The sequence below is a fragment of the Gobio gobio genome (assembly GCF_949357685.1).
Source record: "Gobio gobio genome assembly, chromosome: 17".
In the NCBI taxonomy this organism is placed as follows: domain Eukaryota; kingdom Metazoa; phylum Chordata; class Actinopteri; order Cypriniformes; family Gobionidae; genus Gobio; species Gobio gobio.
In genome coordinates this window covers 1,021-73,109 of record NC_137110.1, presented here as the reverse complement: position 1 = coordinate 73,109, position 72,089 = coordinate 1,021, and the positions used below count along the sequence as shown (strand labels likewise).

Here is a 72,089-nt window from a genome sequence, read left to right as displayed (position 1 = left end):
GACAGAATTTTCATTTTTGGGTGAACTAACCCTTTAAGAGAACTTCACCAAAATGCTGAAAAGGCTTACACGCAGAATTCCTTTTGACCAAGCCATTAGCATCCGGTTTTTGGGCTAAATGGATGGAAGTTTACATAGACAACAAATGTAAAGCTGATCAGACACATTTTATGTTTTGCTTTATGCAAAACACAGATTTTGTTAGATACTGTTATCTAGTGTAATTAAGTGACATAAATTAATGGATTTCAATACATAAAGTAGATTTTGGGTTTAATGTCACAAGTAATTATAAATCTGCAATCAGTGCAATCTGCTTCGATTGCATTGATTGGACTGTTTTTGAAGCTGCTACCACCGATCTGGATGAGCTCACAGAGTCCGTTACATCATACATCAGTTTCTGTGAGGATACATGCATTCCTACCAGGACATTCTTATCATTCACTAATGATAAACCATGGTTTACTGGGAAACTCAAACAGCTTTGTCATGCCAAAGAGGATGCTTACAGAAGTGGGGATAAAGTCTTGTATAACCAGGCCAGAAACAGACTGACAAAGGAGATCAGAGTTGCTAAAAGAAGCTACTCTGATAAGCTGAGAAACCAGTTTTCTTCCAACGACCCTGCCTCAGTCTGGACAGGCTTGAAGAATATCACCAATTACAAGTCACCATCCCCCCGATCTGCTGAGAATCAACAACTGGCAGATGAGCTGAATGCTTTTTACTGCAGATTTGAAAAGCCCAGTCTCACACCACACACCCGCTCTGATCTGCAATTCACACGTCCCCCATCACCTCCTGCACCCCTCTCCTCCCTCCTCCTGCCATCCAACCCGAGCTTAAGGTCTGTGTGGAGGATGTGAGCCGAGTCTTCAAAAACAGAAGACTAGGAAACCTTCAGGCCCAGACGGCATCTCATATGCCTGTTTGAAAGCCTGCGCTGACCAACTGGCCCCAGTCTTCACGCAGATCTTCAACAGATCATTGGAGCAGTGTGAAGTTCCCTGCTGCTTCAAAAGCTCCACTATCATTCCCGTCCCCAAAAAACCCCAAATCACTGGACTTAATGACTACAGACCTGTCGCTCTCACGTCTGTGGTCATGAAGTCGTTTGAAAGACTGGTTCTGGCCCACCTGAAGGAGATCACTGGACCCTTGCTGGATCCTCTTCAGTTTGCCTACAGAGCAAACAGGTCTGTGGATGATGCAGTCAACATGGGACTGCATTATATCCTGCAACATCTCGACAGACCTGGGACTTATGCAAGGATCTTATTTGTGGACTTCAGTTCGGCCTTCAATACCATCATGCCTGATCTTCTCTCAGCTAAACTGACCCAGCTCTCCATGCCATCCTCAATCTGTCAGTGGATCTCCAGCTTCCTGACAGACCGACAACAGCGAGTGAGACTGGGCAAACTCACATCCAGGACTCTCACTACCAGCACTGGCGCCCCCCAGGTGTGTGTTCTCTCCCCGCTGCTCTTCTCCCTGTACACCAATGACTGCACTTCTAAAGACCCCTCTGTGAAGCTCCTGAGATATGCAGACGACACCACTGTCATCGGCCTCATCCAAAACGGTGATGAGTCTGCTTACAGACTGGAGGTTGAACAGCTGGCTGTCTTGTGCAGTTATAACAACCTTGAGCTCAACACGCTCAAAACGGTGGAGATGATAGTGGACTTCAGGAGGAACAGCCCAGCTCTCCCCCACTCACCATCATGAACAGCACTGTGGAAGCAGTGGAGTCATTCAGGTTCCTGGGCACTACCATCTCTCAGGACCTGAAGTGGGACAATTACATTGACTCCATTGTGAAAAAGACCCAGCAGAGACTGTACTTCCTTCGACAGCTGAGGAAGCTCAACCTCCCACAGGAGCTGCTGATTCAGTTCTACTCAGCTGTCATTGAGTCTGTGTTATGCACTTCCATCACTGTCTGGTTTGGTTCAGCTACCAAATCTGACATCAAGCGACTACAAAGCACAATCCGGACTGCGGAGAGGATTATTGGTGCTCCCCTGCCAACCCTCCAGGACCTGAACTCTTCCAGAGTGAGGAAGAGAGCAGGGAAAATCATCCCAGACTCCGCTCACCCTGGACACCGCCTGTTTGAACTGTTACCATCAGGACGGCGACTCCGATCACTGGCCACCAGAACATCTGGGCACAGGAACAGTTTCTTCCCACAGGCCATTTCCCTCTTTAACAGTTAAAATACACATAAAAGTGCAATACTCGGACTGTTTAGTGCAATCTTCTAAACTCAGGAGATTATTTATATTTATATATTCATACTACTCAAATATTGTAAATATGTTCATAATTTGTAAATGTTTAGTCTGACTAAACGTAACTGTGACCTAATATTTTTTAAACTATTTTTCATATTTTTATTCTTAGAATTTGTATTACTATGTTCTTGTTGTGTTTGTATTGTATATGTGCACTGGAAGCTTCAGCACCAAGAAAAATTCCTTGTGTGTGCAAGCACACTTGGCAATAAAGCTCTTTCTGATTCTGATTCTGATAAAAGGCTATTACTGAATTCTTTTTTCCTAATTTAATAATAACAAATGGAAGCCGGATCTTCACAGCATTAGTGTTTGTCTGGTCATGTGATCTTAACATGTCTATCCCCGCTCCATGTCAAATAATAGCACTTTAATTATGACACTCATATGACATTCTTCAAAAATATCAATCAATTCTGTAGAGCTGGAGATTTTAATAATGATCAAATGACTGAGTTGAGCTTTGAGAATGAAACCAACCTGTTTGTTCCTCAGTTTCTTCATGTTTCACTCTCAATGTTTTTTCAATCTTCACATCTTCACTCTCCTCTTTCTCTGTTTGTTCCTCAGTTTCTTCATGTTTCACTCTGAATGTTTCTTCAACCTTCATCTCTTCACTCTCCTCTTTAATAAGCACCATCTTTATGTTGCTGTGGATCTCAGTCACTTCTCCAGGAGTTTTTCTGTGTTTGTCCTGTTTAAGATGAGAATAATTAGGCTAACAGAAATAAATCCACATTAATTATCAGTGTCTCAATACAATAGTTGCCGCATTGTATAGTTGTCATTTTCCTTTTATAAGTATTTTTCTAGATATTATCCATGATTTATGTCTCAATGACATGCAAGCAAACAACCAAATAAAGGATTTCAAAGAGAAAAAAAAGGTATTCACTTCCTTCCGGTCACATGAGGCTGCCAACTTCCTACCCTACGTCTAGGAAGCAAGGCAAAGGCAAACCCTCCCAAAGAAAGATCATTTTCATGTTACTAATAAGTATTGTTTGTTGACATATATACATCTACATCAGGAGTGGGGAACCTTTTTCCTATCAAGGGCCATTTACAGTTTTGTAACTTCCTTTAAGGGCCATACTAAATTATTGAACATGTATCACTAACAACACGATCACATGAGAATGCGTATCAATAGTACAAGTGTCCAATGTCGTGGAATGTATACGGCAAAATTAGTTTACGCCAAGTGGCGTATACATTCTACGCCTTTTGCTCATCAATAACCTCTCTAATGCGAGGGTTGGAACTGCTTCTCTTTGGCAAGGCGTCTGATGTCAGATGCCAGTGATGATGACGCTACTCGCAGCTGGTTTCCCTAAGTTTGGGTCAGTCAGTCTTGAGCGGAATCGGGTCTTTGCCAGTGTTAATTTCGTTGACGAATAATTTGTGTCAATTTTCGTCAACTACCTTTTTTCACTGACGAAAACGAGACGATAACTAAATAAAAACTAGTGATGGATTACAAAAACTATAACGAAAATCAACTGTCATTTTCGTCAACAAATAAAAACGAGACGCAAATGTTAAGGAGGAACGATTAGGGAAGAGATCCAGTCAGAACTGATGTCCTGTGTAACAGATGCGCACATTTGATCTGAACGTGCTGATATTGGATCTAACCGTTGGAAAACACGGCGCTGTTGCGCTTCTACTGGCTCAAGCATCCCCAATCCAGCGCGGCTCACAATCAATGAATAACACACATTTATGGCAGGCAATTGTTTATGAACTAATGCTGATGAATAATGACATTTACTTTAGGTTGTTATAATTTACTTATTATAATTCACTTTACGATGTTTATATAGTAATGTGTTTTAGACGGTTGTAACAATGCATATTTTATCTCCTGAACTTGAATGAGCTCCTGCAACTGCAATAGTAAGGCGAGATTGTATTTCCAGCTGGTTTATAATTAAAAGTCAAACATTATATATTTGTTTTTGCTTACACAAACTGTATTTAATTTCATTCCCATTTAATTCATAGTCAGGAGGAAAGACCAGTATTTGACACATATTCAATAAAGTATCAGGGTTATAATAGTTCACTAAAACCATAAAAAAAAAATCTTTGCTACTTGAAATTATAAACTGAAATAAAAAAATAAATAAACAAACTTATTTGAAGCTTTAGCTTAACAAGATATACTAACTAAAACTATAAAAACTAAAAACTATATAAAGTGAATGAGCTCTCTTTCGTGTATTTTTAATGTAATTTAATGTAAAACAAAATTATGTCAAAATGTCAGTTCAAGTGACAGTCGGTTATGTAATACTTAAATGCTTAATGTATTACAATTGAACTAAACTCATTAGATGTTTGGAGACTAAATCTACTGTAGATTTAGTCGACTAAAACTAAAAACAATTCAGGTGACTAAAATATGACTAAAACTAAAATGGCATTTTAGTCAAAAGACTATGACTAAAACTAAATCAAAATATGCTGTCAAAATTAACACTGGTCTTTGCAAGAGTTAGTTTTGAAAAGAACTGCTCACAGCAGTACGTCGTAAAGTTTATAGAACTCGAGCAGAGGGAGGTTATTGTCCTTAGCTTTGAGCTCGTCATTACTTTGCAGCTCAATTATTTTGTGTTGTAGGTTATCAGGTACATCAGATGGCTCCACATTAAACGGCGTAGCAAATATCTGCAGTTCCTTTTGTCTACTTTTCACGTCCTGAAACCTTTCACCAAATGCCTGAAGCAGTTTTGCAAACTCACCAGCATATGCTGTCATGCAGGCTTTTGTTCTTGCAGGGTAGGAATATGCACAGTGTTACCCTTTTCCAGTTGCAATTGCCACAGCTTTAATTTTCCTTTCAAATTATTTCACGTTTGAAAGCAGAGAAGCTGGTTTGGACCTTGGAGCTTGACGTTCTGCTCTGACATGTACTTGGTTATGTCCATCACAAAGGCCAAATCACACAGCCACTTGCCATCACTGAGTTCCAAAACAGGTTTTCCCTTAATCTCCATGAACTGTTTAACTTCTTCCCTCAGTTTAAAAAATCGTGTGAGCATATCTGTGCGACTCAGCCATCGCACCTCACAATGGTAAACCAGATCTCTGTACTCAGACTCAAGACCACTCAGTAACTCTTTGAACTGGTGGCTGTTTAGCCCTCTGCTTTTGATGAAATTTATGGTGGAAACGACAGTTGTCATTACACTGTGGAGCTTCAGGGAATGCGCACACAGACTCTCAATGTATGATACAGTTCGGCGGTATTTGTTATGTCCGTTGTTTCATTGCAAGAGAGAAAAACTGAATTTTTTTTCTGTCTTTCAGTGTTGTTTCAATGTCGTGTGCTATATCAGTAATTCGTTCTGCGATGGTTCTTCGAGATAAACTGACACTTTGGAACAGTTTTACTTTGTCTGGTGCTAGAAGCTACGCAGTGCCTTCTGAATGAGGTTTCAGCTTCTTCGCTATTAGCTCACTCACCACAAAACTTGCATGAGTAACACTGTCTCTGTCAGAATGCCTTCTTGTGACAACTGCTTGTTGGGCACCCAAACTTTATCCAAGCCTATTTGTCCTCGCAACTCATCCAGTTTAGCATGTTTCGAGCTGTAATGATGCTCGAGATTGGCCTTTTTCAATACTGCTAGTGCATCCCCACAAACTAGGCAGACGGGCTTGCCTTTCACTTCGACAAAAAAATATTCGTAAACGACCGCCAAATTCTTGAATGAATCAGCCGTTTGAACGAATCGACTCAATGACTCGCTCATTAAGACGGTCACCTGCTGCCACCTACTGGTGGTTTGGTTTCATCTTTCCAACATTTCTTATTTGTATATTCAAAAATATTTTAAATAATCTCATAACATTATTTAATGCAGTTGTAATTTTTCATTGTAAATGATTTAATTTGATTGGTAACAGCCTATAGTGTCTTATTCTAATTTAATTTATAGATCAAATTTAAGAATATAAAAGGAGAGCTGAAGCTTATCCTATATTTAATAAGATTATGGAAAAATGCCCTTTATAAAAAAGGTACAAATATGACAAATATGCATATTTAAATATGTCAAAGCTGATTAAACACTGGTGAGAATATTGCTTCAAAATAGATTATATTTACAAAAAAAATACGGACAAGCAAATGTTTTACTCGGACAAGTGAATGACAGATTTACTTGTCCGAAGGACAAGCGTGAGAACAGGCTTAATGTCGAGCCCTGCAGAATTGCTGTTTACTTTTTTTGTTTTGTTATTCTGATGTTTTTTTTGGGGGGGGGTATATATTTGACCGATATATTCAAGCTGATAGATAATGTATTATTTCCTTCAGCTGAGACAGACGCGCTGTCCACCATGATGGGTTTGAATTGCTCTAGATATGATTGGAATCACTTCGAAAAGGAAAATACAGTTATGTGCAACATGTGCAGCACAAACCTAACACAAATCTACATAAAATTATAATGAGAATACGGCTGTAAAAGAACGTTGTGTTTCAGCGCGTTTGTTGAGGGAAGAGCGCGCCCACGGAGTTACACCTTCATGACAAGCACAGTCAAGTTCGCTTGTGCATTCACAGCCTTTTGTGCCATTGTAAGTTGTAATATTATTTTTTATTAATCTGTGTATATAATCTCATATAGGATGCGTTTGGTTGAGTTAACTTAGGATGCAGTAAAGCACTTCATTGTACCGGTCTTTAGCTTCAGCGCGCGCATTTCAAACAGAAATGCACAGCATTAATAACTACTGGGACTGTCCTATTAGCCTACATAACACTGTAATGAGAACATTTTTGTTATAAAACGTTGTGAATTCTCTGGGTTTAGTTGTTGTGTTTCAGTGCTCTGTTGTGGGAAGAGCTGATAGCAACGCATTTAGACCAGCACAGTCAAGTTCGTTTGTGCATTTGCGTCATTTTAAGCATATTTAAGTCGTAATCTTGATTACACCCAAGATGGCGGCGCAAGTAGTTCGCGAGGCTCTGGGTCTCTCCAGATTCTGCAATTTTGCGGTATTTTTCTTGCTCATCTCGGGTCTGTTCGTGCAGAACAGTTGTGCCTTAACATCGTACACCCATGGTGAGATTTTGGATATTGGTTTGCGAATTTCTGACAGTTTTATGGACAATCTTCGACTCCTTCCTGAGATCACTAGGACACCCGAGGCTATGCACTCTACCCGGCCGGGCGGAAGTGCTTGCAGGCGGCGTCGGGACCGTAAACAAAGGCGGGGGAAGCGCGGAGGACTGAGAGCTAAGCTAAGGCTAAAGCTAAGGCTCACCCCACATTGGCTCTCTTTACCCAGCATTTTCCTTGCCAATGTACGGTCGCTAGTGAACAAAATGGAGGAGATTCGACTCAGCATCACACACAGCAAGAAACGTCCTAATCTTCACGGAAACCTGGTTAAACAGCAGAATACCAGACACCGCTATTGAGCTAGCGGGATGCCACACGCTCCGGGCGGATAGAACATTAGATGGCTCCGGTAAGACCAGAGGTGGTGGATTGTGCATTTACATTAACAAAGCCTGGTGCACAAACTCTGCTATTGTTGGGAGTCGTTGTTCAGCTAACCTTGAGTTTCTCATGGTTAAATGTAGACCGTTTTATCTACCACGGGAGTTCACTTCCACCATTATAACTGCAGCCTATATTACCCCGGATGCTGATGCCAAGCTTGCTATGAAAGAACTTCACGCAGTGAACAGGGAAGTGCGACTCCTGCTGAAGTCACGCAATACTGCCTTCAGATCAGGAGATGCACAAGCCTACAGTACATCCAGAGCTAACCTGAAGAGGGGCATCAAAAAGGCCAAGCACTGCTACAAGCTAAAGATAGAGGGTCACTTTTCCAACTCTGAACCTCGACGCATGTGGCAGGGCATTCAGGCCATCAGTGACTACAAATCCACCCACTCCACCCCCGCAGCCACTGATGTCAACTTACAGAACGAGCTAAATTACTTTTATGCTCGCTTTGAAAGAGACAACAGAGAAACTGCCACCAAGCTCAAACCCTCAGATGACCACCCACCAATCACACTCTCCTCCACAGATGTCTGCAAGGCACTGAGCCGGATCGGCACGCACAAGGCTGCTGGACCAGACAACATCCCTGGACGTGTTCTCAGGGCATGTGCGGAGCAGCTCGCTGGGGTTTTTACAGATATTTTCAACCTGTCTCTTGCCCAAGCAGCTGTACCATCATGTTTTAAACGCACTTCCATTGTGCCAGTGCCAAAACACTCTAGCCCGAGGTGCCCTAATGACTACCGCCCTGTAGCACTCACACCCATCGTTATGAAGTGCTTTGAGCGGCTGGTCCTGGAACACCTAAAAGACTCTACCATCCACATTGGACTCACACCAGTTTGCCTACCGCAGCAATAGGAGCACAGAGGATGCCGTTTCCATGGCACTCCACTCTGTGCTCACTCACCTGGACAGTAAGAACACTTACGCACGTATGCTGTTTGTTGACTTCAGCTCAGCATTCAACACGGTCATCCCAACCAAGTTAATAGCCAAACTTGGAGGCCTGGGCATCAACACTTTGCGTAACTAGATTTTGGACTTCCTAACTGACAGACCCCAGAATGTTCGTTCAGGATTCACCTGCTCCACATCCATCACACTCAACACTGGTGTACCACAGGGCTGTGTGCTAAGCCCGTTTCTCTACTCCCTCTTCACCTCCGACTGCACGCCTATGTATGGATCTAATTCTATCGTCAAGTTTGCGGACGACACTACGGTGATTGGTCTCATCAACAACAACGATGAGCCTATAGGGAGGAGATCCAGCACCTGGCCACATGGTGCACTGAAAATAACCTGCTCCTCAACACCACCAAAACGAAGGAGCTCAGGAAGGAGTCAAGAGGCACACACGACACCATCCACATCAATGGAATGGCGGTTGAACGTGTCTCCAGTTTCAAGTTCTTGGGGATCCACATCTCGGCGGACATGTCATGGACAACCAGCACCTCCAGCCTGGTCAAGAAGGCTCACCAGCGCCTCTTCTTCCTGAGGACACTGAGGAAGAATCAGCTCTCCTCGGCTATCCTGGTGAACTTCTACCGCTGCGCAATAGAAAGCATCCTGACCAACTGTGTGGCAGTGTGGTATGGGAGCTGCTCTGTTGCGGAGTGCAAGGCACTGCAGCGGGTGGTGAAAACTGCCCAGCGCATCACAGGGACTCCACTACCTGCCATCGAGCACATCCAGAGGAAACGCTGTCTGCATAGAGCTCGCAGCATCCTCAAGGACTCCTCGCACCCAGCCCACAGACTGTTTTCTCTCCTGCCCTCCGGCAAGCGTTTCAGGTGCCACCGGACCAGGACCAGCAGACTAAAGAACAGTTTTTTCCCCAGAGCTGTCTCTTTACTGAACTCAAACCCTCGTTGATCCACTTCCCTCATATTAGGGCTGAAACGATTCATCGAGTTTAGGGCTGAAACGATTCATCGAGTTTAGGGCTGAAATGATTAATCGAGTTACTCGATTACAAAAATTCCTCGAGGCAAAAATTCTGCCTCGAAGCCTCGCTAAATTCCTATGACGCGCACTATACGCGCAGGATCTGATTCTCACGGACCGCTGTTCAATGTTCAGGAAGCACACCATAGCGCGTGATACATTTTGAATTTAGTTTAGATTCTAGATGCCCAGAATCACTATAGTAACTGCATGTTTTACACAGTTTATGTAAGTTGATTACCGTTCTTATAGCTGCCACACACACCGCGCGCGCAAGCCCCGAAGCCAGATCGCTTTCACCCTCATAAAGTTTGTCAAGTAAATGCTTTTAAAGGTCCCATGGCATGAAATTTTCATTTTATGAGGTATTTCAACATTAATATGAGTTCCCCTAGCCTGAATATTGTCCCCAAGTGGATAGAAATGTTGATCGGTGTAAAACCGAGTTCTGGCTGTCTCTCTCTGCCTTTGAGAAAATGACAGGCCAGACTAACCAATCCTGAAGTCTCCTGGTTTGACGTCCAAGCAGGAACGGTTTCCTCCCTTTCCTCCGCCCAGAGAATCTGGCACGCCCATGCAAACGCTCGAGATCATTAACGTTACTTGTGAACGAGTGAACACTGGCAGTTTCTCAGTGTTTGGATGTACAAATGAAAACAGAAGTCTTTCTTCAGTTCCTTCTGATCTGTGATCATTGATTTCTTATGTGTAGCTTATTATTTATTATTTGTGGACACGCAGCGGCTTCTCTCTCTCCCGACAGAACAGTGTTTTCGTGTTTTCTATCTTGTGAGTCAGTGTTTTTGTACGTCCTTGTCACGTCTATCTGTTCTAAAATGTGCATACAGTCTTTTCTGTTTAACATCAGCAGTCACATCTTTAGAGATAAACTTCACACACGCCGAAGCTCGGCCTCCAACATCCCCGACCCCCAGTACTGCATCTGGCCCACAGCGGAGGCACCAAACGCGGCGTGAGATTAAGCAGAAGGAGGGTAAGCGTGAGGGTATCCGGGCTAGGCTAGCCAGCTTTCCCCACAATAAACTGGATTACATTCGATTACAGCTGTTGTGTCTTTGTTTGCGCTGTGTAACGTTACTCAATGCGCGCCAATGACGCTATTCATATGATTGGAACATATCTAGAAATAATGCTATACTCAACACTTACTAACTTGTTCATCTCGCTGTAATGGTACATTGCATGTGTTACAAAGTTGGTAGAATAATGATGAAGAGGACTCGGTGTGACTGGGACTCGTGTGTATTATTCAGAACTCTCAGATACAAACACAATAAACTCGCGCTGACTGACAGCGCTCTCATAACTCAGTAGTTACTATAAATAACTTTGTTAGCAATCGCTTCGTCTCCGTGATGTCCGGTTCGCGAACGAATCATTCTTTTGAATCGGTTCTTTTTAGTGAACCGAACCAGTTCACCAAATCGGACTGAATCGTTCTAAACGGTTCGCGTCTCGAGTCAGCGCTGATCCATAATTTACTAAAGTTACTAACTTTCTGACATGAGTGACAGCCCCTCCGACTAGAAATAAACTAATAACCTGAAGTATATGCTAGTAACTACAACAGTTCACCCTGAACTGAGACATGCTGAGAGAACTGATGAGAAGTGAACACAGGTCCATCCGTCTCTCTGGCAGACTCGTGCCTGCTCGTGCCTCGTTAAACCACGCCCCCTCCGCTCATTTAAAATGCAAAGATGTCAGCCAATCACAACAGTGGGCGTTTTTACTGAAGTCTCACAGCAGACACGCCTCTTGAAGCAGGGCATTCAGCCACAGGGCAAACAGCAGTATAGAAAAAATGCCTTTTATTTCTAAATTATGACATTTTATGATGTAAAAATCATACTAATAATATAAGTACACCTCAGAAAACACTATAAAATAATAGAAAAATGCCATGCCATGGGACCTTTAAAGCCTTGCCATTTTGAACATTGAAGCGATTGTGCACTATTCAAAAACAACAATACGGTAAACTTATCCGTTCAGTGCTCAGCTTTTTTGTGACAGAGAGCCGAGCCATGTCGCGTCTTTGACAACGAGCGCGCGCCCTGAAGGCAGACCTCTTTTCGCGTGAAGATCGCGCGCGGAGAGCAGCGCAGAAACGCAGTGTCAACGTCGTCCTGTGACTAAAGTAAAGTCACTAAAGTAGCTTAGAAACTCAACTCAACCGTTATAGGCATACATTTGAATAACTTTGAAGTAATTACAAACCACAGCTTCATAATGAATAGAGACGGTATGAGTAATTCACACACAATCACTCTCTCATTAATGCATTCAAATAAATGTAATGTAGGTCTACTACTGTGTTAATGTATCTGATGTACAACAAACATAAATCTGCCCCACAGACATCAATAACTGCTGAAAGTGAACCGTTTCCTTCAAGTATTTTAAAATCACAAAGAAATGCACTTTTTGCATTTGTTGGAAAAATTCCAACTTTACTAGTAGAAAATCAGTAACACACACGCATGCACCCTCTCTCTCGCGTCAGTCAGACCAATCGTGGCAATGCATCACATATGCTTAAACTTTTATGTAGCCACGCAACAATAATTTCAGCATTCACGGTATACACCGAGACGTGATGTTGTGACGCGATTTTTCGAACGGATGCTTCACCTAAAATACACCGCAATGCAAGTGATGCAAGCCAAATGCAGCGCTCTATTGAAAATGAATGTATGTTTGCAGTACCAAATTGCAATGAAGCCTCACGCGCACACACACAGGTTGCTAGGTTACCATAGCAAATAGGCTCACTCCAGCAATGATATATTATTTGTTAGTAGCCTAATGTTAAATGCTGCAGGTGTAGAAATCTACATAAAAGATATTTACTTTGATGTCAGGGCTAGATTACAGCATGAAACCTGTTGTGCATATTAATAAATTAAATTGCTTTTCCTCTTCATTTTCGTTATGCATTATTTGTTTTGGTTGTTTAAAAACACAGATTTTTTTTATCCGATTAATCGATTAATCAATCGATTGATTAAGTGCAAGATTAATCGATTACAAAAAGAATCGATAGCTGCAGCCCTACAGCAAAGCAAAATCATCCCTCTTTGTGGATGAGGATGTCTATGTTCTGTGGGAGAAAGTAGACTCAAATGGGTGTGAGCAGAGGAGGAAAAATGCTGGTTTAATGTATGGCCATACAATATGCTGTTGCATAAGCTTTGTAACATGAGTCCCCATTACTCTTAATGTTGATTTATGTCTTTTACCCAAATCTTAGGAGTATTGTCAAGTCAAGTCAAGTCAACTTTATTTATATAGCGCTTTTAACAATGTAGATTGTTTCAAAGCAGCTTTACAGTGTTAAACAGGAAAATAATGCAGCATAATTTTATTCAGCTGTATAGCCATTCTGGAAAAATTTCAAGTATCATACAGTGACAGTGTGGGCTTTAGATCAATAATTTGATCAGTAATTTAGTTTAAATGGTTAATTTAGTTTATTATTTAGATGTATTTCGATGTTTAGTTGAAAAACTTAGTGTCCCCAACTGAGCACGCCAAGCCAGAGGCAACAGTGGCAAGGAAACCAAAACCCCATTAGGTGACCTAATGGAGAAAAATAAACCTTGGGAGAAACCAGGCTCAGTCGGGGTGCCAGTTCTCCTCTGGCCAATTAACAAACAGCGTATTATTATTATTATTCTGGCAGTTTTACAGCTCGGAGGTCATAATAGATCAGAATATTCGAGGGACCGGGGGCAACATGCTGGAGACGGGTTTATTGAGGATGATGTTGATTAAATAATTATTAAAGTGCAATATTCGAATGATCGGAGGCAACACGCTGGAGACGGGTTTATTGAGATGCCGTGTCGATGAGGCAGTTTCAGGGAGAGTCTAATCACGGTCTCCCAGACACTTCGGGGTCCTGTGTTGGTCTTCTCTGGGCGCAGGTCCAGCATCTGATCTGGATACGGCCTGGATCCGGCTGACTGCAGTAAACCTCGGGATAAAACAGAGAGACTATCATTAGCATAGATGCCGTTCTTCTGATGATGTAACGAGTACATCAGGTGTTATGGGAAGTGTTCCCGGTTCCGGCTGACCTAGTTAATGCAGCCTAACAATCATTTCATTGAAAAAGTGTTTTATGTGTATGCCACAGTAAAGAGATGTGTTTTTAGTCTAGATTTAAACTGACAGAGTGTGTCTGCTTCCCGAACAATGTTAGGAAGACTGTTCCAGAGTTTAGGTGCTAAATAGGAAAAGGATCGACCGCCTGCAGTTGATTTGGATATTCTCGGTATGATCAACTGGCCAGAGTTTAGAGACCGCAGTAGACGTGATGGAGTATAATATGTTAAGAGCTCGCTCAAGTATTGGGGAGCTAAACCATTTAGTGCTTTGTAAGTAATAAGTAAGATTTTAAAATTTATGCGATGTTTAATAGGCAGCCAGTGCAGTGTTGACAGAACTGGGCTAATATGGTCACACTTCCTGGTTCTAGTAAGAACTGGAGCTGCTGCGTTTTGGACCAGCTGGAGTTTATTTATTAAGCGAGCAGGGCAACCACCCAGTAGAGCATTACAATAATCTAACCTTGAGGTCATGAACGCATGAACTAACTGTTCAGCATTTTGCATTGAGAGCATGTGCCGTAATTTAGATATATTTTTAAGATGGTAGAAAGCAGTTTTACAGATGCTAGAAACGTGGCTTTCAAACGAAAGATTGGTATCAAAGAGCACACCCAGGTTCCTCACTGACGACGAGGACTTGACAGAACAGCCATCAAGTGTTAGACAGTATCTAATTATCTATTATCTAATTAACAGTATCTATATTGCACATCATCTTGACCCTGGACAGTGGACAGAAGTCACAGGATTGGATATTGGGGTGACACACAACTACAATACAACTGTACAAGTTTTTAGCTCCGTGTATTATTTCTTATTTATGTTTTTATTTCAAATTCTTATATGTGTATTCTAGGTCTTTCCTCAACAGACCAACAGCCATGATTGTGGAGTTTTCATGCTCATGGTAAGATCAATTAAGATATATGTTTCGTACTTATTATTTAATTTTTTATAATACATTTTTTGCTCTGTTTTTCAGTATGCCCTTCACACTGTGCTGAACACGACATTCAATTTCACTCCGGTGAGCTTTTCTAATTTCTTCCCTAGAAGGTGGCTATAAAAGTTGTACTTTATTGCTGATCATTAAAATTCTAACAATATGAATTGAATACTAATCTTGTAACATTTCAATTTCTATTAGCTTGACATGCCGGCAATCAGGGAGGTGTGGTGTTTACGTCTAGTTGAGCGGTTTGAGACAGAGGGGTATGTGTACTAGTTTTTATAAATCTCAGATTGGTATTTTATTCTTAATTTTTCTTCCTTGCCAATGGAAAAAAGAACAAATTGAGGCATTGCAGCACAGACAAAAAAAAAATGCAATAAACCATCGGCATAGTCATGAGGTTAATATAGAAAATACATTTGATTTTTTTGGAAAAACATGAAAAAGTATACTTTGCTTATTTGGGGTGTGATTAATCTCAATGCTTTTACCTTGCTTTTGTGGGAAATCTGCGTATCCCGGAGGCAGAGAAGAGATTTCTGCAAGGCCCCTGTAATTGACATAAGGTACTATAAGGATCAGATAAAGAAAAAATGGTCAAACGACATCCTGACATTATTTACAAATAACTATTTTTCTCTCCAACTGTTGCTTTTTTTAAATCAGTGAAGGGGAACACTTTGACCAGAAGATTGAGAAAGAATTCAAGTGGAGTTGCATGCCATAGGGGAATCATCCTAGCTCATGTTTTCATGAAAATAAATAATATTGTTCACAAAAAAAGTTGTCTTTTTCTTTGACTATGGATAAATGGCCCTTGGAATTTTAGAAAAGGAATGAAATGTGTTTGTCTTCATAAAATGCTATGTAGGACAGGTGTTCTGTAGCTGTATGACAACCAATAATGAATACTGCAGCAGATATTTCATAGATGGTCCATATGACTACACTGAAGGGCTGAATCTGAATTTTATATGAATTCACAAAAACATACATTACCCATTCTCCTGTAAATAAAAACCTACGGTGAATAGGTATAACTATTCTACAGATCTGATCCAACTATGTTTATAATTTAGGCCAACAGTAAATATCTAGCCTACAGATATTTTAACCTGTAGTGCAGATCATTACACTGTCTAACTGATGTATTATGTTTATATTTAAAAAAAAAAAAAAAAAAAAAAAAACACTAAATTAGTCAACGTCTATGGGGACGGTTATTGTTTAAGTTTCTGTCATTACATTGTTTAGAGCATAATAAACAAATTGATACAAAAAAAAGAAAAATATATATTTTTGAAAAAAGATAACATGAATAAAATCCTTTTGGAAAAAAATTATGTCCACTGTAGTGGACACCAGGACTTTTACAAATATCTAGCCTACTATCTAGCCAACATTATTGTAATGTTGATGAGCTGTAGATTATTGTAATGTTAAGGAGCTGTAGATTATTGTAATGTTCATGAGCTGTAGATTATTGTAATGTTGATGAGCTGTAGATTATTGTAATGTTGATGAGCTGTAGATTATTGTAGCTAATTTCTATATAAATGTTTTTTGGGGCAACATGTAATGAAAAATGAGAAGTGTAATAATGGGAGTAATTATTGGCAACATTTTCATAATAGTATCTAATATTTCATAGGACTATTGATATAATTTCTTACATTTGTGTCTCCTAAAATGCCTGATAAACGTGATTTAATGCCATCTGAGAAGAAAAAGAAAACTCTGATGTTGAACCACTGCAGAGCCATCAGAGCCAGCGGCAGACGTCAGAAGGCTAGCCGAGATAAGGCTGCTCTCCGCGGCATAAAGAGCGCCGAACACCCGCTGATCGCTTGGATCTCACAACTCCCAAAACCCTGCTTATAATAAGCGCTATTTTTTATAAATAAGCCACAGACTTGAGCTTTAAACAACTACATTCTCGCCTGAAAATTCTTAAAACAACATTTCGACAACACTTGCTCAATATCAGGAGTCATTAAACTGTCCATCTGATATATTAATGCAACGACTTTATTTAAATAACCCCGAATAAATAAATTAAATAAAAGCGAAATGAGACGCTCCTTCTGTTACTCATGAGGTTCATTACGTTACGTTACTCACACAACGCTGATAAATGTTAGATAAAGCAATGCAGTGTTACACTTAACAATACAACATTCATTATTTTACTTTAAACGCTTAAAACACAAACCTTTCTTCAGCAGAATCATCACACAGATGCAGGAGCGCGGCGCGGCCTTATGACGTCACACGGAGATGCCAAAATAAAAGTCCCGTTCGTAAACTGTTGTCTAAAATCACAGACGTGCATAGAAATGTACCTAGGAAAAAATATATTAACAATATGGCCAAATTCAGAGTTGAATGTATTATTGTAATACATTTAATAACACAATGTGTCACAATTAAAAAAAATATTTAAGCAATAACACAATGCAGTCACTTAATTTTTTTGTGTCTTCTCACTACTAAGTACTAATTAAAACGTTTGATAATAATAATAATACAATTATACAAAAAACTAATTTAAAACAAGAAATTATTAATATTAGTTTCAATTTTTCATTTCGGTGCATCCCTAATTTGAGTAATGGACTATAGTCTATAGATGTTCTCATTAAACATTAATTAGACGATTCTTTCAAGAATTCCCCAAATAAGTTCTAGAAAAAGACCAAAAGTAACTAACAGTACACTTATTACAGGGACGATCCCCCTGGAGCTCCTGGAGTAAAGAGCCTTGCTCAAGGACACACTGGTGTGAAGAAACCTTCTGCTTATCAGTTCAGTGTTTAGCCCACTACACCACTAAAGTCATAAAGCTACAATACAAATACCATGTAATTGTAAAAATATTACATTAAATATGGCAAGAAATGTGATGTTGACAACATGAATTGTAAAGCGTTTTCAGTAGTCATGCTGAGGGAGAGCAGACACACAGATGTTTGGAGACACATCAGCAGTCAGAGATTGTCCCACACATGTTCTCACTCTTGCTTCAGGGTTGTGGGGTTCAGGAGGGACATGATGGACGGCTATAGGACAGGTGAAGGTGTTCACGGTGGTCAACTGCTTCATCAATATAAAGCCACAGAAGCACAGCTGTGTTGAGATGGCAGCAGATGTGGGCTTCACCGCCTGTAAATGCGTGATAGTTTGATAAAGCTTTATTTCATGTGTTGTTGACTATATTTATTTATTGTGATGTTTACTTCATTCTTTTACTAATTTATTAATGTTTCCTATTGTTGTCAGTAAATAAAATATTATTGTATTAACTCGAGCATTAATTCATTGCTTGACTGAAAATTTATGTGTGTTCACATCAGCTGCATTTGTTCTAGTGTGACAACAAGTTGCATTTTGCTTGTTTTACTAAAACGATATAATTTTCAGTAAAAAAAAGAAAAAGTAATATAATGAAGTACTGGTCAGCATTTGTTATTATTATTGTAAGTGTTTTAGTGGGCTGGCAATGCAATTCATTCTGGGGTAATCTTGATTTTGAGTAGTGATACTTACATTTTTGGAGTATAAAATCATCAGTTTTCTCCAAAGGTGAGATCTTCGAGCAGCTGAAAGAGTCTCTGTGCAAACACTGAGGGAAACCGCACAGGCTGTGGAGTTACTGATGCTTTGAGCTCTCACTGCACCTGTCACTCATATCTTTTATTTTATAATTACATGGTTGTATCTTTAACAATCATAATGATAAAACAAAACAAATATCATGGGTTTGCATATATTATATACAAAGAACAAAACAATAACAAGGTTAGATATCTTTGAATAATTCATCATAATGCAATAAAAATGTTATTTCATAAGCTTGAGGGATGAAACAGGAGTTAAATTTAACAAGAAAAAGAGGAAAATATAAAGGAAATTTAGGCCACTTTTGCTTGTGGATGAAATTGTTTGCATATAAAATAAAGAAATTAACAACATATTCAAGAGATCACGATTTTGGGTTTTGGTAAGGATAAAACTGGGTCAGATTAGAAGGGTTAATATCACAAAATAAATGGGCAGCTGTTTCTTCAACAAGACCACAAAATTAGCAAGTTTAATCAACGCTCGTTTTAATACGCTCGTTAACGCTGGTGCGGAAGCGTCAGCGGGAGCGTTCAGCCTCCTCGTGTGAAGACCGAAGAGTGTAAAGACCATCGACTCTACTCTGCGCGACTCTACTCGAGCAAGGACACGACAAGGCACTTGAGTATAGCTTTCCTTCTACTATGTCCACATTGTGTTTTCATCTGTTTATTTCTCTAACCCCTATTCACTATGTGCTTCCAAATCGCTACTATTACCACAAACACCCGTAAGTCACGCTCAGTACATTCTAGACACCGTAATCCTAATAATCTGCGTAGTGTACCTATTTCCTCTGCTACATTAATGTCCATTCCAATTGGTCTGTGGAATTGCCAGTCTGCTGTAAACAAAGCAGACTTTATTTAATCTTTTTCCACTCATTCACATCTCAGTCTCATGGCTCTAACTGAAACCTGGATCAAACCCGAAGACACTGCCACTCCTGCAGCTCTCTCAAATAATTTCACTTTTTCACACACCCCTCGCCCGATTGGGAGGGGTGGAGGTACTGGTTTGCTCATCTCAACTGATTGGAAATTTGAGCCCATTCCTTCCCTATCTGGCAACTGCTCATTTGAATCACACTCAATCACTATCACTCACCCGGCTAAAATCCATGTTGTAGTTATTTATCGCCCTCCAGGTCAACTGGGTAACTTCTTGGATGATTTGGATATTTTACTCTCTCACTTCCCTGAGGATGGCACTCCTCTGGTACTGCTTGGTGACTTCAACATCCACCTTGATAAACCCCAGGCTGCTGACTTCACCACTCTTTTGACATCATTTGACCTTAAGCGAGTCTACTACAGCTACTCACAAATCAGGTAACCATCTGGACCTGATCTACACGCGCTACTGCTCCACAGACAACACTTTAGTTACTCCATTGCACACCTCAGATCACTTTCTCATCACTCTTAACCTCATACTGACTCCTGACACAACACACACTCCTCCGCAGATCACCTTTCGGCGTAATCTACGCTCGCTCTCTCCCTCCCGTCTATCCACTATGGTTTCATCCTCACTCCCTCCACCTGCTCAGTTCTCAGCACTAGACACTAACAGTGCTACTGACACTCTTTGCTCCACTCTAACATCTTGCTTAGACAACCTCTGTCCCCTTACATCCAGGCCAGCCCGCGCCACTCCCTCTGCCCCCTGGCTGTCCGATGTTCTCCGCGAACATCGCTCTGGACTCCGGGCGGCAGAGAGGAAGTGGCACAAAACTAAAAACGCTACTGACCTAACCCTGTATCAGTCTCTTCTCGCTTCTTTCTCTACTAATGTCTCCACTGCTAAATCTACATACTACCACAACAAAATCAACAACTGCTCCAACTCTCGTGCACTTTTCAAAACATTCTCTTCGCTCCTTTGTCCTCCCCCCCCTCCTTCATCAACTCTTACAGCTGATGACTTTGCATCATTTTTCGCAAACAAAACCTCCTCCATCAGCAGCCAATTCTCCACACCACAAACCGACACACACATCTCAACGACCATCACACACACGCTCCCCTCCTTCTCTCTGCTCTCTGAAGCAGATGTCTCCAAACTCATCCTATCCAATCATCCCACTACCTGTCCGCTTGATCCTATCCCCACCCACCTCCTTCAGGCCATTTCTTCTTCTGTTACTCCTGCACTCACTCACATTGTCAACACCTCTCTTCACACCGGGACCTTCCCCACAGCATTTAAGCAGGCTCGGGTAACCCCACTGCTTAAGAAACCCTCTCTAAACCCAGCACTTTTAGAAAACTACAGACCGGTATCCCTTCTGCCTTTCATTGCAAAGACACTTGAGCGAGTTGTGTTTAACCAGCTGTCAACGTTTCTTGAACAGAACAATCTCCTGGACATCAACCAATCCGGCTTCAAAAGCGGTCACTCAACAGAGACTGCCCTGCTCTCGGTTACGGAGGCACTCAGACAGGCAAGAGCAGCTTCCAAATCCACAGTACTTATCTTACTGGATTTGTCTGCTGCTTTTGACACAGTTAACCACGAGATCCTCCTGTCAACTCTCATGAAGATGAGCATCTCAGGAACTGCTCTCCAGTGGTTCAAGTCTTACCTCTCAGGTAGGTCCTTCAAGGTGTCATGGAGAGGTGAAGTGTCTAAGTCACATCATCTAGCCACTGGAGTTCCCCAGGGCTCAGTGCCTGGACCACTCCTCTTCTCCATCTACATGTCATCACTGGGATCTGTCATTCAGAAACATGGCTTTTCCTATCACTGCTATGCCGACGACACTCAACTCTACTTCTCATTTCAACCAGATGATCCATCGGTTGGTGTTCGTATCGCTGCCTGCCTAACAGACATTTCTGCCTGGATGAAGGAACATCACCTTCAACTTAACCTTGCAAAGACAGAACTTCTTGTTGTCTCTGCCAACCCAGCACTTCACCACAATCTCTCCATTCAGCTAGGTTCATCAACCATAACTCCGTCTAGGACAGCCAGGAACCTTGGAGTTGTGATTGATGATCAGCTAAAATTCACTGACCACATCACTGCAACAACCCGGTCCTGCAGATTTGCGTTATACAACATTAGGAAGATTAGACCCTTCCTATCAGAGCATGCCACACAACTACTGGTCCAAGCTCTTGTTCTCTCCAGACTGGACTACTGTAATGCTCTTCTTGCGGGCCTTCCGGCATGCACTATCAAACCCTTGCAACTGATCCAGAATGCAGCGGCGAGGTTGGTCTTTAATGAGCCGAAGAGAGTGCACGTCACGCCTCTCCTCATCAGTCTCTTCATCAGTCTCTTCATCAGTCTCTTCATCAGTCTCTTCATCAGTTTCTTCATCAGTCTGCACTGGCTGCCAATAGCTGCTCGCATCAAATTCAAGGCACTGGTTCTCGCCTTCAAAGCAACCACTGGCTCTGCACCAATATACCTAAACTCGCTCATTCAGACTTACACACCCTCCAGGAACTTACGTTCTGCCAGTGAACGACGCCTTGTGGTGCCATACCAGAGAGGCATGAAATCGCTCTCACGGACCTTTTCCTGGACCGTTCCCAGCTGGTGGAATGACTTGCCTATCTCAATTTGTGCGGCCGAGTCTGTAGCCATTTTCAAAAAACACCTAAAGACACATCTTTTCCAGCAGCACCTGACCAATCAAGAATAGCACTTATCATTCTATTCATTTTCTGTCTGTCTAATTTATTTAAAATAATAATAAAAAAAAACCTGTCCTGTGTGTTCTGTGCTAGATTAACTGAGACTTGTTACAGCACAACATACTGTTGCCCTTGACTGTTCTAGTTGCTTCTTTTGCTCATTTGTAAGTCGCTTTGGATAAAAGCGTCTGCTAAATGACTAAATGTAAATGTAAATTACTATCCATCCATTTTTTTATATCCCTTAGTTCCGTATTTACCACATTGATAACCTTATCATAATTGTAATCACAATAGAAAATGTTGGTATCATCTGCTAACAAAACACACTTAAGTAGTTTTGAAACATTAAATATATCATTGATGTACAAATTGAATAATTTAGGGCCCAATACTGACCCTTGGGGGACACCACAATAAATTTCACGACAATCAGATAAGGACTCACCTATCTGCACATATTGCAATCTGTCACTCAAATAACTTTTTACCCAGTTTCCAGCCACCCCTCGTATCCCATACCATTCAAGTTTCTTAAGTAATATTGCATGATTGATAGTGTCGAAGGCTTTTTTCAAGTCAATAAATATTCCAATGGTACATTTTTTTATTGTCCAATGCATTTGATAATTCTTCAGTTGCATCAATTATAGCCATAGATGTAGATCTTTTGCTTCTAAATCCATATTGACTTTCATTAATCAGATTATATTTATCAACAAATATTTCTAATAGAGTATTAAATATTTTTTTTAAAAATTTTGAAAATTGAGGAAGCAATGAAATTGGTCTATAATTAGTAAATGTATGTTTATTGCCATTTTTGAATAGAGGAATAACTTTTGCAATTTTCATTTTCTTGGGAACACAACCATTTTGAAGTGACAGATTACAGATGTGCGTTAAAGGTGTTTTGATGTTATTTATAACTTTTTTTTAATATTGCCATATTGATGAAATAACAGTCCATAGAGAAGTTATTTTTGGACTTTTGGACAATATCCATTACTTCTTCCTCACTAACTGCTGAAAGGAAGATGGTGTTTGAATTGTTCTCAATTTTATCAATATTGTGCTCAACATCTGGGATTCTAGATGCCAAGTCACGGCCGATGTTTACGAAAAAATTATTAAAACTATTAACTATCATGTTCTTATTACGATATTCAACATCTGCGTCAACAAAATATTCTGGGTAAGTATTTTTTTTGAAGTCTTTTTTGAGAATGCTATTTAATACAGCCCAAGTTCCTTTTATATTAGTTTTATTATTAATCAATAGTTTCTTATAATACAATTTCTTGGCTATTCTTATTATATCAGTTAGCTTATTTTTATACAATTTATATCTATTCTCCGCTTCTTTTGTTTTCAGTTTAATGAAAGATTTATAGAGATTATTTTTCTTTTTACATGCATTTTGTAGACCTTTAGTCATCCAGGGACATTTGAAATATTTATTGTGTTTACTATACACTGAAATGGGGCAAAACTTATCATATGAATATGTGAATATTTCTAAAAAGATATTATAAGCTCTATCTGTGTCGGTCTCCCCAAGAACACAACTCCAGTCTTGTACTCTCAGATCATCATTAAAAGCATTAATAGCTTCTTGAGTTTGTAATCTTTTGCAGCTTACATTACAGATTTCTTTAGTTTTAGAAATATTACAGTCATATGCGACAAAAACGGGTAAATGGTCTGTAATATCACAAATAAGCAAACCATTAACTATGTTATTTGTCAAATTATTTGTAAAGATATTATCAATTAAGGTTGCACTCTGTGATGTGATTCTACTAGGTTTTGTTATTGTTGGAAATAAGGACATGGAGTACATTCTTTCAATGAATTCGTCAATCAGTTTGTGTTTGTTTGGATTTAAGAGGTCAATGTTGAAGTCCCCACAAATAAATAAAGACTTATTATTAATTGTTGAAAACAGATTATCCATCTCTCCATTGAAAGTATCAATACTGGACCCAGGCGATCTATAAACACAACTTACAATAATATATTTTTTGTTTCCATTATTAATTTCTATTGTTATACATTCCATTACATTATCAAGTACAATTGACATATTCATTAGAAGTGAATATTTTAGAGTTTTGTGCTCATATAGCGCGACCCCACATCCAGTTTTATTTTGTCTATTCACATAATGCAGATCATAATCATCCATTTCAAAGTCAATTCCTTTCACTTGATTGAACCAGGTTTCAGAAATCGCTATCACACTGAAGGGATATACAAAGTTTTGTAGATATTCTCTTATTGCATTAAAATTTGTATACAAACTTCTGCTGTTAAAATGAATAATAGTCAATTTGTCCTTAGTAATACAATTATTGTTGTATTGATCGTTTGTATAGTAGTTGCAGTTGTTGTTGATAATAGAAAGGAAGTTGTTATCAGGATCAATATCAGACTCTACATCATGCGTATTGTACTCAGTATATTCAGCTGCACCCAGATCCATTTGACGAAGTTGTTCAATTCTCTGCAAAAAGTCTGTCTCTGTATGATTGTCTTTTTGACCTCCTGTGTGTGGCTCAGTACTCATTGTGATAGTGTAAGTCAAATGTTACCTTAATTGTTTCCAGATGACTGATGTGCATTATGATCACTGATATTTGTCCAATTCCTCCATGTTTCTTACCATGAGAATTTTCACCTCCTCTGAAGATCCATTCAACTTGATGAACTATATGTTCAATAGCTTTTGTCATCAGAGTTGTGTATGGACAATTGAACATAAAAATAAGGCCATATTGATAAATCAATTAGAAGGCATAAACAGACCACTTCAACTTTTGATCGATAGACAAATGAGATATAAAAGGGCACATGAGGACATCAGCAACACTTTTTACTATCTTAATTTTAGATGCGCATGGTTGACCATTGCGCAAGGGGGGAAAGTGGTTAGAAGAATAACCAAAATCGATGATTTTTTTGCAGAATGTAACATATGTATCCAAAACGATGTCAGAAACTAAAGTGGGAATAAAATAGCAGTGGCTGTAGGTATTTTTGTTTTGTTGTTTTGTTGTGTTATGCTCTTTCTTAGATCGATGCTGGCCAATGCTGCTGCCAAACAGATGATCAATATATCTGTAAAGAGATCAGGGGTGGATATTGGAGCCAATTCCGGAGTGTACCCCATAGGCCCGGAAATAGATGAGCTGGATGACTTCCTGTAATGGGCCCATCATGAAGTTAAGGAGAGGGGAGCCGCTTTTATTTTTCAATTTTATGTTGATGTTTAATACTATGTTTTTGAAGGGTTAGGGAGCTAGCCCCACTGTGTATTTTATTTTGGGAAAATAGAAAGTGATCAGAAAAAGGATAGAGTAGGCAGGTAGACTAGGATGCATTTTAAGGCCCCCTTTCCAGTAAAATCTATTTCTTTATGTTATGTACTCACATTTATACTCATATGGTATTTACTCACTTTATTCTGTGAATGAAGGGTATGATTGAAGGAAACAGGGCACTGTTTGTGAATGTGACAAAAGCCGGAATTTAAGGGAATGTAAAGAAAGTTTATTTCTCCATATAAGCATGTATTCCAAAGATATTGATATCAAATCAAATCAAAATCAAATCACTTTATTTGTCACTCTACATATGCACAAGTGCAACAGTAGGTGAAATTCTTAGGTGCAGTTCCGAGCAACATGGTAGTCATGACATGACATGTACAACATTTAAAGCAGCATCAGATTACACTGATGCGCCCACAATTACTCACAGCACAGTAAACTCTACAATAAACAATAAATAATTTACACAATGTGAGTGTAGTTCTCACAGCTTTAAACAATATACACATACTTACAATATACATATACTTTAAACAATATACACTAAACATACACTAAACAATATACATTACGCTATAATAGTAATAATAATATACAATGTACAGTATAAAATATTATTCACAGATTGAAAAATTGAAATCCAAAGTGCAATAGATGCTGTATGATAAATAAATGTGTATATAATGTGTGTTTATCTACAGTGGGTTGTGCTGAGTGATATTCTGTCCAGTGTGTGTTATGATCCTGATGGATCAAGAGTTCAGGAGTCTGATTGTTTGTGGGAAGAAGCTGTTCTGGAGTCGGCTGGTGCGTGATCTGATGCTGCGGTACCGTCTGCCTGATGGCAGCAGTGAGAGCAGCCCATGGTTCGGGTGGCTAGAGTCTCTGATGATCCTCTGAGCTCTCTTCACACACCGCCTGACATAAATGTCCTGGAGGGAGGGAAGCTCACCTCCGATGATGCAGCTGGCCGTGCGCACTACCCTTTGCAGGGCTTTGCGGCTGCGGGCGGTACTGTTGCCGTACCAGGTGGTGATGCAGCCAGTCAGCAGGCTCTCTATGGTGCAGGTGTAGAACCGTGTGAGGATGTGGCGGCTCATTCCAAACCTCCTCAGCCGTCGCAGGAAGAAAAGGCGCTGATGAGCCTTCTTCACAACGGCCTCGGAGTGGACGGACCATGAGAGTTCCTCTGTGATGTGGACACCGAGGAACTTGAAGCTGCTGACTCTCTCCACCGGTGCTCCATCGATGGTGATGGGGCGGTGTTCTCTCTCATTCCTCCTGAAGTCGACCACCAGCTCCTTGGTCTTGCTGACGTTGAGGGAGAGGTTGTGCTCCTGACACCATCGTGTCAGAGTGTGCACCTCCTCTCTGTAGGCCGTTTCATCATTGTCAGTGATGAGACCTACCACCGTCGTATCGTCAGCAAACTTGATGATGGTGTTGGAGCTGTGGGTTGCCACACAGTCATGTGTGTACAAAGAGTACAGGAGTGGGCTGAGAACACAGCCCTGAGGGGCTCCAGTGTTGAGAGTCAGTGGTGAGGAGATGTTACTGCCCATTCTGACCACCTGGCGTCTGTTTGACAGGAAGTCCAGGATCCAGCTGCATAACAAGCTGTTTAAGCCGAGAGCCCGGAGTTTAATGTCAAGTATGGAGGGCACAATGGTGTTGAATGCTGAGCTGTAGTCTACAAACAGCATTCTCACATATGTGTTCCTCTTTTCCAGGTGGGAGAGAGCAGTGTGAATTGTTGATGAAATGGCATCATCAGTGGAGCGGTTTTTGCGGTATGCAAACTGCAGTGGGTCCAGTGAGGGGGGGAGAACAGAGCAGATGTGGTTTCTGACTAGTTTCTCAAAGCATTTGCTGATGATGGGGGTCAGAGCAACAGGACGCCAGTCGTTTAAGCAGAGTGTTTTTGACTGCTTAGGTACAGGAACAATGGTGGACGTTTTGAAGCATGTGGGGACCACAGACAGGGAGAGGGACAGGTTAAAAATGTCCGTGAAAACTCCAGCCAGTTGGCGCGCGCACGCTCTGATGACGCGGCCGGGAATCCCGTCTGGACCCGCAGCTTTTCGGACGTTCACCCGCCGGAAGGATCGGGTAACATCCGCTTCAGATACGGAGAGTGCACTAACCTCTGTATCTTCAGCCGCGAGCTCTCTCTCCGTGAGGGCGGTGTTATTTCCCTCAAAGCGAGCATAGAAGGTGTTCAGCTCGTCCGGGAGAGAGGCAGCGGTGTTCACGGTGGAGTTTGAGTTCCCTTTATAGTCTGTGATGGTGTTAATTCCCCTCCACATGCTTCTGGAGTCGGTGGTGTTGAACTGTCCTTCAATCTTGTCCCTGTACTGGCGTTTTGCTGCTTTGATTGTTTTCCGGAGGGCATAACTTGCTTGTTTATGCTCCTCCGCATTACCAGAGTTAAAAGTGAAGGTCCGCGCATTGAGTGCCGCGCGAACATCCCCATTTATCCACGGCTTCTGGTTTGGGTACAGCCGAATTGTTTTGGTCGGAACAACGTCATCTACGCACTTCCTGATGAAACACGTTACGCTATCAGCGTAGACCTCGATGTCGTCATCAGAGGCCGACCGGAACATCTCCCAGTCCGCGTGATCAAAACAGTCCTGTAGCATAGAGTCCGATTGGTCTGACCAGCACTGGATGGTTCTGAGGGCGGGTGCTTCCTGTTTCAGTCTCTGCCTGTAAGCGGGCAAAAGTAGAATGGACGCGTGATCTGATTTGCCGAATTACTGTGCCGATAAACTGTGAATGATGAAGTAATGTGAAGTCTTATGAGAAAGCCAAAGAAGAAGAGGATCGATGAGCACAACAGTGCTTAGCAACTGGGCTAGACTCTACTGGTGGTTTAAAAACCCGCTGTCAGCCCCAAAACCAAGTAGCACTCAAAGCAAGACTGAGTACACCTGGCAACGGTGGAGCAACCCAGATAGCGCTCCAGGCCACCGGAAGCACCTGAGAGTTCCTCTGGCATCGTGGGACATATAATCGAATCACTGATAGTACTAATCACTGAAGTATAGTTCACTGAAATGATAATCTACTGAAGTAATGCTATAACGACATACTAATTTAATTTGATGAGTGTATTACACTGAAATGCTGGCTGATTTTCATCCCCATAGAGATTCTCTTAGGAAAGGGAGGTGAGGTCTTTTACTCCTCCCTAGCTAAGAAAGGGGGAGATGTTTTGCCTCACACTCCAGTTAAAGTATGCTCACATGAAAACAGGTGTTTGGATAAGAGATGTGTGGCTACATTGGCCATAATAGAAGGATAGGCTGGAAGGGCCTGGACTTATGGGAGAATACTATACCATGAGGGCATAGATGTGGGACTTTTTAAGTCCCAAAGGGGGGATGTGTTGTAGATTTTTAAAGGTCAATATATGTCTTTTTTGTCCTTTTAGTAAAGAGCACAGTTAATATAAAAATTAGGTCTAATGTGTGTTGGGGAGTTTCACATGAGAATATGATGACACTAAGAGCATTTGAGTGGAACACAAAGAGTATGAGAATGTATGAAAAAGCAGGCCTGTCAGATAAGAAGCCTTAAGATGGTGCTATTTTTAAAAATTGGAAAGTGTGGGATAATCCACAATTAAAAATAATTGCTGAATAAATTGGCTTACACGTGTTTGGAGGCCTCATGGCCTTCATGACTGAGAAAAGTCTTATGGGAAAGGATAGGATTTTATCTGAGGTTGCTTGCATTTGCCATCTGCACTGATAGTGAGTTGCTCTTTTGGTTCACGTGGCCTTTGATGTGTTCTTCTCTTGATAAAAATAATGAGGCACAAATCACTGTTTGGGACAATCCAAAAATGTTGGCCACCATTACAAAAGAGATAGCTTATGAATGGTTTGACTTTGATGAAAATGTTGGAGTGCTTGGTAGATGCTGGGAAATGAGAGGGAGATGCACCTGCAGATGAGATCACTTGTCAAAACTGTATAAAAGTGTGAGCTACAAGTGGGGAGATTCAGATGTTCATCTAGCATCTCACTTTGTTGTTCTGACAATAAAGTTAACCTTCTGAAACCTGGAACTTCGCCTCTGAGAGATTTTCTTCTTCACTGACTGATCTGAGGGGACACTTGAGACTTCGACATTTTCCACGACACTAACCACTGTATCTCCTGTGGTCGCAGTGGAGTGTGTCCTATTGCTAAATTTCTAATGCATGTCCATAGCAATAGTGCCAATTGTATCACCAGGGAATTCTTTGTTGTCACTTCGATAAGATTTCGCCTTGATCCATGTCTCTGAACATTTCATTTTAAAAGCCTAGAAATATACTTGAAGGTCCTTAAATTTGATGTGGAGAAAAGTTGGGGAACCCTGTTCCCCGTTAACTACATGATGGTTGCTATACTGACAGACTATTGCTTGCATATAATCAGAATATGGACCTAATATTGTTGTTCTGTTCTTTAATCACTAATAAGAAAATCTGCAACTTCATTGTGCTTATAAGCAAAAGTTTTACTAAAGGTGTTTTCACACTTATTGCAATTCATAGAACATTTTGCAAACCTGTCCCGTGTTTCCACTACATGAACTACTTGGGATTATTGTTTAGCAGCTAGGTTGCAAAAACCCAGGGGGAGATGGCGTTTACATATAGAAAATTACATGGATACGGTACAAAATCGTTGGATTAAAAAAAGATTATAGATAATTTATAGATATATATTTATAAATGACTAATTATAGATTATTATATGTTATTTTCAAAATGTTGTCTGCATATTACAATAGTTTGTCACCCAGCGATAGGGATGTGCGTGACAACCAAGCACCACTCACATTTTCTTCAGGAAATGTACAATTCTAGTTTCTTTTATTGTTGCCTAAAATATACATACAGATAACCGTGAGTAGCCAGAGTGAGCTGACACTATCAAGAATGCCTTCCATTTTGTTACAAGCTCTCCCAGTCTAGTGTTGGGAGAGGGTAACAGGACTCAATTAAAGTTTTAAAAAAAAGAAACGTAAACGTGGAGGATTCCCTTCAGTCCTCTGCCCCAGAAATGTGAGTCAACCACTAAATTAGGCAAAAAAATATTTTATTTCAGGTAACAAAGTAAAATGTAAGCAATCAATCTTCAGGAAAGGGTCTAGCCAAAACAAAAAACAAAAGGTTGCCTAACTTTTGGAAGGAGGAACTAAATGACCTATACAGGTAAAAGAAAAGAAATAAAGAAATAAACAACATAACCTTCCCTCCACCCATACACATTATACCTCCTCAGGACGTAACAATTTGCAGAATTACAGGACTAGGTCTGCCCATCCTCGGGAGTTCGTTCTTCTGAATCGAACTTCAAACTACCAAGGACGCAAGAGTGAAACTCTCAAGCATTCAGAGTAAAAATACACTATATTGCCAAAAGTTTTGGGACGCCTGCCTTTACAGCACATGAACTTTAATGACATCCCATTCTTAACCTGTAGGGTTTTATATGGAGTCTGCCCACCCAAGGTTTAGGAGTGTGTTTATGAGAATTTTTGACCATTCTTCTAGAAGCGCATTTGTGAGGTCAGGCACTGATGTTGGATGATGGGGCCTGGCTCGCAGTCTCTGCTCTAATTCACCCCAAAGGTGTTCTATCGGGTTGAGGTCAGGACTCTGTGCAGACCAGTCAAGTTCCTCCACACCAAACTCGCTCTTCCATTTCTTTAAGGACAGACGCTTTGTGCACTGGTCATGTTGGGACAGGAAGTTTGAAGAATCCTCAAACTTTTCCCATCAAATTAGGAGCGTGAAATTGTCTATGCTGAAGTAGGGATGGCTCGATACCACAATTCTGGTTCAGTACCACAATCTAATACCGAAGTACCGATATAAAAAGCGATACCATACAGAGTCTGAATTTTGGTGCGGGTATTTTGGACCTCCTTTCTCAGAGACGGGGCACCCTCTGGCACCCGCGTCCCGAGCTCTGGAATCTCCACGTGTGGCTCCTGGATGGGATGCGGCAGGTTTGAGTTACCATCACTACCACTAGGGCAGAGTCCACTCGGCATGCCCATGCGTTGAAGTGGAACCTCTTCGTCACCTGGTGTTCTTCCTGCCAAGAAGACCCCTGGACATGCCTGATCGGGTCCGTGCTCTCGTTCCTCCAAGAAGGGTTGGAGCGAAGGCTGTCTCCCTCCACCCTTAAAGTATATGTGGCCGCAATATCTGCCTACCACGACCTCTTGGAGAACAAAAAGGTAAGTCAGCACGACCTGGTCATCAGGTTCCTGAGGGGAGCAAGGAGACTGAATCCCCCTCGCTCTCCCCTCGTACCCTCTTGGGACCTCTCAGTAGTTTTAGATGCTCTGCAGAGGCCTCCCTTTGAGCCTTTGAAGTCAGTCGATCTTAAGTTCTTGTCAATGAAGACAGCGATCCTGACCGCATTGGCCTCCATCAAGAGGGTGGGGGACCTTCAGGCATTTTCGGTTGACGAAGCGTGCCTGGAGTTCGGGCCGGCCAACTCTCACGTGATCCTGAGACCCCGGCCTGGATTTGTGCCCAAGGTTCCCACCACTCCGTTCAGAGACCTGGTTGTGAACCTGCAAGCGCTGCCCTTGGAGGAGGCAGACCCAGCCTTGGCACTGCTCTGTCCAGTAAGCGCTCTCTGCACTTACGTAGACAGGATGCAGTGTTTCAGGACCTCAGACTCTTTGTCTGTTACACCATTGTTTTGGCATACCAGCAGCAGGGTCGTCCATGCCCCCTTGGGGTCAGGGTACACTCCACTCGGAGTGTGGCCTCCTCTTGGGCTTTAGCGCATGGCGCCTCGCTAACAGACATCTGCAGAGCTGCAGGCTGGGCGACACCGAACACATTCACAAGATTCTACAATCTCCGAGTGGAGCCTGTGTCCGACTATGTACTCGCCTCCACTAGTGGCTGGTACTGGACTAGGCTCAGGTGTCTTCGCTTGCTCACCCTTCAACTCCACGGACTGGATACGTGCAATATTCTTCTCCATATCCAGTTCTCCATATGCAGCCCTTAGCGGGTCATATGTGTATTCTCGAAGTCCTCCCTACAGGTAGGCATCTTGTCATATCTCCACCTGGAATATGCTTCCCAGTCTACCTTGGTATTCCTGTGATAAGTGGGAGTCCTTCATCCGTACTAGCATTATGACAGGGCACTCGCACTTACGCAGGGCACTGGAAGACAGCTGAGTGGCGTCACTGTATTGGGACCCCCATTCGTCAGTCACTGACGTTACTTCGTAGTGACTGAACGAAAGGGAACATCTCGGTTACGTATGTAACCCTCGTTCCCTGAGAAGGCCACATCCGCTGTACCGCTAGAACGGCCGGGAGTTCAGTCTTGGCTCCTCAGCAGGTAAACATAATGCGATGTTGGCAGCGCCCTTCCTTATATACCCACGCGGTGGGGCGGAGTTACGCATGCAAATTCCGCATGCCCATGGCATTGGCACTGACATTGGGCGTTGTTAAATTCTCGAAGATTATTGGCTTCTAAGCGAAACCCCCATTCGTCAGTCACTGACGTTACGTCTCCGTTTCCTCCTCAGGGAACGAGGGTTACATACGTAACCGAGACATTCTCCTGTTAACCACCAAACCCAGACGCGTCCATCGGATTACCAGACAGAGAAGCGTGATTGGTCAACCAGAGAACACGTCTCCACTGCTCTAGAGTCCAGTGGCGGTGTGCTTTACACTGCATCCAACGCTTTGCATTGCACTTGGTGATGTGCGGCTTGGATGAGCTGCTCGGCCATGGAAACCCATTATATGAAGCTCTCTACACACTGTTCTTGAGCTCATCTGAAGGCCACAGAAGTTTGGAGGTCTGTAGCTGTTGACTCTGCAGAAAGTTGGCGACTTCTGCACACTGTGCGCCCAAGCATGCGCTGACCCTACTCTTGTGATTTTACGTGGCCTACCACTTCATGGCTGAGTTGCTGTTGTTCCCAATTGCTTTCACTTTGTTATAATACCATTAACAGTTAACTGTTGAATATTTAGTAGTGAGATTATTTCATGAATTAACTAATTCCACAGGTGGCAACCTATCACGGTACCACGCTTGAGTTCACTGAGCTCCTGAGAGAGACCCATTCTTAAGGCATCAAAACAAAAAATGTGTATGCTAGATCCTATACCCACTAAGCTACAGAAAGAGGGGTTACATTTAGTTCTCCTCGTTTAGCGATAAACTCCTCATCTTCACCTCCGCCTTCCACCATAGTTGTTTTCGCTCTGGACGTGAGATGCGAATGGTCGCATACAGAAAAAAAAATCATCATCTAGGCTTTATCGTTATTATCACAGGAAGACACATTTTTATTGTGGGAACAATTTTACCGGTATGTCGCAAACGAGAAGTTATTGCCCTTTCCTATTGTGAAACTCTTTCTGCACTGTTGGCAGGTTTAAAGCTTCTCTCCAGTGTGAATTCTCATGTGTTCCTCAATTCTTCCTTTTCGCTTGAAACTCTTTCCTCACTGTGGGCAGATGTAAGGCTTCTCTACAGTGTGAAAACTCATGTGGGCTTTAAAATGCCCTTTTTGACTGAAACTCTTTCCACACTGTTGGCAGGTGTAAGGCTTCTCTCCAGTGTGAACTCTCATGTGGACTGTAAGGCTTTGTTTATGTCTGAAACTCTTTCCACACTGTTGGCAGGTGAACGGCTTCTCTCCAGTGTGAATTCTCAGGTGGTCTTCAAATCTTACTTTTTGACTGAAACTCTTTCCACACTGTTTGCAGGTGTAAGGCTTCTCTCCAGTGTGAACTCTCATGTGGACTATAAGGCCTCGTTTAAATCTGAAACTCTTTCCACACTGTCGGCAGGTGTATGGCTTCTCTCCAGTGTGAACACTCATGTGGATTGGAAGGCTTTGTCTATTTCTGAAACTCTTTCCACACTCTTGGCAGGTGTAAGGTTTCTCTCCAGTGTGAACACTCATGTGGATGTTAAGGTTTTCTTTTCGAGTATAACTCTTTCCACACTGTGGGCAGATGTAAGGTTTCTCTCCAGTGTGAACTTTCATGTGGGCTTTAAGGTGTTCTTTTAAAGTGAAACTCTTTCCACACTGTGGGCAGATGTAAGGTTTCTCTCCAGTATGAAGTTTCATGTGTTGCTCAAAGTTTCCTTTTTGAGTGAAACTCTTTCCACACTGTGGGCAGATGTAAGGTTTCTCTCCAGTATGAAGTCTCATGTGTTTCTCAAAGTTTCCTTTTTGAGTGAAACTCTTTCCACACTGTGGGCAGATGTAAGGTTTCTCTCCAGTGTGAACACTCATGTGGACTTTAATATGTCCTTTATGTCTGAAACTCTTTCCACACTGTGGGCAGGTGTAAGGCTTCTCTCCAGTGTGAACTTTCATGTGTTGCTTAATGTTTCCTTTTTGATTGAAACTCTTTCCACACTGTGGGCAGATGTAAGGTTTCTCTCCAGTGTGAACTCTCATGTGGACTTTAAGGTTTTCTTTTAGAGTGAAACTCTTTCCACACTGTGGGCAGGTGTACGGTTTCTCTCCAGTGTGAACTTTCATGTGTTGCTCAATGTTTCCTTTTTGAGTGAAACTCTTTCCACACTTTTGGCGGGTAAACGGCTTCTCTCCAGCGTGAACACTCATGTGGACTTTAAGGTGTCGTTTTTCAATTAAACTCTTTCCTGGCTTTTGAGTGATTTTTTGTGAGGAAATATTTTCAGTCTGTGAGCAAGTTATGAAATCATTATGTTGCCCATACGGATCTTTCTCTTCCATTTCATTTAGTTCTTGACTCTCCACTTTAAGTGCCATCAGATCTAAAAGAGACAAATACAAGTTAACCCCCGTTTAATGGTACAAAACAACATCAAGACATTAAAACATTTAAGGCATCAAAACAAAAATCATGTATGCTAGATCCTATACCCACTAAGCTACAGAAAGAGGGGTTACATTTAATCTCAGAACCTTTTCTCAACCTTTTTTTGTGCCAGGGACCTGCATATTCATAAAAAAAAATATTTTTAAGATGCATCGTTTTGAACCATAGCATAGTGTAAAACAGTAACAGCCTATCAATTATTTGCATATACAATGGATTTGGCTCCACGGAATCGCCTGTTGCCGTAAATTCATACCTAATATAAGAGGCATCGTATTTACAATTAAAGCTAGACTTTTTACCTAATTGATAGGTTCAATTAATCTGTCCTGTTTTGTGCCCTTCTCAGCATTTTTCTCGGTGATTCAAAGACAAAGACTTCTCAGATCTGAGGGAAGGAAAATCTTCAATTTAATAGACAATTCTCAGATAGATATAAGAGAAAGAAAGGAGGTGGAGAACAGACTTATCCAATGGAAAATAATTACATCATATACATCTCATGGTATAAGAATGTGAGCCACGTGATATCAGTATAATGCATACAACACATCTGGTAATCATTATTTCCACCAGCAAGACACTGAAAAACCTATGTCTAGGGTATGTTTCCTTTAGAGAGAGAGAGAGAGAGAGAGAGAGAGAGAGAGAGAGAGAGAGAGAGAAAACAAAGGGAAAAAAAAGGCCACACATATTCATATGAAGTAGATTAAAATAATGAGGATAATGTGGGTGATTAACTAAAGGGTTAATGCTGAGATGGACATAAAAACCTATCATTAACCCTCTGGTGCTCTTCGTTTAGGGGTTGCATTGGTTGTCTTCCCGGTCATAAGTGACCGGACACCTAAAAATTAAACTTCCTCCACCCCAGTAAAACCAATGCAATTTATTTTTCTTCAATAATATTTTTTTCTTTTTAATTTTGTATTTTGAGATTATTTTTTAATATGTATGCAATAATTATGGTCTATTTTTGCCATTGAAAATTATACAAAAACATTTTTGTTAGTTTTTTTATTTTTTATTGCAGTATTTCAGGTTAAAATAGAGACTAGGGGCCCTATCTTGCACCCAGCGCAATTGACTTTGTACACCGACGCATGTGTCATTCCTATTTTGCACCCGCGCAAAGCGTGCTTTTCCCTCCACAGAAGCACGTCGCTAAACTAGTGAATGAACTTGCGCTCCCTGGGCGGTTCAGCGCAAAAAAGGAGGCGTGTTCCGGCGCAAACAATCCCTGGTGCTATTTTGCTGTTCCATTAAACAATTGCGCCACTGACCAGAAAAAACCTAGTCTAAAGTCAGTGGCGCGTTGCGCGTTGTTCATTATGCTATTTTAAGGGCGCATACACTTTGCTCATGTAACCTACACAGATGCAACAGTTCTTTTTGCAAATCATAAATTGTTACACTAAAAAAATATTAACACATGAGATGACGGAAATCATTGTGGTGTGCCACGAAGATGTGAAAAAATAGGCATAAATCTAGCTTACAAATGATTCAGGCTAATTGTAATAATTAAGGATAAGACCTGTTTGCCCAATAGTGGCAAGACATAGGCTATATGTATATAAGGACATCTGACAAATTGGTTTGTCCGTCAAGAACCAGGAAAAAAAATCGACTGAAAAACTGAAAAAACTGAAAGACTGAAAAAAAAAAGACTGTGAAATCACCTTTACCATAATGTACAACATTACAACTTCACTTCTCTGTCTTTCACTGCTCTTACAAGAACATCAGGCTGTGAACCGCTCCTGGCGTGCGCCTGGTAAATACGCCATAATAATAGCAATCCATAATGGAACTTTCGCACCTGCTTTTAAAGGGAATGTTGGAAGACGCTCGGATTGGTTTATTCATGTTACGCCCAAACCAAACCACACCTATGAATAATGAAGCTACTTCAGACCAACCCATTTTAGATTTGCGCCGGGCGCAAGAGCCATTTATCCCGCCGGGAAAATAGCAACAGCGCCGAGACCCGCCCACAAAGTTACTTGCGCTTCGCGCTTTGACACTTGCGTTTCAGATCGTTAAAATAGGGCCCAAGGCCTTCAAAAACTATTTTTTTTGAACACAGATTAGCGCCCTCTTTTGGAATCCCAATCACTATGGAATCACTAGAGGTCTCTATGGAGAGGCTTGAGAATTCCTAGTTCTGTTTTGAACACATTTAATGATTTTTTTTTTTTTTTGATGGATTTGAATATATATTTAAAAAATCTCAGACTATTTATTATAAAGTTTTAGATAATTTTTGTTAGAAATATAGATTGTTTTCTGTGATTTTATGTTTTTGCAGATTTCCCATTAATTTCCTATGGTGTCATTTTTGACCGACAACTTAGCATGCTCGAATCATGTCCTCAATTTAAATTGTTTTGTGTGTTTACATACCTAATGCTAGAAAAGATACCAAGTTTCATTAGCCTGGTTAAAACCAGACCATTCTCAGTAGTAACTGAGTTATGGTCTGGCGAAGCTTCATAGACAAATCATTTCCAAAGGGGCGTCACCAACGGGCGTCGCTCAAATGCCTCTGGGCGCAATTGGATAGACCTAAAACCAATCAGAGCGATGAGGGAGATGACGTATGCAGAGCGATGGAGAAACTCTGGCGTCTCTCAATATGCGTTCTTCTCTGTACTTGTGTTCCCAAATAGGAAATGTCCCCGGTTTCTATTTCAGAAATCTGGTCACCTTACCTAAACCACATATTAATGTTTAAAGGGGTGGTAAAACACATTCTTTTGAAGGCTTGACTGTGTTTGTGGGGTGCACTGTAACATGTGTTCATGCTTCGTTTAAAAAAAAATTGCCTTATTTTTCATATATTTGACCTTTATTCTACACTGCTCTGTCCCTCCTTGTAAAACGGTCTGATTCTTTCCGGGTTGTATGAAGCCGGTCCCTCAAAAATACGCAGTGGGCTCTGATTGGTTAGCTGGCCTAGTGTGTTCTGATTCGCTAACCGCAGTGCACGGTTGTCGGAAACGTCACGCCCCTTACCTGGAGGCTGTGCTTTGGTCAGTATTAGAAACAACGGCGTCAATAAAACCATATGAGCCCGAATCAGACCCAGAACATTTGAGTGAAGATGATCGAGCAGAACCTGTTCAGTCCTCAAGAGTAAAGACTGCGGATCTATAATGATCGCTACTGAATGGCACTTTAACTTTTGTATTTTTAGAACGATTATAGCCAAATATCTGTCGCAAGAACTAACCCAAAACGAACACTAAGCACTGGCTTTAACTAGTAAGTTAGACAAATCACACACAGAACCATGTTTAGCATGCCTGAAGATAAACAATACATAAAAGCTCTAATCAAAGAATCATTTACACTAATGTCAGGTTCGCTGTTGAGATTTTAACGTTAGTGTTTGTAACGTTAGGTGTTCGTCGGATAACGTTAAGTATGAATGAGCATTTAACAGACTGGTTTGCAGAACAGCGCTGTCATCTGTTTACTTCCTTGCTACAACCTATTACAGGAAAACACATCGATGAAATATAAATCAGACTTACAGGTTGTGGCCCGTAAACAGCTTCTGTTTGTAAATCCAGCTTTCAGGACAAGCCGTTGTGCAAATCCTGTATTGAACTCGCAAAGTTTGTGGAAGTTTGTGTTGTCCTCCGTGAAATGTGCAGCACGCGCGTCGTGCATCCACGCACCGGCAGTGTTTTTTTCACGCAGCTGACGTTGTGCAAATCCGGCATTGAAATCGCGAAGACGGTGGATGTTTTCCTCTGTTAGATGTGCTGCAGGAGCCCTGCGCGCGCCTGATTCCACGCTGACTCAAACACACGTGCATATAACATGCTGTATGTTAAACGCTCTGCAACGCACCCCCGTCCCAAGGAAGGCTGAACAGAGCAAGTACCCCAGACCTGCAATCCGGATGAAAATAACAGCGTTTCCTCGGCATCGCGGCAACAACACTCCAGCCTAACTATACCACAACAGCGCAGCGATACAAAATGGCCTCACCCCCCCTTATTTAATCTTCTCGGAGGAGGGGTTTATGTAAATATTGAGCCTGTTGATGTCACCAACCCTGGAGGAATGTCTGTAGTCGCCTGCTGGCCGTTTGCTGTAGTTCTTAGAAACTGATTTCTTTAAAAGCAAATATCTCCCTTTGCTTTAAACTTTGAACATTGTAACTTTACAGATGTTGTTTATGCTCAAGCAGCAACATTAGACGCTAGCTAAAGTTAGAATAGTGAAATCGTGGTTTACCACCCCTTTAATATATTATTTTTAAAATGTAAACGAAAAGAGACAGGGTGTTTTATACTTTGTTTTATTATAAATATATAAGATAATCAATGTAGGCCTAGCTACGCGTTGCCTGAACCACATTTGTGTGGCTATTGTTTAAGAATTTTTTTTTTTTATGAAATGAGGCAGTGCTGTTTTATGACATATTTCGTACGCGAACTTCTGACTTGCGTCCGTGACTTACCAAGTTTGACTCCGGAGAACGAACTCCCGAGGACAGGAGGACACTAGTCCACCTACTCTGCTAATGGGCAAGCAGCGTTCTTGACAGTATCACTCAGTATATATTTGTATATGTAGTGCAGGGAATGCATATTATCTTCAATGCATGTTTATAACAAAACGAAATATAAAAAACCCAGCCTCTTTTCGTTTACATAAAAAAAAAACACATAATATAGGCTATGATTATCACTGTAATAAATTAAATATGACAGTCTCTTTTTGTTAAATGTCAGTTTATGTGTGATCATCAATAGCAATTATAAAAGTATAAGTAAAAGGTATAAGAAGCTATACAATAAATAAAGCAATTCAGTCAAAGTCAGCGCTAGGAGACAACAACGGTAAAGTTTAATATCTTAAAAATATAAAGTTATAGATTATTAGTTATAGTTATTAATTATAGATTAATGAGAGTAAAGATCAGCCGTTAGATCTACACAAGACGAGACAAATCATATCTTATGTTTAACCACTACAGAGACAGAGCCAGCGGCAGACGACAGAAGGACTGTCCGAGGAAAGGCACCTCTCGGTGGGCTCAATGAGCGATTGAGCGCCGCTGAACCACTGGAGCTCACAACTCCGAAAACAGCAGATCAAATTTTCAAAAAGGCGCTCTCTTTATAAAAAAAACACAGATTTGAGCTTTAAACAACTACATTCTCGCCTGAAAAGGACTTAAAACTATATTTTGTAAAACATTAACACTACCAGAGGGCTCTCGCTAAGACCCATTCGTTTTTATCCACCAAGGGGCAAGCTGGTATATCAGACTTTTGCCGAATCCAGTCGGAAAGACAGCGATAACATCTTTTTTAGATATGAAAGCTTCGAGTGTTGTTCTTTGCTCTGGTTTTAACGAAAAGGAAAAGTTTAAATCGCTTAAAACAGACTCGATAGCTGATTCGAACGAGTGATGCTCCACGGCGGCAAATCTGCTTCAACGTCGCTGCGCTGTCGTCATCTTGTAAAGCCCGCCCCAACGTTTCTAATTGGTGCCGCGATTTCTAGGGATTAGAAATGGGTTTGAATGGACTCTTTGCCAGACTACTTGCAGAGCAAATCTAAATTTGCCGGAAGTTGTCTGGGTTTTCCCAGGCTAAAGTTTCATATCATTCTGATGAAGCTGTGATTTAAAAAAAATCCAAATGTAGTTCATATGTTCAGTTTTTCATAGGTGTGTGTGTGTCTATAAGTGTGTGTGTGAGTGGATGTGTCAATATCACACTTTTGATGTTTTAGAGTGTCACCCCTTTACTGCTTTGTACTTTTTTTCAGCATTGTGGCCGATTTGTAGATTGTACACAAAAATATTCAGTGAATTTGTGTGTTTTTGCCGATTTCTCATTCATTTCCTATGGGGGTCATTTTTTATCAAAGAGCACAAGTGGGAGTCATTTTTTTACGACCACTTAGCATGCTCGAATCATGCCCTCAGTTTTTTTGGTGTTAACATACCTAATGCTAGAAATGTCAGCAAGTTTAATATTTTTCCGATGAAGCTGTGATTAAAAAAAATTCAAAATGTGGTTCATAGGCTCAGTTTTTCATAGGTGTGTGTGTGTATAAGTGTGAGTGGATGTGTCAATAACACACTCTTGATGTTTAGAGTGTCACCCCTTTACTGCTGTGTACCTTTTTCAACATTGTGGCCGATTTGTAGATTGTACACACAAATATTCGGTGAATTTTTGTGTTTTTGCCGATTTCCCATTAATTTCCTATGGTCGGTCATTTATGACCGAAGACAATGAACACTACTTTTTTTTTTTTATGACCAATTTGCATGCTCAAATCATGACCCCAATTTTTTTGTGTGTTTACATACCTAATGCATGAAAAGTCACCAAGTTTCATATCATTCCAATGAAGCTGTGATTTTTAACATTTCAAAACAGAAAATGTTCTGGTCAGAAATGACCTAAGAGCACCAGAGGGCTAATATATGAGGCATCGTATTTACAATTAAAGCTTGACTTTTTAAAAAAATGTTCCTGCCATTTTCGAGTTGGTCATCGCCCTTTCTTTTACTGGAACAGTCTGCAATGAAATGGACCAAGGAAGTTTGCTGGGGCCCGATCATCTCTCCACAAACTTCTCTGCCACTTTACGTGCACCGCACTCTGCAGTCTGTCAGATACCATATGTCCGGAACCAATGAGACGCTAAGCAATCGCAAGGCGCTCCAAGAAGCACATTTTGATCTTTATATTGTTTATGTTTTGGATCAAATGACATGTCATAACACTTAAAAAAACTTTTAAAAAAAAGGACAATTATTATGAATATAAAATAAAGAATATAAAACACCCTCAGTATTTTAAAGATAATGAAAGGACTGTAAGCAACATGAATGATGTGGTCAATGGGTTTAACTATTTTTTTGTAAGTGTGGGACCAAAACTGGCAGAGGAGATTAATAGTCCACAGACAGAAGGTGAGCTGAAGGTTGTGGATTATTTAGACAGCAACCCAAACTCAATGTTTTTGAAACCAGCTGAGAAAAAGGAGATTATTGAAATTGTTAGCAAATTTAAGAATAAAAGGTCTACAGACTAGAATGACATTGATATGGCTTTAATTAAGGATGGTGCCATACCAGAGAGGCATGAAATCGCTGTCACTGAACTTTTCCTGGACCGTTCCCACCTGGTGGAATGACCTGCCTATCTCAATTCGTGCGGCCGAGTCTGTAGCCATTTTCAAAAAACACTTAAAGACACATCTCTTCCAGCAGCACCTGACTGATCGAGAATAGCACTTATCATTCTATTCATTGTCTGTCTGTCTAATTTATTTATAAAAATAAAAAAAACATTCTGTTCTGTGCTAGATTAACTGAGACTTGTTACAGCACTTGCATATTGTTGATATTGTTGCCCTTCGACTGCTCTAGCTGCTTCTATTGCCCTCATTTGTAAGTCGCTTTGGATAAAAGCGTCTGCTAAATGACTAAATGTAAATGTAATGTAAATGGATGTCATTGGTGCAATTGTAAAACTGTTAACTTATATTTGTAATTTGTCTTTCAAAACAGGCGGATTTCCAAGCAAAATGAAAATTGCTAAAGTCATTCCATTATAAAGCTGGAGAGAAATCCGTAATCAATACTAATTACAGGCCATTGTCTTTACTCTCTCAGTTATCTAAAATATTAGGAAAATTGTATGTAAATAGATTGGATAATTTCATCAGACCTGCAAACTCCCCAGAGTAAAAAAGGTGACGGTGACAGTGTCAGTGGGGGGGTCATATGCAAATGACACATTTCTGAGCGTGACTTAAAGAGAATGACATATTAATATTTAAAAAATGATTTTATTTACAACACGGAAATGCCTGGAATTCAAGGAAGTGTTGTGACGCATGACAAAAAATAAAACTGACGGTTCGGTACGGATCTTGGTTTGGAAATCACGGTTCGGTACAACAGTTTTACAAAATTCCTTTTTAGATTTAACAGTGGCTTACTGAAGAAGAAAAAAAGTGTCTGTCCTTGAATTAATTAAATTATATCTAACAGTGTATTGAAGATATTGCTGTAAACTATATAGGGAGCCCTTACTTGCATATTAATATTAAAGGTTAACAAAATAGAGCCCAAACTATTATTAGCCTAAATTCATTTCTGATGTGTAGCTAATTATTTATTATTCGTGCACACGCTGTGGCTTCTCTCTCTCCCGACAAAACGGCGTTTTCGTGTTTTCTATCTTGTGAGTCAGTGTTTTTGTACGTCCTCATCTCGTCTATCTGTTCTAAAATGTGCATACTGTGCATACAGTTGTGAGTTTCTGCTCAATATCGGCAGAGTCACATCTTTAGAGATAAACCTCACACACGCCGAGGCTCAGGCTGCACTGACCAGTCGGCCTTCAACATCCCCGACCCCCAGTACTGCATCTGGCCCACAGCGGAGGAGCCAAACGCAGCGCGAGATTAAGCAGAAGGGGGGTAAGCGCGGGGTATACGGGCTAGGCTAGCTATCCCCACAATAAACTGGATTACATTTGATTACTGCTGTTGTGTCTTTGTTTGCGCTGTGTACTCAATGCGTGTCACTGACGCTTTTCATATGATAGGAAAATATCTAAAAATAATGCTATAATCAACACTTACTAACTCATTCATATCGACAGCTGTAATGGTTCATTACATGTGTTACAAAGTTGGTAGAATAATGATGAAGACGGCCTCGGCGTGACTGGGACTCGTGTTAATTCAGAACTCTCAGATACAAACACAATAAACTCGCGCTCACATCGCTCTCATAACTCAGTAGTTACTATAAATGACTTTGTTAGCAATCGCTCCGTCTCTGGTACATTAGTGATGTCCGGTTCGCGAACGAATCATTCTTTTGAACCGGTTCTTTTTAGTGAACCGAATCAGTTCACCAAATCGGACTGAATCGTTCTAAACGGTTCGCGTCTCCAGTCAGCGCTGATCCATAATTTACTAAAGTTACTAACTTTCTGACATGAGTGACAGTCCCTCTGACTAGAAATAAACTAATAACCTGAAGTATATCCTAGTAACTACAACAGTTCACTGAACTGAGACGTGCTGAGAGAACTCATGAGAAGTGAACTCAGGTCCATCCGTCTCTCTGGCAGCAGCTCGTGCCTGCTCGTGCCTGGTAGACCTCGTTAAACCACGCCCTCTCCGCTCATTTCAAATGCAAAGATGTCAGCCAATCACAACAGTGGGCGTTTTTACTGAAGTCTCACAGCAGACACGCCTCTTGAAGCAGGGCATTCAGCCACAGGGCAAACAGCAGTATAGAAAAAATGCCTTATATTTCTACATTATGACATTTTATGATGTAAAAATCATACTAACAATATAAGTACACCTCAGGAAACATTATAAAATAATAGAAAAATGCCATGCCATGGGACCTTTAAAATTTGTGATTTTATGGATGATACTAATATTTTCTGTTATGGGGAAAATTTGGAGCAGCTTTTGGAGGTGGTCACAACAGAAATGAATACGTTAAAAATGTGGTTTGACAAATAAATTGTCGATGAAATTTAGATAAAACCAAAATTATGTTGTTTGGTAACCGTAAAACTGATACACAAGTAAAAGTAATAATTAATAATGTTGAAAATAAATTTCTGGGTGTGATTCTTGATTATCTGTTGGAAAACCCCTATTAAATATATCAGAGCAAAAGTAGAACAGAGTATTGGAGTAATGGGGAAAACAAGGCATGTATTGAATAAAAAAGTACTTTATATTTTGTATTGTTCACTTGTGTTACCGTATTTAAATTACTGTGTTGAAGTATGGGGGTTAAAACCACCTTACAAACATTAAGCACAATACAAAAAAGAGCAATTAGGATATTAAAGTAGGTTATCGTGAGCATACCAATTTACTGTATTTAAAATTGCACACTCTAAAGTTTAATGATCTGGGGCACAAATAATCTACAAAGCAAAAAAATAAACAGCTGCCAGGAACAACAACTGTTCACAGATAGAGAGGGGGGTTATGACTTGAGAGGGGATTTAAATTGGAGACAACAGAAGGCTCGAAAAGTATGTATATTTCTATTTGTGGGGTGATTTTGTGGAATAGTCTGAACAAATTGATCAAACAAAGTGTAATATTTTGCAATTTAAAAAAAAAAAACGTACAAAAGATTTATTTTTGATAAGTACAGATGTGGGGAGGTATAGTGATAATTCCAAACTGTTGTTAATGCTGCCTGAATAATTTTTTCTGTTAGTTCTTCTGTATCTTCATAGCATGATAAAGTAGAATGTACATTGGAGTATTGTTTCTGTATTATTTAAAATGGTACGTTTGATTTATCTTGTTCGATTGTGATTTGGTTTAGGTAAATACTGGGGGTAGGTCCTGATAAGCCTATCCCTTTTCTAACTGGGTGATTATTATGCTGAATTTTTGTTTCTGTTTTATTATATTTGTTGTGTATATTTTATGTGTTTCTTTCTTATTTTTGTAATAGTTAGAAATAAAGTTAATTCATTCATTTAAAGCAGCACTAGGTAACTTTTCAACCTTCATAATATATTTTCAACACTCTTGTGATGATACATCGACTTACAATAGGTTGAATGACACGTCTGCCATAGCCTGACGGGGTCTGTATCGTTTTTAATCGTACTTTTAAACTTCGGGTTTCGGGTAGTAACCCGAGAACAAAAAGAACTACAAAATTCGACTGCTTTAAGGCATATACGTCACTTCCACCACCACCCCCACTTCCTTAAATTCGGACGTGCGAGCCCGAGCCAAACTATAGTTTGTTTGGCGGATGTTATAGTCATGGCCGAGGCAGCACAGAAAAATAAGAAAGCAAAGGTTTTGTCGGAGGAAAGCAAAAAGAGGAAACGAGAAAGTGATCGGATTAAAGGCAGGATGAGGATCAACATTGGGCCAGCGTTTGCTTGTTGACATGAGCTGAAGGAGGAGGGGCTACATTCTTGCAAGTAAATTGAGAATGAGGAGATACGTCATGGTCGCTTGCTGTCACGTGACGAATTAGACGTACAAAATCATATTTTAGGATACCTAACATGTCTGTGATATTTGTTTATTTGTCTTGCCTCAAGCTATAATGCAAATCGATTTTTCAAATGTGCAGATTAATCTATGGTAGCTTGATATTATAATATTGACGATGTATGGTTATTACCTACCACTCAAACATTGAATTGAAGTATCATATAGATTCCGTAAAACGGTAACCAATAGACTAGGCTACTATAATGACGCTGGCTTGTAAATGTGAGCATCGCGATCATTTAGCATTTGAAAAAATAAAACCCATGAAATTATATTCATATGACATGCTGAAACATATGCCACTGTACCTGGGATGAAGACATTTCACACGCGACGCAAGCAGAACACCTGCATGTGAACTCCTGCAGTGTTCAGGGCTATTATAGTTGTCATGTTGGGGTGGCAGTGGCTCAGTGGTTCATGTAGGTTGTCTACAAACCGGAAGGTTGGTGGTTCGATCCCAGGTTCCACCTGACCAAGTGTCGAGGTGTCCATGAGCAAGACACCTAACCCCAGCTGCTCCCGACGAGCTGGATGGCGCCTTGCATGGCTGACACCACCGTCGGTGTGTGAATGGGTGAATGTGAGGCAAACTGTAAAGCGCTTTGGATGCCCGTAGGTCTGTTAAAAGCGCTATATAAATGCAGTCCATTTACCATTCATGTCAACAAATGCACGTGCGATGCATCCACTGATGTAGAATGACAGTTTACGACAGTAGTAGAGGACAATACTGTTTCCCAACTGTAGGGGGACCCCGAGAGCAAAACCTACCTAGTGCTGCTTTAAATACCGTTGAATACAATACATATTGCTTCAAAGCAGCTTTAGAGTGATGAACAATAAAATTATTCAATGATCAAAACTTAAAATCAAAATAATAAGAATGTAATAGCCTTAGACACTGCTTTGGATGCAACTGGCTTAGTGAACTCTGTACATTGTTTGGTTCCAGCAAAAACAGTACCTGTGCAGCAGGGCAACTGAGAGACGGCATAGTTGCGGATCATCATACAGGTTCTCCCCACTCAGTGACGCACCTACTGAGTGTCCGGTTGAAAGTGCCCTAGTTATTGGCGATTCTATTACATAGAACGTGAAACTAGAGACACCAGCCACCATAGTCACGTGTTTACCGAGAGCCAGAGCACCTGACATCAACCCAAATTTAAAAGTGCTGGCTAAAGCTAATCGTAAATTCTCTAAGATTATTATTCACGTCGGCACTAATGATGTTTGACTTCGCCAGTCGGAGATTAAAGAGGTGTGTGAACTCACAAGTATGATGTTAGCCATTGTAATATGCTCTGGCCCACTTCATGTTCACCAGAGGGATGAGATACTTAGCAAACTATCATCACTCAATGGCTGGTTGTCTAAGTGTTGTGTGCAGAATAACATAAGGTTCATAGACAATTGGAAAAGCTTTTTCCCCTGGAACAGAGATTGCCTGTTAAAGCTGTGCTTACTACCAAACGGTCTCACAACAACACAGTGGCGGACAGCGGAGAACAGTGTGTCAGTGCTGAAACCTATGATCACTCTCACCGAGCTGCTCTCGCGGGAAGAAAATGCATCTCTGTCAGCCACAGTGCCCATGTTAATAAATATGAAGTAATAAATAAACACTAACAGAAAAATTGACAAAAGATGGGAACTGACGGGGAATATTGCGACCAGCATTTATACCAAAGCTGCTGTTTTAGACCCACGTTTGAAGAGCTGATATGCAGAGAAAAAGGAAGAGGCATACTTAACGGTTTTGGATCTGGCTAAAAGTTTATCTGCAGAAGCTGTTCCAGAAAGCGATCCTGCCAGTAGTAAGCTACAGAGGAAAGTGAGTCACACCAAAGAAAAAAAAAAGGGAAAAGCAGGTGGAGATATCTACATTTACATTTATTCATTTAGCAGACGCTTTTACCCAAAGCGACTTACAACTTAGGGGTACAATAAGCGATTGGTCATGAAGAGTCGAGTGAGCACAACAAGTGCCAGAAATACTTAGTCCGTGTACGTTTCTCAGCGTAGCACAAGCTAGAGTAGGAAGGGAAAAGGGAAGAAAGAGGATTTTTTTTTTTTTTATGATGTTAAGTGCTCACGGAAGAGATGAGTTTTTAGTTTCGAATCAGCGTTTCGGATGGCGGTGGGCAGATCGTTCCACCAGCTGGAAACGTTGAATGAAAATGTTCTGGAAAGGGATTTTTTGCCTCTCTGTGATGGTACCACAAGCCTTCGCTCCTTAGCTGAACGAAGGCTTCTAGTGGGGGTGTGGATTTGTAGAATCGAGTCAAAGTATGCAGGAGCAGAGCTCGTGGTGGATCTGTAGGCAAGCGTCAGTGCCTTAAACTTGATGCGAGCAGCGAGTGGTAGCCAGTGCAGAGAGATGAAGAGTGGTGTGACGTGGGTCCTTTTGGGCTCGTTGAAGACCAGACGTGCCGCTGCATTCTGGATCGTTCGAAGTGTTTGGATCGCACAAGAGGGGAGTCCAGCCAGAAGCGCATTGCAGTAGTCAAGTCTAGAAATAACCAGGGCCTGGACAAGAAGCTGTGTTGCGTCCTCTGTTAGGAACGGTCTGATCTTCCTGATGTTGTAGAACGCAAACCTGCACGAGCAAGCTGTCTTAGAAATGTGTTCTCTGAAGGACAACTGGTCATCAAATGTTACTCCAAGATTTCTGACTGACTTTGAAGGGGAAATCAGGGATGTACCTAACTGGATGGTGAAGTCATGTTGCATAGTGGGACTGGCGGGGAAGATGAGGAACTCAGTAGGTGATTTTTACTCATCCATGCAGAGCTGTCAGCCAGACAGCTGGAGATTCGTGCAGCTACTGTGGGGTCGTCTGGTTGGAATGAAAGGTAGAGCTGAGTGTCATCAGCATAGCAGTGGTATGAGAAGCCATGTGCCTGTATGATGGGACCTAAAGAAGTAGTGTAAATGGAGAAAAGGAGACGTCCAAGCACTGAGCCCTGAGGAACCCCCGTGGTCAGTTTATGTGCTTGGGATTCCTCTCCTCTCCAGGCAACCTTGAAGGACCTACCTGTGAGATAAGACTCAAACCAATGGAGCCGAGTCCCTGTGATGCCCAGTGATGAGAGGGTGGACAGAAGAATTTGATGATTGACCGTGTCGCAGGCAGCAGATAGATCAAGGAGGACGAGGACTGATGATTTGGAGTCAGCTTTAGCTAGCCGCAGGGCTTCAGTGACCGACAGTAGTGCAGTCCCTGTGGAGTGGCCCCTTTTGAAACCGGATTGGTTAACGTCCAGCTGATTATTCTGTGAGAGGAAGGATGAAACCTGGTTGAAAACAACTCGTTCAAGAGTTTTCGCTATGAATGGTAGGAGAGAGGCAGGTCTGTAGTTTTCTATGAGTGATGCAATTAAAGTGGGTTTCTTAAACAGTGGAGTTACCCGAGCCTGCTTGAAAGTGGTAGGGAACGTGCCAGTGCAGAGAGATGTGTTGATGATGTGTGTGAGTGCTGGTAGGAGTGTAGGAGAGATGGCTTGAAGGAGGTGTGAGCGAATGGGATCAAGAGGACAGGAGAAGTTTAGATACTTCGGCCTCAGTGAGTGTGGAAAATGAGGAGAGAGTATGTTCGGTCGTGGAAGTGGATGATCTAAAATCCACAGTGCGCGGGGGTGAGAACTGATTGCTGATAGTTGTTGTTTTTTTTGTTAAGAATTGTGCAAAGTCGTCTGGAGATTGGGAGGTGGTGGGAGGTAGTGGAGGAGGACAGAGCAGAGAGTTGAATGTTCTGAAAAGTGTGCATGAGTTTGGGGTGCTGCTGATCTTGTTTTGGAAATAAGAAGATTTAGCTGCATGTATTTCATCCGAGAAGGATGAGAGCAAAGACTGATACTTAGCTAGATAAGATGGGTGGTTTGATTTATGCCACTTCCTCTCTGCTGCCCTGAGTATCGTCCGGTGTTCACGAATAACATCAGATAACCAAGGGTTAGAGGGAGTAACTCGTGCTGGCCTTAAGGAAAGAGGGCAGATATTGTCTAGACAAGAAGTTAAAGTAGAGCATAAAGTGTCAGTTGCAGTGTTAACATCCATGGAGGAGAATTGTGTGGATGAGGGAAGGGAGGATGACAGAGCAGAGGCGAGATGAGAAGGAGAGAGTGAGCGCAGGTTTCGTCTGAAAGTAACTGGTGGAGGAACTGGTGGTGCATGAGTAGTAAGTTGAAGATTGTGATGTAGAAATGATCTGACATGTGTAGAGGTTTGACAAAAAATGCTGTCAGTAGAGCAGCTGCATGTGTAAATGAGGTCCAGATGGTTACCAGATTTGTGGGTATGTGACGTGATGAGGCATTTGAGGTCGAATGAAGCTAGGAGGGAGTGGAAATCTGAAGCATAAGATTTGTCCAGGTGAATGTTGAAGTCGCCGAGTACTATGAGTGGGCAGCCATCCTCTGGAAATGAGGACAGCAGAACATCTAGTTCATGGACAAAGGTGGTCAGTGGACCTGGGGGGCGGTAAATGACTACAATATGGAGTTTAGTGGGAGTTGTAAGCGTTATAGCATGATATTCAAATGTGTTGTTATTGCAAAGAGCTGTGTGCGATGAGTATTTCCAATTGTTGGAAATGAGAAGACCCGTGCCCCCACCCTCCCAGTCTGGCGAGGGGTGTGGGAGAAAGAGAAGTTATTAGAGAGAGCAGCAGGTGTTGCTGAGTCTTCTGGACGGACCCAGGTCTCAGTCAAGGCCAGGATTTTGAGAGCGGATTGAGTGGCAAAGGCTGGAATGAAGTCAGCTTTATTGACAGCTGACTGACAATTCCATAGCCCCACAGAAAAAGAAAGAGAGGGAGGGGCATTAGAAGAGGAGGGAACAGGACGTAGATTAGCAGTGTTACGGTGCCGTCTACGTGTAATAGTGGGGCGTGGTTGAGAGATAACGGGAATGGAGTGGACGCACATGGTTAGAGAGAGGAAAGGAAGATGAAAGGAGAAGAATGGAGATAACTCGGTGCCTTATCGGAGTCCCAGCCTCGGAGGAGTCACGCAGAGGAAGAGTCGAATACAGATGTCTTTACCCGCGTCGGTCTTCACACGCGGAGGCTGAAGACGCTTCCGCGCCAGCTATGGAACGCTCGTTAAATAGAAACTATTCGCTGCTGAGTGAGATCAGCTGGCTCTGATAATTACACTTCAACGCGCAGATGATGATAGCCCGTGAATGGCTTCAAATCAATACTAATTTCTGCCTGGATATAGGGCAACTTAAGTGCAAAACGCTCGCTCAGTAATAACTTATTCAAATGCAATTTACTATGACAGTAATAAATTACTGACAGACAGAATAAAATACAATAATACTAGGAGAATAAACACTGTTCTAGAAAATAGCTACAACTTTAAGCCATGCAACAGAACTAAAGAATATGTTCAAAACTTACAAGCATGTTCTCCCGACCTGCTTCAAAAGCCGTTCACTTTGCTTCGCTATGCTGATGGCCATTGAGGAAGAGCAGCAGGAAGAAGGATGAAATGAACTTGTGTTTCTTTCTCATAATATGACAAAAATGAGATCAGAGGGAGAAAAACAATAGTGACAGTCAGTTATAATTAGGGCTTCACGGTTAATCGAAATCGAACCGCAATCGCGATTTGGGTTATGTGCGATTATGAAAGCGCAAAGGCTGCGATTTTAATTAAATAAATATATGCCCAGTGTTTCAGTGAAGAGCGGCTCTGTGAACAGGATTAAACGCTGCTCCGTTTGAGTCGCTTATAACAATTATCTTCACAAACTAGTAATGTGAAATGTTCATAAACCTGTTGTTCAACAAAATATGTTTTAACTCACTTCATATAGTCAGTCGAGCAGATGTGACTTCTTATCACAGAATGTCAATCAGCACTGAATACTTTATTATTATGAAAATACCCGAGAAGGCTTGCAGAACTTAAATACACCATATCTTGTATTTATAGTATTATCTTCATGTTTAATCAGTCAAAGCGTTTCTATCTGCGTTTTATTCAGCCTACAGGAGCTTCACATTAGGGATTTCCCATAGGGATTTCCTGAAAACAATTACTTCTCTGACGCAAATGTGGAGTTTCTGCTCGAGGGCGCCCTCTGGCCTCCAGTATTAATTAAACTTTTGGGTAGAAAATAAGAAAAATAAAACTTCTCTAAATAAATGTATATGAAAATCCATTTGTTTTTCTTCAATGTACAGGAGTTTTAATCCCCACAGTGGATGCAAGAGGCTCATATTTCATATTAGAAACATAGACTATCACAGATAAAAAGCACAGATGATTTCTAATGATTTTTAGTCATAGGCTGTCTGCATATTAACAGGTAACCCATCATTTTTTAGTTTTCTGTAAAATATAAATATTATTATTATACTGTAATATTTATTCTTAAATCCTCTATATTAATTTTTTAATAATGAATGTTATTGTAATAGTAATAGTTCTTATTTTTATTTAGCAATAATAATAATCAAAATTATTATTAGTCATATTAATATAAACAAAAAATTTTATATCCACTTTTCATTTGTAATTTTTTTTTAAATAATAATAATCATCACATTTTAAATCGCAATTTTAACCAGAATAATCTCAATTAGATATTTTCCCCAAATCTTGCAGCCCTAGTTATAATTGACCATATTTGTGCTTGTTAGCCTATATATTTTATTTATGTGCTTTATTTTATTCACACTGCCACTGTGACTCCTAAAATTAAATGTAATAAAATAAGCAACATTTCAACCTGAAGGTCTTTTTCAGGCAAACAACAAGTTAACAGCAAGGGACAATTTATATCAGCATGATCCATCACACCTGACCTAATTATTCAACTCATTCCCAGATCATCCAATAACTCACTCACAATAAACAGAAAATTACAAAATAGTCACCAATAGACGTGCAACCAAGTTACCATGGAAGGTTTGGCCATTTCTTCAACGCTTCTCATCCTCTAGATGGTGTGAGGATTGTTAATGTAAACTTAGTAGAAAGTAGATATAGGGGTTAATATCGTCTCATAATATTGGATCTTCTCAGTTTGAAGGCAGTATTAGTGTTTGTCAAGTCATGTGATCTCAACATGTCTGTCCACATGAGGCGACCCACTCCATGTCAAATAAAACTGCTTTAAATCAGGACTCTTCAAAAATATCATTAATTTCTCTAGAGATGGACATTTTAATAAGATCAAATGATTGAGCTTTGAGAATGAAACCAACCTGTTTGTTCCTCAGTATCTTCATGTTTCACTCTCAATGTTTCTTCAATCTTCATCTCTTCTCTCTCCTCTTTCTCTGTTTGTTCCTCAGTATCTTCATGTTTCACTCTCAATGTTTCTTCAATCTTCATCTCTTCTCTCTCCTCTTTCTCTGTTTGTTCCTCAGTATCTTCATGTTTCACTCTCAATGTTTCTTCAATCTTCATCTCTTCTCTCTCCTCTTTCTCTGTTTGTTCCTCAGTATCTTCATGTTTCACTCTCAATGTTTCCTGAATCTTCATCTCTTCTCTCTCCTCTTTCTCTGTTTGTTCCTCAGTATCTTCATGTTTCACTCTCAATGTTTCTTCAATCTTCATCTCTTCTCTCTCCTCTTTCTCTGTTTGTTCCTCAGTATCTTCATGTTTCACTCTCAATGTTTCCTCAATCTTCATCTCTTCTCTCTCCTCTTTCTCTGTTTGTTCCTCAGTATCTTCATTTTTCACTCTCAATGTTTCCTCAATCTTCATCTCTTCTCTCTCCTCTTTCTCTGTTTGTTCCTCAGTATCTTCATGTTTCACTCTCAATGTTTCCTCAATCTTCATCTCTTCTCTCTCCTCTTTCTCTGTTTGTTCCTCAGTTTCTTCATGTTTCACTCTCAATGTTTCCTCAATCTTCATCTCTTCTCTCTCCTCTTTCTCTGTTTGTTCCTCAGTTTCTTCATGTTTCACTCTCAATGTTTCCTCAATCTTCATGTCTTCAATCTCCTCTTTAATGAACTCCATCTTTATGTAGACGTGGATCTCGTGCTTCAGCAGGAGTTTTTCAGTGTTTGAACACTCTGTCCTGTTTAAGAGGAGAATAATTAACAGAAAGAAAAATAAATCCCTTAATCTCTGAGTGTCTCAATGAGCTCTAGTTCAGTCGTCCAGTTAATGGAACTAATTGCTCTGGGGTCTGCTCTTCATACATCGCTAACTCCGTTATTACAAGAGTTCATTACTGAACCAGGGGCAATAATGATTTTGGGATGGCTTAATGCAGCCCATGAGATGCAGAGAACTTGATCTTGATCCTAAGAAACTTTATTAGATAGATATATGTTTTAGTATATTAATGCTGACACGTAACAAATCTGCTTCAAAGGTCAAATTAAATGAATTGCTAATTACAACATTAAAATAAAAATGTAAAGCCTGTACAAATACTAGAAATCGTTAATATAAATGACTGGGGGGATAAAACTGCACATTTCATTTATCTATTATAATAAGGATCTATTATAATATGGATTTATGTAATTTTGGTTGCTTGGCTGTTTTCTTTATGAAGCTCCAGAAATTTGTCAAGTTTTTCATAAGGTCTTGAAGCCAATTGTGGTTTGGATTATCGATATATCTGCCCTCTTCAGTGAACACAGTAATCTCAGACAATTTAATCCAGATATTTTAACATAATACACAAACTCGTTTGAAGAACCAAATTAGAAATAGTTCTAAGATTAGAAGATCTGGCATCTGAATAATTTCAGAAGCGAGGTATGAAGAACGGACCCCTGATGAGACAAATGATCAAAATGAACACAACAAATTAATAAAAGAATACAAATTATACAAATCCTTAATATACTCAGCATTTCTATTTAATGTTTTGTAGCTATTTAATGATTTATTTAACTTGTTCTCCCGTCTTGATTCAAATAATGACTTTATGTTCTTTATTGCAGATTTCATAATGAAATCGAGATAGAAATGCAGCGCTTCGAATCACTGAATCATTTGTTGTGAATCAATCGGTTCAATTTACTCGGAGAGTCTAAAGCTCCGGTTCTCTCGTTACTCGCCAGAGACTGAACTCATGTTTGAACTGATTCATCATAAAGAGCGAAATGAGACGCTTCTTCTGTTACTCATGAGTTTATTCTGTTACTTTACTCACACGACGCTGATAAATGTTAGATAAAGCAATGCAGTGTTACATTTAATAATACATCATTCATTCTGCTTCGCTTTAAACACTTTAAACGCTCAAAACACAAACCTTCCTTCAGCAGAATCCCAACAGATGCAGGAGTGGCGCGGCCTTATGATGTCACTCTTAGATACCAAAATAAAAGTCCCGTTCACTGCTGAGTCTAAAATCCCAGAAGAGCATAGAAATTCATATGTCTAATATGGTAATTTACATTTATGTAATGTTGTAAGGACACATGGTAACTTGATAAAAACATTAATACGTTTTTACAATATTGTGAAAAACACTCAAACAAACATGTTTGTTTTTATCACATTTGTCACTGTTTTAATTTTAATACAGGGATTTGGTAAAACTAGTAGACAGACATTTCTCTTGGTGTGGTGTTCTGACATCATAAAGAAATCATTACTTAGTAATAAGGAATATGAGACAAACAAAAAATGTTATCAACTTTTTGCACATGACTGGATTATATATAAGGATATAATCTAATAAATCTAATGAATCTATGAATTCTTTAAATGAACTGAGGAGGGCAGCAATACACCACTGATGCGCCGGTTACTGCATATGGAGCGGGATGAGAAGTCAAAAACTGCACCATAGCAGACAGAACAGGGACTATCAGTGTACTTTTTACATGACATTTTACATGACCTCTACAAACAATGAAAAAGCTGTTACCATTGAACACTTTCTTGTTATTTCAGACTTTGTTAGACCTTAACGTTAATGATCCTTATCCATCATTCACTTTCTTTGGTGAATAAGGAACGTTGTGCTTAAAATCTCCTGACTGAGGTTAACATTAACACCTGGTTGTGTTCAACAGAGGAAAGAAAGTCACACAGGTTTAGATTGGAATAATGTGAGGATGAGGAAATGACAGATTTTTCTTCTTTTGTGAGTAAATACAATGAGTGACAAGATTTGTGTGTCGTACAGAGGTGGACAAAGTACACAACTCTATTACTTGAGTAAGAGTAAAAGTACTACTAGTCAAATATTACTCCGTTACAAGTGAAAGTTCTAAAAACAGATTTTTACTTAAGTAAAAGTACAGAAGTATTTGTTTTTAAAAATACTTAAGTATCAAAAGTAAATTTCCTTTTTTATGTCAATGCATTAATTTATTATTGTTGCATTGTTGTATAAATGCACATTATGCCACCAAGGTGGTTTAAGCCAGTCAGTGATGCTCTATCCGACATGCTAGCATACGACCACCTTAAACTAATTTCTTTACATTTGTATAGAGCATTGTAACCTTTATACAAGTATTGAAATTTTCAATTTCTTGTATAAAAGTTACAAAGCTCTTTACAAAGCTGCTGTCACTTTAAGGCTGAATGCATGGACCCTATACTCTAATACGCATCTGATATTCTCCCAACTGTTTACTCTTCTCTTGTATGCCAACTAAACTAATCTTTAATCTTTTGAGAAAACTGAAACATACTTTTTAAGTGTGGCCAAGGGTGCACACACTGTGCCAAGGAACCGTCTTCTTCCATTTTGCTGTAAACTGATCAGTGTTAAAACTTTTTTGGGAAACTTCACATGACCCTATCAAGAGTGATTACTGATAGGCTGTCTGCAAAAAAACAACAAAAAAAACTTTTAAAGAAGAAAAAAAATCATCCACTGACTTTTAAAGCTGCTACAGAAACGACTTTCGACTTTGAGGACCTTGATAGAAATGTAGTGGAGTAAAAAGTACGATTTTTGTCTTCCAAATGTAGTGAAGTTAAAGTAAAAGTATCCCTAAAAAATAATACTCCAGTAAAGTACAGATACTCAAAAAGTGTACTTAAGTACAGTACTCAAGTAAATGTACTTCGTTACTGTCCACCTCTGGTGTCGTATCATTTATTAGGCCCACATATGTTAATGTAGTCTTATAAAACAACAACCAGCAATCGCCACTTTATAAATTAATCTTAAAATATACTTTCAGGGAAACACATTAATACAATACAATATGAAGAAATAATTATTTATTTGTGTATCACATATAAACAGGACATTTATAGAACTGGCAGATTTTAATACATATAATAGAAACTGGAGCAGGTGTGAATGGGGTCTGTGTTCACTCATTAGTGAGCGATTTCAGTCACTACAACTCACACAAATGACCCTTGACATTGAAGACTTAAGGCCTTTGCACACTGAGTCCGAAATTCCCATGCAAAATTTTCGTAGGTAAAAAATAAATTCGACCTCACGTTATGTCAATCACGCTTGCACACTGCCTCCGAAATTTTCGTCCGTCAAAAAAAAAATTCGGAACAGGTTCGATTTTCTGCGTTTTTCGCATCCATAAAAACACATTTTGAGAGACATTTGACAACTGAGACCCACCGTAAGCGATTGTCAAAGCGAAAATGGCGTCTGATAAACTAATATTTTTAGTCTCGCAGCACAAAGCACTGTATGAAAAGCAAAGTGCAGATTATAAAGATACAGAATACAAAGAGAGATTGTGGCTGACGATAGCAGAGAAGCTTGGAAAGGATGGTAGGTATTGATTTCAAAATACAGGGTGTACAAAACGCTCAAGTATCTTGTTGGTAATGTCATTCATTCATTAAATGTGCCTATTTGAGGAAAAAGAAAATGAAACATGTTTGGGAAGTGCTTTTAGTAAGTAGTAAAAGTGGGATTTTTGGTGTAAAATTCCTTGTAATAGCTTGTTTTTGCAGCCGGGACTTTGGAAACTCCAAAAATCCACAAAAAATCCACTTTGCCTTCCTTTGGTTTCATAGATTTAACTTTTGAAAGCAAAATGTTAGACAATTAATTCTTTTTCCCTGTGTTTTCTGACATCTAGTGTAATCAAATGGAACTTACAATAGGTAGCAGTGTCACACAAGTCCAGAGTTATACACTTTCAAAGAGAGGATTCAAAGAGAAAAAAAATACAAGCGCCTAGTTTTTGTGGTTATTTTTTATATTTTGAACACATATAATACTTTTTATTACATTTGACACTTTATTTAGTTTTTTTAAAGGGTTTTCCTTTAAAACGACACCACTATTTTGCATTTACTTCACTGTATGCGGGTAAGGGGAGCCATCAGATTTGGGTATGTCCAATTTCAGGCGGAATTCCAAAATAACCCAAAGAGCTGCAGGAATTCCCTGGTCACCTAAATGACTGTTTGCATGTAATAATTTCCCTTGTTTTGTATGATGTTAGTTGAAGCAGTGAAGAAAATGTGGCGCAACCTGAGGTACACGTATGTCCGTCAAAAAAAAGAGGAACAGGGCAGAAGCGGACAGGGGGCCAGCAAAAGAAAAAATTGGGTCCATATGGATGCAATGTCCTTTCTAAAATATTCTTTGGCTAGAAGAAGGTAATGTTAGCTATCCAGAAATGCACCACAGAAATATTATGCTTGCAGAGTACAATGTAGTGCAGAGTGCATTCATTTCATAACTCAGATAGCCTACTTCCAACAGGTCAGATGGTAATATCCTGATTGATAATGATGAGGAGGAAGAGGAGGAGGAGGAGGAGGAAGAGAATGGAACACAGACAGAGCGTGAAAGTGTAGTAACGGAAACAGAGAGCGAGGTATGCACAACTCCATGTAGCCACGGTGCCAAAAGAAAGAAGACGCAGGCAGAGAGTGATGATGGTTTAGCGAGGTACTGTCAATGGAAACAAGCAAGGGATGAAAAAAAGAGAGAAAGAGAGACAGAAGCGTCAGGTCTTGGAGGAGCTTCAAAATGATGAGGTTTCTACCTTTCTCTCCAGCTTGGCCCCATGCATGAGGAGACTCGCCCCCGAGAAACTTTCATATTTAAAAATAAAAATGCAGGAGTTATTTCACGATGTTGCCTTCGGAGGGGTTTATTATCAGCAGTTTGCCCAGGATCCAACCTACCGTTCTCTGTGATTTAAATTACTATGTTTAAATAATCATTTCACAGCAATTTTATTTTTTTTAATAGTTTTAAGGTAATTAATGTTACCAATACATTATTCCTGTTTAACTAGGGATTAATGTTGCATTGTTTATTTTTGATATGCAGAAAAACTTTAATGTTTACATTTATTCAGGTTCTGCTCTTCTGAGCATCACGGTTTTTGTATTAATGAATTTAAAATACCTCTAAATATTCTTTGTTTTTGTTTTTTAATGCAAAAGCATTTTTTAACCGTTTACTTGAATTTAGGTTCTTTTGGGCAGCAAGTTCTTTTGGATGCAGAATAAACAAGAAATAAGTCATTCATTGGTCTTTTGCTGTTTTTCTTTATAATATTTAAATACTAACAACTACAAAAAGTGCAATAATGCAAAAATGTGTGTGTGTGCGTATATGTATATACATATATATGTGAACAGGGTTGGCAGTATGTTTAAGGTATGGAGACAGAGTTCAATTGGCATTCCAAATTGTTGCATGCTCAGGGCCTCAGTCCCCAGGTGAAAAAAAGTAAAATGTACTTAAAGTGCTCTATTTTCGTGCACTATTTTGTACTTAATATACTAAAAATTCTTCTTTAGTACTTCTTAAGATAATCTTAAGAACATCGAAGTACATGTGAACCCATAGTGCACTACAAGTGGTAACTAAATACATTTTCTAAATACAGAGATAGTATATTAAAAGCACATTTTAGTTCATATTTCATGCCGTCTCAAAATAGCACAGTTGAGTACACTTCGATGTTCTTAAGATTATCTTAAGACGTACTAAAGAAGAATTTTTAGTATATTAAGTACAAAATAGTGCACGAAAAAAGAGCACTTTAAGTACATTATAGAAATGTACTTTTTTTCACCTGGGTTACCTCAGGGCTGAGCTACCTCAGCCATTACGCAGTGTGACTGACTGTGAGTCCACGCCGCACACGCTCATACTGCCATGGTACCTCGCAAGCAGGCGAGACAAAATATTGTCTGAATGTGTCTCTAATGTGAATCTTTGGGTCAGAATGCCAAACGCATTTTCTGAGATGCGACGTGCTCTTAATAGGAGGTTGAAGATGCGCTTGTCTTCTTCAAGGTGCTTTCCACCGTAGGGTCGGAGCAGATATGGCTTCATGGGAAAGGTCCCGTCTGCTACGATAATGTGGTTGACCTTCACCAATTCAGGTGCAGATGGGAGCTCCAGTGGGGGTGGAACATTCAGGGTCTCACGCTGGAGGGCCCTTCCCAGCGCAGAATTTGCAAAAATGCCTCCATCGCTGTCCCCACCATAGCTCCCCACATCGATGGCCAGGAAACGGTAATCAGCATCTACTAATGTGAGGAGGACAATGGAAAAGGTGCCTTTATAATTAAAAAAAAGGGAACCTGTGTTTGCGGGGGCCTCAATCTTGACATGCTTCCCATCGAGAGCGCCAATACAATTAGGGAAGTTCCATATTTCATTAAACCTCCTCGCCTCCTGTGCTTCCAGATGTCCTCTGTTGGAGTTGGCATGTAAGTGTCCTTGAGTTGCAGCCAGATTTGGTCACAAGTCTCCCTCACAGTCATCCCTACAGTGCTGATGCCCAACCTAAAAATGCTGGCAATGGTGGTGAATGAATCGCCAGTGCTCAGATACCTACTATTAAATATACAAATATTATTGTATCTAAAATACTACAAATATTATTAAATCACAGCTATAATTATAGCACACCAAGACCGTGTGTGTGTGTGTGCGCGCGCTCGCTCGCTCATATGGATCCATACCTTAGACATACTGCCAGTCTCTGTTCAGGATCAATTGATTCACGGAAATTGGTGGTCTTTTTTTTATATGTGGCTCCAGTATCGCTAGCAAAGCATCAAACTGAGCCACTGACATCCTGAAGTAAACTTTGAATCGGTGTGGATAATCCCGCTGCTCCTGATAAGGAGGTGGAACTCTCCTTCCTCTCTACGCGATCGCAGGAGTGGATGGACCCAATATTTCCTCTTTCTTTTCCTCTTTTTAAGAAGAGAGAGGACAAAAAAATCATCCTCACTACTTGAAGACGCCATTTTGTATTGTTTTGCTTTTTTTTCTTCGTAACGCGTTCATTAATACGCATCGGACTCAGTGTGCAAGGTCTCTGTGCAAGGAATTTTTCGGATCACGAATGCGAAAATAGGCATGCGAAAATTTCGGACTCAGTGTGCAAAGGCCTTTACTTTTGATTTAATTAAAATTCGGTGTAATATTACATTTTGTAATTGCGCCAGACCTTTTAGCAATAATAGTTGGTATTTTAGAAATTGAATTTACATATACAAACATTTTATTGCTTCTTTTACTTTTGATTCTATATATATATATATATATATATATATATATATATATATATATATATATATATATATATATATATATATATATATATATATATATTTTGCACCGTACTTCTAACTGTAATATGTAATCACTTTCCACTGCACTTTTACACTTTTTTCGGATAGCTTCTGTCCATAATTTATTGCTCTACCTTAATCCACTGCCATATTCTTCATTTTAGCCTAACATATCATTGAATACCTCTATCTGCAAAATTCTGTTTATAGTAATAGCCATCTGTATATTATATTATATTCATAGTACATATCCACCTGTAAATTCTGTTTATAGTAATAGCCATCTGTATATTTACTCCCTGTACATATTCACCTGTAAATTCTGTTTATAGTAATAACCATCTCTCTATTTATAGATATATTTATATATATTCAGTACATATCCATGTCCTGCACTTATGCAAACGTTGTATATCCTGCACTTGCTGCTATTGCACTTCTGGTTAGACCTAAACTGCATTTCGTTGCCTTGTACTTGTACTAGTGTAATGACAATAAAGTTGAATCTAATCTAATCTAATCTAATCTAATCTAATCTAATCTAATCTAATCTAATCTAATCTAATCTAATCTAATCTAATATATATATATATATATATATATATATATATATATATATATATATATATATATATATATATTACACATATTTTTAGACTCACATGAACTTTTCAATTCATGAGCCGTTTAAATTCAGACATGTATAAACTATGGTTTATGAACTCATACACTCTTTTTATCATGTTTGTTTTATCACATTTGTATGGTGGCCGAGAAGTGCAAAACAAATCACAATTCCGAAAACAAAATAACAAATTATAAACGCAATGACAAGTCTAAAAACAAATTAACAAGTTGTTTTAAGTTTAATATAGGGATTATATGGTAAAAAAAAATAGTAGACAGACATTTCTCTGCACTTCTGTGATTGTAGTCAGCTGAGTGTGAACGGAACTTTTATTTTGGTGCGGTGATGTGACGTCATGGGACTGCGCCCGCTCCTGCATCTGTGATTCGGCTGGAGAAAGGTTTGTTTTAAGCATTTAATCTGTTTAAATCAATAGAAACCGTTCAATGATTCAGTTTTTAAAAGCAACGTGAAAAGTTTATTTACATTGAATGTAACATTGTAATGCTTTATCTAACTTTAATAAAGGATATTTTGTGTGTGTGTAAATCGCATCCACACCAGTAACAGAAAAGCTGTGTCTCATTTCTCTTCCTCTATAGTGAATCAGTTCATCATAAACACAAGTTCTGTCTCTGGCGTCTCATTTCTCTTCCTCTATTGTGAATCAGTTCATCATAAACACGAGTTAAGTCTCTGGCGAGTAGAGATGGAGAAACTGAGCTTTTCGACACTCCGAGTCAATTGAAGCAAATAATTTGCTAAATGATTCAGTGATTCGATTGACGACTCGTGCTTCTCAAACAGTGTAAACGAACGAGAACAAACACTAACATGTGTTATGACAACTTAAACAAACTACTAATGTTCTCTTTCATAGGTTCACTCGACGCTGCGTCACTTTAATGAAGTAATGGGACGCCCTCTGGGTGTGCCGATTGTCTGAAGCCCTTATAGAATCACGCCAATTGATTGGCTGATGGCGCGCACGTCGCCCCACCTGACGTAGTCACCTATATTAGCGCGCGCGCGCCATCTGCTCCTCAGATTTCTCTGCCTTCACGAAGCGGCCATTTCATGCCCTTCGGTTCTCGATTTTTCTGGCCCAAAATTCTAGGATTCAGTCGATATCTACCTCAGCACTTCAGTGACCGTGGATTGTGGAACTTTGTTCTCCTTGTGGTGAAGTGCTATGGAATTCCGATGTTGCCCACCGCCGTGCACTCGCTTCATCGCGATCGACGATCCCCACAGTAAGTGTGTTAAATGTCTGGGATTTCCTCACGCACGCGACGCGGTTCAGGGGTTCTCTAACTGTAAATACTGCGATAACCTTCTTCTCAAAACCCTCCACTCGAGGCTCGTGGTTTTTGAGAGGGAGTCATCCGTTTTTCCCCGTCGCGCTCCCGAGGCCGCGCAGGCCTCTCTTGGATCCGCGACCTGGGGTTCGGATGTAGAGCTCGAGGATGTGGAGTGCGAGCAGACGGGCCTAGCCCTTTCTCTCCCTCTCTCCCCCGAGCACGTGCGCGGGACTCCTCCAGTGGAATACTCGCATGATTATCTCTGTCCCAGCCCGGAGGCACGCGATGCGGTTTCCTTCGGGCTGGAGGATGTCATTTTCACTGCAGCATCCGACTCCGAGGATTTCGGTGCTGCAAATACTGACGACGCTCTCCCGCCAAGCAGCCAGGAAGCGCGGCCATCAGCGGCATATGATGAGCTTGTGGATGTACTCGCGCGCGCTACACAGAAGCTCGCGATCGAGTGGACGGATGAACCCCGTGAAGCTCAACCTTCTCGGTTGGATGATAGATTCCTCAGCGGCCCTAATTCTAGGCCTCCGCGGAGGAAGCTACCATTCTTCAGTGATCTACACAGTGAGATTTCCAGATCCTGGAAGCAGGCGTTCTCAGCCCGCCTAACTAACGCGGCAGCCGCTGATTTCACCAACCTCGTGGGTTTTGAGGAACAGGGCTATTCCGCGATTCTCGCGGTTGAGGACACGCTGGCCACTCACCTCGCGCCATCTTCAGCTCCCTCGTGGAAGTCCCTTCCCCTTCTTCCCACTAAGCCGTGTAGGACCACTTCTGCCCTCATTGGCAAATCCTACATGGCGGCTGGTCAAGCTGGCATGGCCCTTCATACTATGGCCATTCTCCAGGCCTATCAGGCGGATGTATTGAAGGAAATGGACGAGGGCACCGGTTTGACACCGGAAGCAGTGAAGGAGCTTCGCAAAGCCACGGATTTGGCGTTACGGGCTACTAAACACACAGCTCGCACTGTAGGACGCTCTATGGCGGGCGCGGTGGCGGCGGAGCGCCACCTATGGCTCAATCTCTCTGAGATTCGCGATTTGGAAAAAGTTTTCCTTATGGACGCTCCGATTTCTCAGTCCGGATTGTTTGGGGAGGCGGTTAATACTGTGGTTGAGAAGTTCAGATCTGCAAAATCCCAGTCTGCCGCTCTTAAGCAGTTCATGCCGAGGAGAGCGAGGGACGCTCCTTCCCCCTCCCCCTCTCAGTCCAGAGATCGCCCCTCTTTCAGAAGGGAGTTTACCGCCAGGAGGAGCGACCAGAGTCATCCTCCACCCACCACGGTCTGGGGAGCTCGCGGTCGTCCATTTCCCCGTCAACGTCCTCACAGACGCATCGACCCAAAGTGGCCCAGCAAACCTTCTGCTTCGGCCACTTCGAGTCGCTCCTGACCCTCTGGTCAGAAAAAGGGGAGCTGCAGTTCACGACCGGGGCTGGGTCAGACCGCGCAAGCGTTTCTGTCCGCCCCCCACCAGCTCTCCCTATCCAGCTCTGTCATTTCCGCCGCCCAGCGCGCTTCGGAATACAGAACCGACTCTATCCTCGCCTTTTCCGGCGCTGAAGGAAGGAGACGCTGTTTGCTTTCTCCCCTCACATCTGATTGGCTCACCATCCGCCGCTCGTCCAGACGGAGACACATCCGGTCTTCTCCGGGAACCAGAGCGGCCCAGCCTTCCACTGCCTACTCCGCACCAGGACGCCACGTGCACTCCTCTGCGGATGGCCACACACCCCTCAGAGGTCCAGCTCGACACCCTATCTCAGGTATGTCCACCGCACCTCATCATACCTCCCACTTTGTCAAATTTCTTCCACGAGTGGAAGCTTTTGCCAGGGATGTCATCCTGGGTCCTCCGCACGATTCAGTCAGGCTACACGCTTCAGTTCTGTCGCAACCCTCCTCGCTTCGACGGGGTCGCTCAAACGGTAGTAAACAGCGCCTCTCAGGCTTCTGTACTACAACAAGAGCTCTCTTCTCTCCTCCTAAAGGGGGCAATAGAGGAAGTTCCGGCAACAGAGGAGAAATGTGGCTTCTTCAGCCGTTATTTCCTTGTTCCGAAGAAAGACGGCGGTCTGCGTCCCGTTCTGGACCTCCACCGCCTGAACTTCACCCTCTACAAAGGGAAGTTCAAGATGCTAACGCTAAAGACTATCTTGTCTCAGATACGTGCGGAGGACTGGTTTGTCACTATAGTCAAGTCAAGTCAAGTCAACTTTATTTATATAGCGCTTTTAACAATGTAGATTGTTTCAAAGCAGCTTTACAGTGTTAAACAGGAAAATAATGCAGCATAATTAGGGTTAGGGTTAGGGTTAGGGAACTTGAGCCCCCCTGAGTTGAGCCCCCCCCAGTAACTCCGCCCCCTTTGGTTCTAGGGGGAGGAGACTTCGCCTGTATACTAATTTGGCCACGCCCAGTCGATTGTGCATGGTCCCATCCCTCTATCTCCTCCCCTTTTTGAGTTATGGAGTTGAGCCCACCATATATATATATAGGACGTGGGTGGACCTTAGGTGGGTGGGACTTGTGTTTGACTTGGGTGGGACTTAGGTGGGTGGGACTTGTGTTTGACTTGGGTGGGACTTGTGTTTGACTTGGGTGGGGCTTGTGTTTGACTTGGGTGGGACTTAAGTGGGTGGGACTTGTGTTTGACTTGGGTGGGACTTAAGTGGGTTAGGGTTAGGGTTAGGGTTAGGGTTAGGGTTAGGGTTAGGGTTAGGTAATAGGCACTTTTGCGAAGTTGAGCCCCCCTGAGTTGAGCCCCCCCCCAGTAACTCCGCCCCCTTTGGTCCTAGGGGGAGGAAACTTTGCCTGTATACTAATTTGGCCACGCCCAGTCGATTGGGCGTGGTCCCATCCCTCTAGCTCCTCCCCTTTTTGAGTTATGGAGTTGAGCCCCCAGTTGAGCCCCCCCTCTAACTCCGCCCCCTTTGGTCTTACAGAGCGGAGACTTCGCCTGTATACTAATTTGGTCACGCCCAGTCGATTGGGAGTGGTCCCATCCCTCTAGCCCCTCCCATTTTTGAGTTATGGAGTTGAGCCCCCAGTTGAGCCCCCCCCTCTAACTCCGCCCCCTTTGGTCCTATGGGGCGGATACTTCGCATGTATACTAATTTGGCCACTCCCAGTCGATTGGGCGTGGTCCCATCCCTCTATCTCCTCCCCTTTTTGAGTTATGGAGTTGAGCCCCACATATATATATATAGGATGTGGATGGACCTTAGGTGGGTGGGACTTGTGTTTGACTTGGGTGGGACTTAGGTGGGTGGGACTTGTGTTTGACTTGGGTGGGACTTAGATGGGTGGGACTTGTGTTTGACTTGGGTGGGACTTGTGTTTGACTTGGGTGGGATTTAGGTGGGTGGGACTTGTGTTTGACTTGGGTGGGACTTAGGTGGGTGGGACTTGTGTTTGACTTGGGTGGGACTTAGGTGGGTGGGACTTGTGTTTGACTTGGGTGGGACTTGTGTTTGACTTGGGTGGGACTTAGGTGGGTGGGACTTGTGTTTGACTTGGGTGGGACTTAGGTGGGTGGGACTTGTGTTTGACTTGGGTTAGGGTTAGGGTTAGGGTTAGGGTTAGGGTGGGTTAGGTGAATGAAGATCCAGGATCCGATTCCCGAAGGATTCGGAAACGGTTGTGCACTGTCCAGAGTACCACTGGCCGCCACGAGTCCACACACATACACACAGAGAGATATATATCATTATTAAAAAATAAAATAGAGGGCTAAAATTGCCAGAGGGTTAAAATTGCCAGGGTTCAAATCAAGAGGGCTGTACCAACAAGGGTTTAATTTTATGAAAAAACGAAGGTTAGGTTTTAGGTAGATGTGGTGAGGGGCATATAACTCACGTCTATCTGGACAATGAGGAGACACTCGACGTCACAGGGGACGGAGAAAAAATTATGCGGCTCTTCTACATCACTCACACCAATGATGGAGGCCATTTTGACCAACTCGACGCCTATCTGGGCATGAAGAGAAAATTTTCCAAGGCTCTGCTACATCACCCACCTTTCAAATGATGGCAGCTGTACTCATTTTTACGGTCCCGTGTCATCCAGGCACACTCTCGCGACGCGTTTCGAACTTTCCCAAGGTTCTCATCAGGCGAATTGGGATGACAACTGTCTCTGTTCCCTCTCCAACTCCTTAGTGGTAGAGGGCGGGGTGCCCCTCCCACTACTAAATACCTTTCAACACTGTATGGTGCTTCATAAATCGTTTTTTCACTATCAATACATTTATTTTTAATTTTAAAATTTAATAATCATATATAAACAATCAGGTATGCGGTCAACCCGAGGTCCAGTCGTCTCGGCGCGGGCTGTGTTAGGTGAATGAAGATCCAGGATCCGATTCCCGAAGGGTTAGGGTTAGGGTTAGTTAGGTTAGGGTTAGGGTTAGGGTTAGGGTAGGGTTAGGGTTAGGGTTAGGGTTAGGGTTAGGGTTAGGGTTAGGGTTAGGGTTAGGTAATAGGCACTTTTGCGAAGTTGAGCCCCCCTGAGTTGAGCCCCCCCCCAGTAACTCCGCCCCCTTTGGTCCTAGGGGGAGGAAACTTTGCCTGTATACTAATTTGGCCACGCCCAGTCGATTGGGCGTGGTCCCATCCCTCTAGCTCCTCCCCTTTTTGAGTTATGGAGTTGAGCCCCCAGTTGAGCCCCCCCTCTAACTCCGCCCCCTTTGGTCTTACAGAGCGGAGACTTCGCCTGTATACTAATTTGGTCACGCCCAGTCGATTGGGAGTGGTCCCATCCCTCTAGCCCCTCCCATTTTTGAGTTATGGAGTTGAGCCCCCAGTTGAGCCCCCCCCTCTAACTCCGCCCCCTTTGGTCCTATGGGGCGGATACTTCGCATGTATACTAATTTGGCCACTCCCAGTCGATTGGGCGTGGTCCCATCCCTCTATCTCCTCCCCTTTTTGAGTTATGGAGTTGAGCCCCACATATATATATATAGGATGTGGATGGACCTTAGGTGGGTGGGACTTGTGTTTGACTTGGGTGGGACTTAGGTGGGTGGGACTTGTGTTTGACTTGGGTGGGACTTAGATGGGTGGGACTTGTGTTTGACTTGGGTGGGACTTGTGTTTGACTTGGGTGGGATTTAGGTGGGTGGGACTTGTGTTTGACTTGGGTGGGACTTAGGTGGGTGGGACTTGTGTTTGACTTGGGTGGGACTTAGGTGGGTGGGACTTGTGTTTGACTTGGGTGGGACTTGTGTTTGACTTGGGTGGGACTTAGGTGGGTGGGACTTGTGTTTGACTTGGGTGGGACTTAGGTGGGTGGGACTTGTGTTTGACTTGGGTTAGGGTTAGGGTTAGGGTTAGGGTTAGGGTGGGTTAGGTGAATGAAGATCCAGGATCCGATTCCCGAAGGATTCGGAAACGGTTGTGCACTGTCCAGAGTACCACTGGCCGCCACGAGTCCACACACATACACACAGAGAGATATATATCATTATTAAAAAATAAAATAGAGGGCTAAAATTGCCAGAGGGTTAAAATTGCCAGGGTTCAAATCAAGAGGGCTGTACCAACAAGGGTTTAATTTTATGAAAAAACGAAGGTTAGGTTTTAGGTAGATGTGGTGAGGGGCATATAACTCACGTCTATCTGGACAATGAGGAGACACTCGACGTCACAGGGGACGGAGAAAAAATTATGCGGCTCTTCTACATCACTCACACCAATGATGGAGGCCATTTTGACCAACTCGACGCCTATCTGGGCATGAAGAGAAAATTTTCCAAGGCTCTGCTACATCACCCACCTTTCAAATGATGGCAGCTGTACTCATTTTTACGGTCCCGTGTCATCCAGGCACACTCTCGCGACGCGTTTCGAACTTTCCCAAGGTTCTCATCAGGCGAATTGGGATGACAACTGTCTCTGTTCCCTCTCCAACTCCTTAGTGGTAGAGGGCGGGGTGCCCCTCCCACTACTAAATACCTTTCAACACTGTATGGTGCTTCATAAATCGTTTTTTCACTATCAATACATTTATTTTTAATTTTAAAATTTAATAATCATATATAAACAATCAGGTATGCGGTCAACCCGAGGTCCAGTCGTCTCGGCGCGGGCTGTGTTAGGTGAATGAAGATCCAGGATCCGATTCCCGAAGGGTTAGGGTTAGGGTTAGTTAGGTTAGGGTTAGGGTTAGGGTTAGGGTTAGGGTTAGGGTTAGGGTTAGGGTTAGGGTTAGGGTTAGGGTTAGGTTAGGGTTAGGGTTAGGTTAGGGGAAATTACAACATCTCCCCCCAAGCCAGCACTCGTCTGGAAAGGTTTGTAGTAGGGAGAATGAGGAGGGGCACGGGCCGACGCATGTCAGACTATACTATGTCGCCTGTGATTAGCTCCCGTCTAGGAGCAATGCCTTTTTTGGCTTATGGGCCAGGTGGGTAGCTTGTTATTTTTTTCGTTAGTTTATGAAACTTCTGTTGTTTTGCCTTTTATTTATTATAATGTCAGGTTGGATTATTCTGATGGGTAAGTTTAAGTGTGGTAGTGGGGTCGTGGCTAACCTTTACTGTTGAAAATGATTGTTCTTATTTCTTTTTTTTGGTTTTTAGGAATTGCGAAGTTTCCGGTCTGAACTTGCTCTGGACCAGCGAACCAAGCCGAAGCCTGATAATCCTGATCCAGCATCGCAACTCCCCCAGAGGTGAAGTATTTTGGTCTATGGTGAAGGTCAACTCGTGAGAGAAATCAATTTGAGAAATCCTATTTTGAAAGGACGAATCAGAAAATGTGCGACCTGTCTGGGACTCACATTTTCCAACGAACCTGTCTGGGTTCGATTCGTCTCCCCATCCCGTCTCTCTGCCAAACCCGAGGGCCAAGAGAGAGACCGGAGGGGATGAGGATCCTCAAACTGATTTGTGGGTCTTTTTTTAAAATTGTAATCTGTTTTATTCAGTTGGGTTAGTCTGACGGGTACGTCCTAGTGTGGTATTGGGGTCGTGGCTAACCTTTACTGTTGAAAACTATTGTTCTTATTTCTTTTTCTGGTTTTTAGGAATTGCGAAGTTTCCGGTCTGAACTTGCTCTGGACCAGCGAACCAAGCCGAAGCCCGATAATCCTGATCCAGCATCGCAACCCCCCCAGAGGTGAAGTATTTTGGTATATGGTAAAGGTCAAGGTCATATTAGTCGTATGGTTTGAGAGCTTTCGATTTAGACGTGCGGAACGTGAATTTGGATTTTTATTCTAAGGTTTTGAGAAAGGTTCTCTGGTCGACAGGTGCACTGGTGGGTAGATTTAGTGCAGAAAGGGGTTTGTGAGTAAATTCCATTGATTTTTGGGTTTTACAATGGATAGGGTTAGCGTGGGGGTTGGGATTCTAGTCCGTAGGGTTGATGCAGGTGGGTTTACAGCCAGTGGGTCTGTGACGGTTAGGGTTAGTGTAGGAGTAGGGGTCACGTTAAAGTATTTTTTGTCCTATGAAATTTGACTTAGGGTTATAATCAGTAGGGTTGACGTGGGTGGGTTTCCAGCCAGTGGGTCTGTGACGGTTAGGGTTAGTGTAGGAGTAGGGGTCACGTTAAAGTATTTTTTGTCCTATGAAATTTGACTTAGGGTTATAATCAGTAGGGTTGACGTGGGTGGGTTTCCAGCCAGTGGGTCTGTGACGGTTAGGGTTAGTGTAGGAGTAGGGGTCACGTTAAAGTATTTTTTGTCCTATGAAATTTGACTTAGGGTTATAATCAGTAGGGTTGACGTGGGTGGGTTTCCAGCCATTGGGTCTGTGACGGTTAGGGTTAGTGTAGGAGTAGGGGTCACGTTAAAGTATTAGGGTTAGGGTTAGGGTTAGGGTTAGGGTTAGGGTTAGGTTAGGGTTAGGGTTAGGGTTAGGGTTAGGTACAGGAGGTTTATACGAATCTGAGCCCCCAGAAATGAGCCCCCTGGTGTTTTATTTCTGTCATATCTTTGCACCATTTGGTGCTAGGTGGTTGGGACTCGGTACATGTACTAATTGGGCGACGCCCGATCCGCCTGTAGCGTTTTCGAGTCTCTAGCGCCACCGTGCGTCGAGTTACGGTACTGCACTTCCATTTCTACCCGTCCCAGAGAGCTGAAAGTCGGCCCGTTTGTGGCCTAGGGGGCGCTGATCACGGTGGTGGCGGTCCCGTGCCTCTATCTGGTTCCGTTTGGCATGGAGTGCCATTTGAGTCCCGGCACAATACAGGGGGTGAGGGAACCACACGTGGACCCAGTGGTTGATTTGACATATAT

The 72,089-nt window shown here is 41.4% G+C and overlaps 2 protein-coding genes across 3 annotated transcripts in view; both read right to left on the bottom strand.

The window, feature by feature from the left end:
• LOC307141574 (uncharacterized protein) overlaps positions 1 to 5,672 on the bottom strand; it is a 14,458-nt gene extending 8,786 nt beyond the window's left edge. Inside the window, exon 1 of one of the 2 annotated variants that reach the window (XR_013818364.1) lies at positions 2,784 to 5,672. Coding sequence is in view for 1 of the 2 variants with exons in the window: in XM_079841902.1 (XP_079698028.1) it covers positions 2,784 to 2,943 (160 nt within the window). In the remaining variant the exon portion in view is untranslated. The remainder of the gene's footprint in view (positions 1 to 2,783) is intronic. The other variant, XM_079841902.1, reaches the window with a different exon arrangement.
• Positions 5,673 to 30,562: 24,890 nt separating this feature from the next.
• Positions 30,563 to 61,084, bottom strand: LOC307141239 (uncharacterized protein; the record flags this gene model as incomplete). Its single annotated transcript, XM_079841295.1, has 5 exons — positions 30,563 to 35,289; positions 53,641 to 54,461; positions 55,656 to 55,749; positions 60,425 to 60,847; positions 60,985 to 61,084. The coding sequence occupies 5 exons, from the start codon at positions 61,082 to 61,084 to the stop codon at positions 33,980 to 33,982; spliced, it is 2,748 nt and encodes a 915-aa protein (XP_079697421.1). The 3' UTR covers positions 30,563 to 33,979.
• Between the last annotated feature and the right edge of the window lie 11,005 nt (positions 61,085 to 72,089).